Consider the following 72089-nt stretch of genomic DNA (forward strand, 5'->3'; position numbering starts at 1 on the left):
GCCCATGTCTACTAAATGAGGTTACCCACTTTCCGGTGCTGGTATCTCGGCTTGTGAAGATCCCAGATAGCCCAATATTGCAGTGTGTACACAGCTCAAGGAGACCAACCAAAGGGTGAGTGGCACTTGTTAACATTCAAAGTGGTTCCAGCACCACAAATGTCTAAAATCGGTACCATTTGCTTTGATTCTGAAGGTCCAATTGAAAAAAGGAGATATACACTTTGTAGCACTCGTTCTCCTCTTTCAAGGGACTCCTCACATGTGTATGTATTCCATTTCCCTGAGGAGCAGCGCCCCAAGAAGTGAGGCAATCCTTCCCGGCCAATGCTAAGTGCGAGACTGGGATAGTGAATGCCATAATACGGTGCACACTATCCCATTCTCACACTAAAGATCTGCATCCGAAAATGCTCCTCTGACTTTGCGGGCTCAGATCTCAGCCTCTGGGGGAGCAGGCTGCAAACGGGCAGAGATGTTTTTAGATAATCCTCTTGGCTTTATTACGCACTATGCGGTTTTTTCATTGAACCCTCCTGCGGTCTCTGGGGGCTCGAGGAACAGGGCGCCCCCAGAGCCATGTTAAGTCTATTGGAGGAATGAATGGCATTTACCTATCTCCCTTTAACTTGGATTTCTCCGCAACCGCGTGTCCGATAAACAATCCGAGACATACGTGCTGTAGATTGGACCGTGTTCTTTGCCAGAACCCATATCCTGAATGCGAGGCACCTGGTATCGAGGACCAGTGCCCCAAGAACCGTGACAAACCTCTGATCGGGCTGCCCATGTCTACTAAATGAGGTTACCCACTTTCCGGTGCTGGTATCTCGGCTTGTGAAGATCCCAGATAGCCCAATATTGCAGTGTGTACACAGCTCAAGGAGACCAACCAAAGGGTGGGTGGCACTTGTTAACATTCAAAGTGGTTCCAGCACCACAAATGTCTAAAATCGGTACCATTTGCTTTGATTCTGATGGTCCAATTGAAAAAAGGAGATATACACTTTGTAGCACTCGTTCTCCTTTTTCAAGGGACTCCTCACATGTGTATGTATGCCATTTCCCTGAGGAGCAGTGCCCCAAGAAGCGAGGCAATCCTTCCCGGCCAATGCTAAGTGTGAGACTGGGATAATGAATGCCATAATACGGTGCACACTATCCCATTCTCACATTAAAGATCTGCATCCAAAAATGCTCCTCTGACTTTGCGGGCTCAGATCTCAGCCTCTTGGGGAGCAGGCTGCAAACGGGCAGAGATGTTTTTAGATAATCCTCTTGGCTTTATTACGCACTATGTGGTTTTTTCATTGAACCCTCCTGCGGTCTCTGGGGGCTCGAGGAACAGGGCGCCCCCAGAGCCATGTTAAGTCTATTGGAGGAATGAATGGCATTTCCCTATCTCCCTTTAACTTGGATTTCTCCGCAACCGCGTGTCCGATAAACAATCCGAGACATACGTGCTGTAGATTGGACCGTGTTCTTTGCCAGAACCCATATCCTGAATGTGAGGCACCTGGTACCGAGGACCAGTGCCCCAAGAACCGTGACAAACCTCTGATCGGGCTGCCCATGTCTACTAAATGAGGTTACCCACTTTCCGGTGCTGGTATCTCGGCTTGTGAAGATCCCAGATAGCCCAATATTGCAGTGTGTACAGAGCTCAAGAAGACCTACCAAAGGGTGGGTGGCACTTGTTAACATTCAAAGTGGTTCCAGCACCACAAATGTCTAAAATCGGTATCATTTGCTTTGATTCTGAAGGTCCAATTGAAAAAAGGAGATATACACTTTGTAGCACTCGTTCTCCTCTTTCAAGGGACTCCTCACATGTGTATGTATTCCATTTCCCTGAGGAGCAGCGCCCCAAGAAGTGAGGCAATCCTTCCCGGCCAATGCTAAGTGCGAGACTGGGATAGTGAATGCCATAATACGGTGCACACTATCCCATTCTCACACTAAAGATCTGCATCTGAAAATGCTCCTCTGACTTTGCGGGCTCAGATCTCAGCCTCTGGGGGAGCAGGCTGCAAACGGGCAGAGATGTTTTTAGATAATCCTCTTGGCTTTATTACGCACTATGCGGTTTTTTCATTGAACCCTCCTGCGGTCTCTGGGGGCTCGAGGAACAGGGCGCCCCCAGAGCCATGTTAAGTCTATTGGAGGAATGAATGGCATTTACCTATCTCCCTTTAACTTTGATTTCTCCGCAACCGCGTGTCCGATAAACAATCCGAGACATACGTGCTGTAGATTGGACCGTGTTCTTTGCCAGAACCCATATCCTGAATGCGAGGCACCTGGTATCGAGGACCAGTGCCCCAAGAACCGTGACAAACCTCTGATCAGGCTGCTCATGTCTACTAAATGAGGTTACCCACTTTCCGGTGCTGGTATCTCGGCTTGTGAAGATCCCAGATAGCCCAATATTGCAGTGTGTACAGAGCTCAGGTAGACCTACACAATGAGAGATGGCGTTTGTTAATATTAAAAAGCGGCTTTAGTATCAGATATTTCAAAATTCCAGTACCATTTGCTCCAGTTCTGACAGTCCAATAAAAAATTGGTGATATACACATTGTAGCATTCGTTCTCCCCTTTCCAGGGACACCGCACATGTGTATGTATTCCATTTCCCTGAGGAGCAGTGCCCCAAGAAGTGAGGCAATCCTTCCCGGCCAATGCTAAGTTTGAGACTGGGATAGTGAATGCCATAATACGGTGCACACTATCCCATTCTCACACTAAAGATCTGCATCCGAAAATGCTCCTCTGAATTTGCGGGCTCAGATCTCAGCCTCTGGGGGAGCAGGCTGCAAACGGGAAGAGATATTTTTTAATAATCCTCTTGGCTTCATTACGCACTATGCAGTTTTTTCATTGAACCCTCCTGCGGTCTCTGGGGGCTCGAGGAACAGGGCGCCCCCAGAGCCATGTTAAGTCTATTGGAGGAATGAATGGCATTTCCCTATCTCCCTTTAACTTGGATTTCTCCGCAACCGCGTGTCCGATAAACAATCCGAGACATACGTGCTGTAGATTGGACCGTGTTCTTTGCCAGAACCCATATCCTGAATGCGAGGCACCTGGTATCGAGGACCAGTGCCCCAAGAACCGTGACAAACCTCTGATCGGGCTGCCCATGTCTACTAAATGAGGTTACCCACTTTCCGGTGCTGGTATCTCGGCTTGTGAAGATCCCAGATAGCCCAATATTGCAGTGTGTACACAGCTCAAGGAGACCAACCAAAGGGTGAGTGGCACTTGTTAACATTCAAAGTGGTTCCAGCACCACAAATGTCTAAAATCTGTACCATTTGCTTTGATTCTGAAGGTCCAATTGAAAAAAGGAGATATACACTTTGTAGCACTCGTTCTCCTCTTTCAAGGGACTCCTCACATGTGTATGTATTCCATTTCCCTGAGGAGCAGCGCCCCAAGAAGTGAGGCAATCCTTCCCGGCCAATGCTAAGTGCGAGACTGGGATAGTGAATGCCATAATACGGTGCACACTATCCCATTCTCACACTAAAGATCTGCATCCGAAAATGCTCCTCTGACTTTGCGGGCTCAGATCTCAGCCTCTGGGGGAGCAGGCTGCAAACGGGCAGAGATGTTTTTAGATAATCCTCTTGGCTTTATTACGCACTATGCGGTTTTTTCATTGAACCCTCCTGCGGTCTCTGGGGGCTCGAGGAACAGGGCGCCCCCAGAGCCATGTTAAGTCTATTGGAGGAATGAATGGCATTTCCCTATCTCCCTTTAACTTGGATTTCTCCGCAACCGCGTGTCCGATAAACAATCCGAGACATACGTGCTGTAGATTGGACCGTGTTCTTTGCCAGAACCCATATCCTGAATGCGAGGCACCTGGTACCGAGGACCAGTGCCCCAAGAACCGTGACAAACCTCTGATCGGGCTGCCCATGTCTACTAAATGAGGTTACCCACTTTCCGGTGCTGGTATCTCGGCTTGTGAAGATCCCAGATAGCCCAATATTGCAGTGTGTACAGAGCTCAAGAAGACCTACCAAAGGGTGGGTGGCACTTGTTAACATTCAAAGTGGTTCCAGCACCACAAATGTCTAAAATCGGTACCATTTGCTTTGATTCTGAAGGTCCAATTGAAAAAAGGAGATATACACTTTGTAGCACTCGTTCTCCTCTTTCAAGGGACTCCTCACATGTGTATGTATTCCATTTCCCTGAGGAGCAGCGCCCCAAGAAGTGAGGCAATCCTTCCCGGCCAATGCTAAGTGCGAGACTGGGATAGTGAATGCCATAATACGGTGCACACTATCCCATTCTCACACTAAAGATCTGCATCTGAAAATGCTCCTCTGACTTTGCGGGCTCAGATCTCAGCCTCTGGGGGAGCAGGCTGCAAACGGGCAGAGATGTTTTTAGATAATCCTCTTGGCTTTATTACGCACTATGCGGTTTTTTCATTGAACCCTCCTGCGGTCTCTGGGGGCTCGAGGAACAGGGCGCCCCCAGAGCCATGTTAAGTCTATTGGAGGAATGAATGGCATTTACCTATCTCCCTTTAACTTGGATTTCTCCGCAACCGCGTGTCCGATAAACAATCCGAGACATACGTGCTGTAGATTGGACCGTGTTCTTTGCCAGAACCCATATCCTGAATGCGAGGCACCTGGTATCGAGGACCAGTGCCCCAAGAACCGTGACAAACCTCTGATCAGGCTGCTCATGTCTACTAAATGAGGTTACCCACTTTCCGGTGCTGGTATCTCGGCTTGTGAAGATCCCAGATAGCCCAATATTGCAGTGTGTACAGAGCTCAGGTAGACCTACACAATGAGAGATGGCGTTTGTTAAAATTAAAAAGCGGCTTTAGTATCAGATATTTCAAAATTCCAGTACCATTTGCTCCAGTTCTGACAGTCCAATAAAAAATTGGTGATATACACATTGTAGCATTCGTTCTCCCCTTTCCAGGGACACCGCACATGTGTATGTATTCCATTTCCCTGAGGAGCAGCGCCCCAAGAAGTGAGGCAATCCTTCCCGGCCAATGCTAAGTTTGAGACTGGGATAGTGAATGCCATAATACGGTGCACACTATCCCATTCTCACACTAAAGATCTGCATCCGAAAATGCTCCTCTGAATTTGCGGGCTCAGATCTCAGCCTCTGGGGGAGCAGGCTGCAAACGGGAAGAGATATTTTTTAATAATCCTCTTGGCTTCATTACGCACTATGCAGTTTTTTCATTGAACCCTCCTGCGGTCTCTGGGGGCTCGAGGAACAGGGCGCCCCCAGAGCCATGTTAAGTCTATTGGAGGAATGAATGGCATTTCCCTATCTCCCTTTAACTTGGATTTCTCCGCAACCGCGTGTCCGATAAACAATCCGAGACATACGTGCTGTAGATTGGACAGTGTTCTTTGCCAGAACCCATATCCTGAATGCGAGGCACCTGGTATCGAGGACCAGTGCCCCAAGAAACGTGACAAACCTCTGATCGGGCTGCCCATGTCTACTAAATGAGGTTACCCACTTTCCGGTGCTGGTATCTCGGCTTGTGAAGATCCCAGATAGCCCAATATTGCAGTGTGTACACAGCTCAAGGAGACCAACCAAAGGGTGGGTGGCACTTGTTAACATTCAAAGTGTTTCCAGCACCACAAATGTCTAAAATCGGTACCATTTGCTTTGATTCTGAAGGTCCAATTGAAAAAAGGAGATATACACTTTGTAGCACTCGTTCTCCTTTTTCAAGGGACTCCTCACATGTGTATGTATGCCATTTCCCTGAGGAGCAGTGCCCCAAGAAGCGAGGCAATCCTACCCTGCCAATGCTAAGTGTGAGACTGGGATAGTGAATGCCATAATACGGTGCACACTATCCCATTCTCACATTAAAGATCTGCATCCAAAAATGCTCCTCTGACTTTGCGGGCTCAGATCTCAGCCTCTGGGGGAGCAGGCTGCAAACGGGCAGAGATGTTTTTAGATAATCCTCTTGGCTTTATTACGCACTATGCAGTTTTTTCATTGAACCCTCCTGCGGTCTCTGGGGGCTCGAGGAACAGGGCGCCCCCAGAGCCATGTTAAGTCTATTGGAGGAATGAATGGCATTTCCCTATCTCCCTTTAACTTGGATTTCTCCGCAACCGCGTGTCCGATAAACAATCCGAGACATACGTGCTGTAGATTGGACTGTGTTCTTTGCCAGAACCCATATCCTGAATGCGAGGCATCTGGTATCGAGGACCAGTGCCCCAAGAACCGTGACAAACCTCTGATCAGGCTGCTCATGTCTACTAAATGAGGTTACCCACTTTCCGGTGCTGGTATCTCGGCTTGTGAAGATCCCAGATAGCCCAATATTGCAGTGTGTACAGAGCTCAGGTAGACCTACACAATGAGAGATGGCGCTTGTTAATATTAAAAAGCGGCTTTAGTATCAGAAATTTCAAAATTCCAGTACCATTTGCTCCAGTTCTGACAGTCCAATAAAAAATTGGTGATATACACATTGTAGCATTCGTTCTCCCCTTTCCAGGGACACCGCACATGTGTATGTATGCCATTTCCCTGAGGAGCAGTGCCCCAAGAAGTGAGGCAATCCTTCCCGGCCAATGCTAAGTGTGAGACTGGGATAGTGAATGCCATAATACGGTGCACACTATCCCATTCTCACACTAAAGATCTGCATCTGAAAATGCTCCTCTGACTTTGCGGGCTCAGATCTCAGCCTCTGGGGGAGCAGGCTGCAAACGGGCAGAGATGTTTTTAGATAATCCTCTTGGCTTTATTACGCACTATGCGGTTTTTTCATTGAACCCTCCTGCGGTCTCTGGGGGCTCGAGGAACAGGGCGCACCCAGAGCCATGTTAAGTCTATTGGAGGAATGAATGGCATTTACCTATCTCCCTTTAACTTTGATTTCTCCGCAACCGCGTGTCCGATAAACAATCCGAGACATACGTGCTGTAGATTGGACAGTGTTCTTTGCCAGAACCCATATCCTGAATGCGAGGCACCTGTTACCGAGGACCAGTGCCCCAAGAACCGTGACAAACCTCTGATCGGGCTGCCCATGTCTACTAAATGAGGTTACCCACTTTCCAGTGCTGGTATCTCGGCTTGTGAAGATCCCAGATAGCCCAATATTGCAGTGTGTACACAGCTCAAGGAGACCAACCAAAGGGTGGGTGGCACTTGTTAACATTCAAAGTGGTTCCAGCACCACAAATGTCTAAAATCGGTACCATTTGCTTTGATTCTGATGGTCCAATTGAAAAAAGGAGATATACACTTTGTAGCACTCGTTCTCCTTTTTCAAGGGACTCCTCACATGTGTATGTATGCCATTTCCCTGAGGAGCAGTGCCCCAAGAAGCGAGGCAATCCTTCCCGGCCAATGCTAAGTGTGAGACTGGGATAGTGAATGCCATAATACGGTGCACACTATCCCATTCTCACACTAAAGATCTGCATCTGAAAATGCTCCTCTGACTTTGCGGGCTCAGATCTCAGCCTCTGGGGGAGCAGGCTGCAAACGGGAAGAGATATTTTTTAATAATCCTCGTGGCTTCATTACGCACTATGCAGTTTTTTCATTGAACCCTCCTGCGGTCTCTGGGGGCTCGAGGAACAGGGCGCCCCCAGAGCCATGTTAAGTCTATTGGAGGAATGAATGGCATTTCCCTATCTCCCTTTAACTTGGATTTCTCCGCAACCGCGTGTCCGATAAACAATTCGAGACATATGTGCTGTAGATTGGACCGTGTTCTTTGCCAGAACCCATATCCTGAATGCGACGCACCTGGTACCGAGGACCAGTGCCCCAAGAGACGTGACAAACCTCTGATCAGGCTGCCCATGTCTACTAAATGAGGTTACCCACTTTCCAGTGCTGGTATCTCGGCTTGTGAAGATCCCAGATAGCCCAATATTGCAGTGTGTGCACAGCTCAAGGAGACCAACCAAAGGGTGCGTGGCACTTGTTAACATTCAAAGTGGTTCCAGCACCACAAATGTCTAAAATCGGTACCATTTGCTTTGATTCTGATGGTCCAATTGAAAAAAGGAGATATACACTTTGTAGCATTCGTTCTCCTTTTTCAAGGGACTCCTCACATGTGTATGTATGCCATTTCCCTGAGGAGCAGTGCCCCAAGAAGCGAGGCAATCCTTCCCGGCCAATGCTAAGTGTGAGACTGGGATAATGAATGCCATAATACGGTGCACACTATCCCATTCTCACATTAAAGATCTGCATCCAAAAATGCTCCTCTGACTTTGCGGGCTCAGATCTCAGCCTCTTGGGGAGCAGGCTGCAAACGGGCAGAGATGTTTTTAGATAATCCTCTTGGCTTTATTACGCACTATGCGTTTTTTTCATTGAACCCTCCTGCGGTCTCTGGGGGCTCGAGGAACAGGGCGCCCCCAGAGCCATGTTAAGTCTATTGGAGGAATGAATGGCATTTCCCTATCTCCCTTTAACTTGGATTTCTCCGCAACCGCGTGTCCGATAAACAATCCGAGACATACGTGCTGTAGATTGGACCGTGTTCTTTGCCAGAACCCATATCCTGAATGCGAGGCACCTGGTACCGAGGACCAGTGCCCCAAGAACCGTGACAAACCTCTGATCGGGCTGCCCATGTCTACTAAATGAGGTTACCCACTTTCCGGTGCTGGTATCTCGGCTTGTGAAGATCCCAGATAGCCCAATATTGCAGTGTGTACAGAGCTCAAGAAGACCTACCAAAGGGTGAGTGGCACTTGTTAACATTCAAAGTGGTTCCAGCACCACAAATGTCTAAAATCGGTACCATTTGCTTTGATTCTGAAGGTCCAATTGAAAAAAGGAGATATACACTTTGTAGCACTCGTTCTCCTCTTTCAAGGGACTCCTCACATGTGTATGTATTCCATTTCCCTGAGGAGCAGCGCCCCAAGAAGTGAGGCAATCCTTCCCGGCCAATGCTAAGTGCGAGACTGGGATAGTGAATGCCATAATACGGTGCACACTATCCCATTCTCACACTAAAGATCTGCATCCGAAAATGCTCCTCTGACTTTGCGGGCTCAGATCTCAGCCTCTGGGGGAGCAGGCTGCAAACGGGCAGAGATGTTTTTAGATAATCCTCTTGGCTTTATTACGCACTATGCGGTTTTTTCATTGAACCCTCCTGCGGTCTCTGGGGGCTCGAGGAACAGGGCGCCCCCAGAGCCATGTTAAGTCTATTGGAGGAATGAATGGCATTTACCTATCTCCCTTTAACTTGGATTTCTCCGCAACCGCGTGTCCGATAAACAATCCGAGACATACGTGCTGTAGATTGGACCGTGTTCTTTGCCAGAACCCATATCCTGAATGCGAGGCACCTGGTATCGAGGACCAGTGCCCCAAGAACCGTGACAAACCTCTGATCGGGCTGCCCATGTCTACTAAATGAGGTTACCCACTTTCCGGTGCTGGTATCTCGGCTTGTGAAGATCCCAGATAGCCCAATATTGCAGTGTGTACACAGCTCAAGGAGACCAACCAAAGGGTGGGTGGCACTTGTTAACATTCAAAGTGGTTCCAGCACCACAAATGTCTAAAATCGGTACCATTTGCTTTGATTCTGATGGTCCAATTGAAAAAAGGAGATATACACTTTGTAGCACTCGTTCTCCTTTTTCAAGGGACTCCTCACATGTGTATGTATGCCATTTCCCTGAGGAGCAGTGCCCCAAGAAGCGAGGCAATCCTTCCCGGCCAATGCTAAGTGTGAGACTGGGATAATGAATGCCATAATACGGTGCACACTATCCCATTCTCACATTAAAGATCTGCATCCAAAAATGCTCCTCTGACTTTGCGGGCTCAGATCTCAGCCTCTTGGGGAGCAGGCTGCAAACGGGCAGAGATGTTTTTAGATAATCCTCTTGGCTTTATTACGCACTATGCGGTTTTTTCATTGAACCCTCCTGCGGTCTCTGGGGGCTCGAGGAACAGGGCGCCCCCAGAGCCATGTTAAGTCTATTGGAGGAATGAATGGCATTTCCCTATCTCCCTTTAACTTGGATTTCTCCGCAACCGCGTGTCCGATAAACAATCCGAGACATACGTGCTGTAGATTGGACCGTGTTCTTTGCCAGAACCCATATCCTGAATGCGAGGCACCTGGTACCGAGGACCAGTGCCCCAAGAACCGTGACAAACCTCTGATCGGGCTGCCCATGTCTACTAAATGAGGTTACCCACTTTCCGGTGCTGGTATCTCGGCTTGTGAAGATCCCAGATAGCCCAATATTGCAGTGTGTACAGAGCTCAAGAAGACCTACCAAAGGGTGGGTGGCACTTGTTAACATTCAAAGTGGTTCCAGCACCACAAATGTCTAAAATCGGTACCATTTGCTTTGATTCTGAAGGTCCAATTGAAAAAAGGAGATATACACTTTGTAGCACTCGTTCTCCTCTTTCAAGGGACTCCTCACATGTGTATGTATTCCATTTCCCTGAGGAGCAGCGCCCCAAGAAGTGAGGCAATCCTTCCCGGCCAATGCTAAGTGCGAGACTGGGATAGTGAATGCCATAATACGGTGCACACTATCCCATTCTCACACTAAAGATCTGCATCCGAAAATGCTCCTCTGAATTTGCGGGCTCAGATCTCAGCCTCTGGGGGAGCAGGCTGCAAACGGGAAGAGATATTTTTTAATAATCCTCTTGGCTTCATTACGCACTATGCAGTTTTTTCATTGAACCCTCCTGCGGTCTCTGGGGGCTCGAGGAACAGGGCGCCCCCAGAGCCATGTTAAGTCTATTGGAGGAATGAATGGCATTTCCCTATCTCCCTTTAACTTGGATTTCTCCGCAACCGCGTGTCCGATAAACAATCCGAGACATACGTGCTGTAGATTGGACTGTGTTCTTTGCCAGAACCCATATCCTGAATGCGAGGCACCTGGTATCGAGGACCAGTGCCCCAAGAACCGTGACAAACCTCTGATCAGGCTGCTCATGTCTACTAAATGAGGTTACCCACTTTCCGGTGCTGGTATCTCGGCTTGTGAAGATCCCAGATAGCCCAATATTGCAGTGTGTACAGAGCTCAGGTAGACCTACACAATGAGAGATGGCGTTTGTTAATATTAAAAAGCGGCTTTAGTATCAGAAATTTCAAAATTCCAGTACCATTTGCTCCAGTTCTGACAGTCCAATAAAAAATTGGTGATATACACATTGTAGCATTCGTTCTCCCCTTTCCAGGGACACCGTACATGTGTATGTATGCCATTTCCCTGAGGAGCAGTGCCCCAAGAAGTGAGGCAATCCTTCCCGGCCAATGCTAAGTGCGAGACTGGGATAGTGAATGCCATAATACGGTGCACACTATCCCATTCTCACACTAAAGATCTGCATCTGAAAATGCTCCTCTGACTTTGCGGGCTCAGATCTCAGCCTCTGGGGGAGCAGGCTGCAAACGGGCAGAGATGTTTTTAGATAATCCTCTTGGCTTTATTACGCACTATGCGGTTTTTTCATTGAACCCTCCTGCGGTCTCTGGGGGCTCGAGGAACAGGGAGCCCCCAGAGCCATGTTAAGTCTATTGGAGGAATGAATGGCATTTCCCTATCTCCCTTTAACTTTGATTTCTCCGCAACCGCGTGTCCGATAAACAATCCGAGACATACGTGCTGTAGATTGGACCGTGTTCTTTGCCAGAACCCATATCCTGAATGCGAGGCACCTGGTATCGAGGACCAGTGCCCCAAGAACCGTGACAAACCTCTGATCAGGCTGCTCATGTCTACTAAATGAGGTTACCCACTTTCCGGTGCTGGTATCTCGGCTTGTGAAGATCCCAGATAGCCCAATATTGCAGTGTGTACAGAGCTCAGGTAGACCTACACAATGAGAGATGGCGTTTGTTAATATTAAAAAGCGGCTTTAGTATCAGATATTTCAAAATTCCAGTACCATTTGCTCCAGTTCTGACAGTCCAATAAAAAATTGGTGATATACACATTGTAGCATTCGTTCTCCCCTTTCCAGGGACACCGCACATGTGTATGTATTCCATTTCCCTGAGGAGCAGTGCCCCAAGAAGTGAGGCAATCCTTCCCGGCCAATGCTAAGTTTGAGACTGGGATAGTGAATGCCATAATACGGTGCACACTATCCCATTCTCACACTAAAGATCTGCATCCGAAAATGCTCCTCTGAATTTGCGGGCTCAGATCTCAGCCTCTGGGGGAGCAGGCTGCAAACGGGAAGAGATATTTTTTAATAATCCTCTTGGCTTCATTACGCACTATGCAGTTTTTTCATTGAACCCTCCTGCGGTCTCTGGGGGCTCGAGGAACAGGGCTCCCCCAGAGCCATGTTAAGTCTATTGGAGGAATGAATGGCATTTCCCTATCTCCCTTTAACTTGGATTTCTCCGCAACCGCGTGTCCGATAAACAATCCGAGACATACGTGCTGTAGATTGGACCGTGTTCTTTGCCAGAACCCATATCCTGAATGCGAGGCACCTGGTATCGAGGACCAGTGCCCCAAGAACCGTGACAAACCTCTGATCGGGCTGCCCATGTCTACTAAATGAGGTTACCCACTTTCCGGTGCTGGTATCTCGGCTTGTGAAGATCCCAGATAGCCCAATATTGCAGTGTGTACACAGCTCAAGGAGACCAACCAAAGGGTGAGTGGCACTTGTTAACATTCAAAGTGGTTCCAGCACCACAAATGTCTAAAATCGGTACCATTTGCTTTGATTCTGAAGGTCCAATTGAAAAAAGGAGATATACACTTTGTAGCACTCGTTCTCCTCTTTCAAGGGACTCCTCACATGTGTATGTATTCCATTTCCCTGAGGAGCAGCGCCCCAAGAAGTGAGGCAATCCTTCCCGGCCAATGCTAAGTGCGAGACTGGGATAGTGAATGCCATAATACGGTGCACACTATCCCATTCTCACACTAAAGATCTGCATCCGAAAATGCTCCTCTGACTTTGCGGGCTCAGATCTCAGCCTCTGGGGGAGCAGGCTGCAAACGGGCAGAGATGTTTTTAGATAATCCTCTTGGCTTTATTACGCACTATGCGGTTTTTTCATTGAACCCTCCTGCGGTCTCTGGGGGCTCGAGGAACAGGGCGCCCCCAGAGCCATGTTAAGTCTATTGGAGGAATGAATGGCATTTACCTATCTCCCTTTAACTTGGATTTCTCCGCAACCGCGTGTCCGATAAACAATCCGAGACATACGTGCTGTAGATTGGACCGTGTTCTTTGCCAGAACCCATATCCTGAATGCGAGGCACCTGGTATCGAGGACCAGTGCCCCAAGAACCGTGACAAACCTCTGATCGGGCTGCCCATGTCTACTAAATGAGGTTACCCACTTTCCGGTGCTGGTATCTCGGCTTGTGAAGATCCCAGATAGCCCAATATTGCAGTGTGTACACAGCTCAAGGAGACCAACCAAAGGGTGGGTGGCACTTGTTAACATTCAAAGTGGTTCCAGCACCACAAATGTCTAAAATCGGTACCATTTGCTTTGATTCTGATGGTCCAATTGAAAAAAGGAGATATACACTTTGTAGCACTCGTTCTCCTTTTTCAAGGGACTCCTCACATGTGTATGTATGCCATTTCCCTGAGGAGCAGTGCCCCAAGAAGCGAGGCAATCCTTCCCGGCCAATGCTAAGTGTGAGACTGGGATAATGAATGCCATAATACGGTGCACACTATCCCATTCTCACATTAAAGATCTGCATCCAAAAATGCTCCTCTGACTTTGCGGGCTCAGATCTCAGCCTCTTGGGGAGCAGGCTGCAAACGGGCAGAGATGTTTTTAGATAATCCTCTTGGCTTTATTACGCACTATGTGGTTTTTTCATTGAACCCTCCTGCGGTCTCTGGGGGCTCGAGGAACAGGGCGCCCCCAGAGCCATGTTAAGTCTATTGGAGGAATGAATGGCATTTCCCTATCTCCCTTTAACTTGGATTTCTCCGCAACCGCGTGTCCGATAAACAATCCGAGACATACGTGCTGTAGATTGGACCGTGTTCTTTGCCAGAACCCATATCCTGAATGTGAGGCACCTGGTACCGAGGACCAGTGCCCCAAGAACCGTGACAAACCTCTGATCGGGCTGCCCATGTCTACTAAATGAGGTTACCCACTTTCCGGTGCTGGTATCTCGGCTTGTGAAGATCCCAGATAGCCCAATATTGCAGTGTGTACAGAGCTCAAGAAGACCTACCAAAGGGTGGGTGGCACTTGTTAACATTCAAAGTGGTTCCAGCACCACAAATGTCTAAAATCGGTACCATTTGCTTTGATTCTGAAGGTCCAATTGAAAAAAGGAGATATACACTTTGTAGCACTCGTTCTCCTCTTTCAAGGGACTCCTCACATGTGTATGTATTCCATTTCCCTGAGGAGCAGCGCCCCAAGAAGTGAGGCAATCCTTCCCGGCCAATGCTAAGTGCGAGACTGGGATAGTGAATGCCATAATACGGTGCACACTATCCCATTCTCACACTAAAGATCTGCATCTGAAAATACTCCTCTGACTTTGCGGGCTCAGATCTCAGCCTCTGGGGGAGCAGGCTGCAAACGGGCAGAGATGTTTTTAGATAATCCTCTTGGCTTTATTACGCACTATGCGGTTTTTTCATTGAACCCTCCTGCGGTCTCTGGGGGCTCGAGGAACAGGGCGCCCCCAGAGCCATGTTAAGTCTATTGGAGGAATGAATGGCATTTACCTATCTCCCTTTAACTTTGATTTCTCCGCAACCGCGTGTCCGATAAACAATCCGAGACATACGTGCTGTAGATTGGACCGTGTTCTTTGCCAGAACCCATATCCTGAATGCGAGGCACCTGGTATCGAGGACCAGTGCCCCAAGAACCGTGACAAACCTCTGATCAGGCTGCTCATGTCTACTAAATGAGGTTACCCACTTTCCGGTGCTGGTATCTCGGCTTGTGAAGATCCCAGATAGCCCAATATTGCAGTGTGTACAGAGCTCAGGTAGACCTACACAATGAGAGATGGCGTTTGTTAATATTAAAAAGCGGCTTTAGTATCAGATATTTCAAAATTCCAGTACCATTTGCTCCAGTTCTGACAGTCCAATAAAAAATTGGTGATATACACATTGTAGCATTCGTTCTCCCCTTTCCAGGGACACCGCACATGTGTATGTATTCCATTTCCCTGAGGAGCAGTGCCCCAAGAAGTGAGGCAATCCTTCCCGGCCAATGCTAAGTTTGAGACTGGGATAGTGAATGCCATAATACGGTGCACACTATCCCATTCTCACACTAAAGATCTGCATCCGAAAATGCTCCTCTGAATTTGCGGGCTCAGATCTCAGCCTCTGGGGGAGCAGGCTGCAAACGGGAAGAGATATTTTTTAATAATCCTCTTGGCTTCATTACGCACTATGCAGTTTTTTCATTGAACCCTCCTGCGGTCTCTGGGGGCTCGAGGAACAGGGCGCCCCCAGAGCCATGTTAAGTCTATTGGAGGAATGAATGGCATTTCCCTATCTCCCTTTAACTTGGATTTCTCCGCAACCGCGTGTCCGATAAACAATCCGAGACATACGTGCTGTAGATTGGACCGTGTTCTTTGCCAGAACCCATATCCTGAATGCGAGGCACCTGGTATCGAGGACCAGTGCCCCAAGAACCGTGACAAACCTCTGATCGGGCTGCCCATGTCTACTAAATGAGGTTACCCACTTTCCGGTGCTGGTATCTCGGCTTGTGAAGATCCCAGATAGCCCAATATTGCAGTGTGTACACAGCTCAAGGAGACCAACCAAAGGGTGAGTGGCACTTGTTAACATTCAAAGTGGTTCCAGCACCACAAATGTCTAAAATCTGTACCATTTGCTTTGATTCTGAAGGTCCAATTGAAAAAAGGAGATATACACTTTGTAGCACTCGTTCTCCTCTTTCAAGGGACTCCTCACATGTGTATGTATTCCATTTCCCTGAGGAGCAGCGCCCCAAGAAGTGAGGCAATCCTTCCCGGCCAATGCTAAGTGCGAGACTGGGATAGTGAATGCCATAATACGGTGCACACTATCCCATTCTCACACTAAAGATCTGCATCCGAAAATGCTCCTCTGACTTTGCGGGCTCAGATCTCAGCCTCTGGGGGAGCAGGCTGCAAACGGGCAGAGATGTTTTTAGATAATCCTCTTGGCTTTATTACGCACTATGCGGTTTTTTCATTGAACCCTCCTGCGGTCTCTGGGGGCTCGAGGAACAGGGCGCCCCCAGAGCCATGTTAAGTCTATTGGAGGAATGAATGGCATTTCCCTATCTCCCTTTAACTTGGATTTCTCCGCAACCGCGTGTCCGATAAACAATCCGAGACATACGTGCTGTAGATTGGACCGTGTTCTTTGCCAGAACCCATATCCTGAATGCGAGGCACCTGGTACCGAGGACCAGTGCCCCAAGAACCGTGACAAACCTCTGATCGGGCTGCCCATGTCTACTAAATGAGGTTACCCACTTTCCGGTGCTGGTATCTCGGCTTGTGAAGATCCCAGATAGCCCAATATTGCAGTGTGTACAGAGCTCAAGAAGACCTACCAAAGGGTGGGTGGCACTTGTTAACATTCAAAGTGGTTCCAGCACCACAAATGTCTAAAATCGGTACCATTTGCTTTGATTCTGAAGGTCCAATTGAAAAAAGGAGATATACACTTTGTAGCACTCGTTCTCCTCTTTCAAGGGACTCCTCACATGTGTATGTATTCCATTTCCCTGAGGAGCAGCGCCCCAAGAAGTGAGGCAATCCTTCCCGGCCAATGCTAAGTGCGAGACTGGGATAGTGAATGCCATAATACGGTGCACACTATCCCATTCTCACACTAAAGATCTGCATCTGAAAATGCTCCTCTGACTTTGCGGGCTCAGATCTCAGCCTCTGGGGGAGCAGGCTGCAAACGGGCAGAGATGTTTTTAGATAATCCTCTTGGCTTTATTACGCACTATGCGGTTTTTTCATTGAACCCTCCTGCGGTCTCTGGGGGCTCGAGGAACAGGGCGCCCCCAGAGCCATGTTAAGTCTATTGGAGGAATGAATGGCATTTACCTATCTCCCTTTAACTTGGATTTCTCCGCAACCGCGTGTCCGATAAACAATCCGAGACATACGTGCTGTAGATTGGACCGTGTTCTTTGCCAGAACCCATATCCTGAATGCGAGGCACCTGGTATCGAGGACCAGTGCCCCAAGAACCGTGACAAACCTCTGATCAGGCTGCTCATGTCTACTAAATGAGGTTACCCACTTTCCGGTGCTGGTATCTCGGCTTGTGAAGATCCCAGATAGCCCAATATTGCAGTGTGTACAGAGCTCAGGTAGACCTACACAATGAGAGATGGCGTTTGTTAAAATTAAAAAGCGGCTTTAGTATCAGATATTTCAAAATTCCAGTACCATTTGCTCCAGTTCTGACAGTCCAATAAAAAATTGGTGATATACACATTGTAGCATTCGTTCTCCCCTTTCCAGGGACACCGCACATGTGTATGTATTCCATTTCCCTGAGGAGCAGCGCCCCAAGAAGTGAGGCAATCCTTCCCGGCCAATGCTAAGTTTGAGACTGGGATAGTGAATGCCATAATACGGTGCACACTATCCCATTCTCACACTAAAGATCTGCATCCGAAAATGCTCCTCTGAATTTGCGGGCTCAGATCTCAGCCTCTGGGGGAGCAGGCTGCAAACGGGAAGAGATATTTTTTAATAATCCTCTTGGCTTCATTACGCACTATGCAGTTTTTTCATTGAACCCTCCTGCGGTCTCTGGGGGCTCGAGGAACAGGGCGCCCCCAGAGCCATGTTAAGTCTATTGGAGGAATGAATGGCATTTCCCTATCTCCCTTTAACTTGGATTTCTCCGCAACCGCGTGTCCGATAAACAATCCGAGACATACGTGCTGTAGATTGGACAGTGTTCTTTGCCAGAACCCATATCCTGAATGCGAGGCACCTGGTATCGAGGACCAGTGCCCCAAGAAACGTGACAAACCTCTGATCGGGCTGCCCATGTCTACTAAATGAGGTTACCCACTTTCCGGTGCTGGTATCTCGGCTTGTGAAGATCCCAGATAGCCCAATATTGCAGTGTGTACACAGCTCAAGGAGACCAACCAAAGGGTGGGTGGCACTTGTTAACATTCAAAGTGTTTCCAGCACCACAAATGTCTAAAATCGGTACCATTTGCTTTGATTCTGATGGTCCAATTGAAAAAAGGAGATATACACTTTGTAGCACTCGTTCTCCTTTTTCAAGGGACTCCTCACATGTGTATGTATGCCATTTCCCTGAGGAGCAGTGCCCCAAGAAGCGAGGCAATCCTACCCTGCCAATGCTAAGTGTGAGACTGGGATAGTGAATGCCATAATACGGTGCACACTATCCCATTCTCACATTAAAGATCTGCATCCAAAAATGCTCCTCTGACTTTGCGGGCTCAGATCTCAGCCTCTGGGGGAGCAGGCTGCAAACGGGAAGAGATATTTTTTAATAATCCTCTTGGCTTCATTACGCACTATGCAGTTTTTTCATTGAACCCTCCTGCGGTCTCTGGGGGCTCGAGGAACAGGGCGCCCCCAGAGCCATGTTAAGTCTATTGGAGGAATGAATGGCATTTCCCTATCTCCCTTTAACTTGGATTTCTCCGCAACCGCGTGTCCGATAAACAATCCGAGACATACGTGCTGTAGATTGGACTGTGTTCTTTGCCAGAACCCATATCCTGAATGCGAGGCATCTGGTATCGAGGACCAGTGCCCCAAGAACCGTGACAAACCTCTGATCAGGCTGCTCATGTCTACTAAATGAGGTTACCCACTTTCCGGTGCTGGTATCTCGGCTTGTGAAGATCCCAGATAGCCCAATATTGCAGTGTGTACAGAGCTCAGGTAGACCTACACAATGAGAGATGGCGCTTGTTAATATTAAAAAGCGGCTTTAGTATCAGAAATTTCAAAATTCCAGTACCATTTGCTCCAGTTCTGACAGTCCAATAAAAAATTGGTGATATACACATTGTAGCATTCGTTCTCCCCTTTCCAGGGACACCGCACATGTGTATGTATGCCATTTCCCTGAGGAGCAGTGCCCCAAGAAGTGAGGCAATCCTTCCCGGCCAATGCTAAGTGTGAGACTGGGATAGTGAATGCCATAATACGGTGCACACTATCCCATTCTCACACTAAAGATCTGCATCTGAAAATGCTCCTCTGACTTTGCGGGCTCAGATCTCAGCCTCTGGGGGAGCAGGCTGCAAACGGGCAGAGATGTTTTTAGATAATCCTCTTGGCTTTATTACGCACTATGCGGTTTTTTCATTGAACCCTCCTGCGGTCTCTGGGGGCTCGAGGAACAGGGCGCACCCAGAGCCATGTTAAGTCTATTGGAGGAATGAATGGCATTTACCTATCTCCCTTTAACTTGGATTTCTCCGCAACCGCGTGTCCGATAAACAATCCGAGACATACGTGCTGTAGATTGGACCGTGTTCTTTGCCAGAACCCATATCCTGAATGCGAGGCACCTGGTATCGAGGACCAGTGCCCCAAGAACCGTGACAAACCTCTGATCAGGCTGCTCATGTCTACTAAATGAGGTTACCCACTTTCCGGTGCTGGTATCTCGGCTTGTGAAGATCCCAGATAGCCCAATATTGCAGTGTGTACAGAGCTCAGGTAGACCTACACAATGAGAGATGGCGTTTGTTAATATTAAAAAGCGGCTTTAGTATCAGATATTTCAAAATTCCAGTACCATTTGCTCCAGTTCTGACAGTCCAATAAAAAATTGGTGATATACACATTGTAGCATTCGTTCTCCCCTTTCCAGGGACACCGCACATGTGTATGTATTCCATATCCCTGAGGAGCAGCGCCCCAAGAAGTGAGGCAATCCTTCCCGGCCAATGCTAAGTTTGAGACTGGGATAGTGAATGCCATAATACGGTGCACACTATCCCATTCTCACACTAAAGATCTGCATCCGAAAATGCTCCTCTGAATTTGCGGGCTCAGATCTCAGCCTCTGGGGGAGCAGGCTGCAAACGGGAAGAGATATTTTTTAATAATCCTCTTGGCTTCATTACGCACTATGCAGTTTTTTCATTGAACCCTCCTGCGGTCTCTGGGGGCTCGAGGAACAGGGCGCCCCCAGAGCCATGTTAAGTCTATTGGAGGAATGAATGGCATTTCCCTATCTCCCTTTAACTTGGATTTCTCCGCAACCGCGTGTCCGATAAACAATCCGAGACATACGTGCTGTAGATTGGACCGTGTTCTTTGCCAGAACCCATATCCTGAATGCGAGGCACCTGGTATCGAGGACCAGTGCCCCAAGAACCGTGACAAACCTCTGATCGGGCTGCCCATGTCTACTAAATGAGGTTACCCACTTTCCGGTGCTGGTATCTCGGCTTGTGAAGATCCCAGATAGCCCAATATTGCAGTGTGTACACAGCTCAAGGAGACCAACCAAAGGGTGGGTGGCACTTGTTAACATTCAAAGTGGTTCCAGCACCACAAATGTCTAAAATCGGTACCATTTGCTTTGATTCTGATGGTCCAATTGAAAAAAGGAGATATACACTTTGTAGCACTCGTTCTCCTTTTTCAAGGGACTCCTCACATGTGTATGTATGCCATTTCCCTGAGGAGCAGTGCCCCAAGAAGCGAGGCAATCCTACCCTGCCAATGCTAAGTGTGAGACTGGGATAGTGAATGCCATAATACGGTGCACACTATCCCATTCTCACATTAAAGATCTGCATCCAAAAATGCTCCTCTGACTTTGCGGGCTCAGATCTCAGCCTCTGGGGGAGCAGGCTGCAAACGGGCAGAGATATTTTTTAATAATCCTCTTGGCTTCATTACGCACTATGCAGTTTTTTCATTGAACCCTCCTGCGGTCTCTGGGGGCTCGAGGAACAGGGCGCCCCCAGAGCCATGTTAAGTCTATTGGAGGAATGAATGGCATTTACCTATCTCCCTTTAACTTTGATTTCTCCGCAACCGCGTGTCCGATAAACAATCCGAGACATACTTGCTGTAGATTGGACCGTGTTCTTTGCCAGAACCCATATCCTGAATGCGAGGCACCTGGTATCGAGGACCAGTGCCCCAAGAACCATGACAAACCTCTGATCAGGCTGCTCATGTCTACTAAATGAGGTTACCCACTTTCCGGTGCTGGTATCTCGGCTTGTGAAGATCCCAGGTAGCCCAATATTGCAGTGTGTACAGAGCTCAGGTAGACCTACACAATGAGAGATGGCATTTGTTAATATTAAAAAGCGGCTTTAGTATCAGAAATTTCAAAATTCCAGTACCATTTGCTCCAGTTCTGACAGTCCAATCAAAAATTGGTGATATACACATTGTAGCATTCGTTCTCCCCTTTCCAGGGACCCCACACATGTGTATGTATTCCATTTCCCTGAGGAGCAGCGCCCCAAGAAGTGAGGCAACCCTACCCTGCCAATGCTAAGTGTGAGACTGGGATAGTGAATGCCATAATACGGTGCACACTATCCCATTCTCACACTAAAGATCTGCATCTGAAAATGCTCCTCTGACTTTGCGGGCTCAGATCTCAGCCTCTGGGGGAGCAGGCTGCAAACGGGAAGAGATATTTTTTAATAATCCTCTTGGCTTCATTACGCACTATGCAGTTTTTTCATTGAACCCTCCTGCGGTCTCTGGGGGCTCGAGGAACAGGGCGCCCCAGAGCCATGTTAAGTCAATTGGAGGAATGAATGGCATTTCCCTATCTCCCTTTAACTTGGATTTCTTCGCAACCGCGTGTCCGATAAACAATCCGAGACATACGTGCTGTAGATTGGACCGTGTTCTTTGCCAGAACCCATATCCTGAATGCGACGCACCTGGTACCGAGGACCAGTGCCCCAAGAGACGTGACATACCTCTGATCAGGCTGCCCATGTCTACTAAATGAGGTTACCCACTTTCCAGTGCTGGTATCTCGGCTTGTGAAGATCCCAGATAGCCCAATATTGCAGTGTGTACAGAGCTCAAGAAGACCTACCAAAGGGTGAGTGGCACTTGTTAACATTCAAAGTGGTTCCAGCACCACAAATGTCTAAAATCGGTACCATTTGCTTTCATTCTGATGGTCCAATTGAAAAAAGGAGATATACACTTTGTAGCACTCGTTCTCCTTTTTCAAGGGACTCCTCACATGTGTATGTATGCCATTTCCCTGAGGAGCAGTGCCCCAAGAAGTGAGGCAATCCTTCCCGGCCAATGCTAAGTGTGAGACTGGGATAATGAATGCCATAATACGGTGCACACTATCCCATTCTCACACTAAAGATCTGCATCTGAAAATGCTCCTCTGAATTTGCGGGCTCAGATCTCAGCCTCTGGGGGAGCAGGCTGCAAACGGGAAGAGATATTTTTTAATAATCCTCTTGGCTTCATTACGCACTATGCAGTTTTTTCATTGAACCCTCCTGCGGTCTCTGGGGGCTCGAGGAACAGGGCTCCCCCAGAGCCATGTTAAGTCTATTGGAGGAATGAATGGCATTTCCCTATCTCCCTTTAACTTGGATTTCTCCGCAACCGCGTGTCCGATAAACAATCCGAGACATACGTGCTGTAGATTGGACCGTGTTCTTTGCCAGAACCCATATCCTGAATGCGAGGCACCTGGTACCGAGGACCAGTGCCCCAAGAACCGTGACAAACCTCTGATCGGGCTGCCCATGTCTACTAAATGAGGTTACCCACTTTCCGGCGCTGGTATCTCGGCTTGTGAAGATCCCAGAAAGCCCAATATTGCAGTGTGTACAGAGCTCAGGTAGACCTACACAATGAGAGATGGCATTTGTTAATATTAAAAAGCGGATTTAGTATCAGAAATTTCAAAATTCCAGTACCATATGCTCCAGTTCTGACAGTCCAATCAAAAATTGGTGATATACACATTGTAGCATTCGTTCTCCCCTTTCCAGGGACCCCACACGTGTATGTATTCCATTTCCCTGAGGAGCAGCGCCCCAAGAAGTGAGGCAACCCTACCCTGCCAATGCTAAGTGTGAGACTGGGATAGTGAATGCCATAATACGGTGCACACTATCCCATTCTCACACTAAAGATCTGCATCCGAAAATGCTCCTCTGACTTTGCGGGCTCAGATCTCAGCCTCTGGGGGAGCAGGCTGCAAACGGGAAGAGATATTTTTTAATAATCCTCTTGGCTTCATTACGCACTATGCAGTTTTTTCATTGAACCCTCCTGCGGTCTCTGGGGGCTCGAGGAACAGGGCGCCCCCAGAGCCATGTTAAGTCTATTGGAGGAATGAATGACATTTCCCTATCTCCCTTTAACTTGGATTTCTCCGCAACCGCGTGTCCGATAAACAATCCGAGACATACGTGCTGTAGATTGGACCGTGTTCTTTGCCAGAACCCATATCCTGAATGCGAGGCACCTGGTACCGAGGACCAGTGCCCCAAGAACCGTGACAAACCTCTGATCAGGCTGCCCATGTCTACTAAATGAGGTTACCCACTTTCCGGTGCTGGTATCTCGGCTTGTGAAGATCCCAGATAGCCCAATATTGCAGTGTGTACACAGCTCAAGGAGACCAACCAAAGGGTGGGTGGCACTTGTTAACATTCAAAGTGGTTCCAGCACCACAAATGTCGAAAATCGGTACCATTTGCTTTGATTCTGAAGGTCCAATTGAAAAAAGGAGATATACACTTTGTGGCACTCGTTCTCCTCTTTCAAGAGACTCCTCACATGTGTATGTATGCCATTTCCCTGAGGAGCAGTGCCCCAAGAAGTGAGGCAATCCTTCCCGGCCAATGCTAAGTGTGAGACTGGGATAGTGAATGCCATATTACGGTGCACACTATCCCATTCTCACACTAAAGATCTGCATCCGAAAATGCTCCTCTGACTTTGCGGGCTCAGATCTAAGCCTCTGGGGGAGCAGGCTGCAAACGGGCAGAGATGTTTTTAGATTATCCTCTTGGCTTTATTACGCACTATGCAGTTTTTTCATTGAACCCTCCTGCGGTCTCTGGGGGCTCGAGGAACAGGGCGCCCCCAGAGCCATGTTAAGTCTATTGGAGGAATGAATGGCATTTCCCTATCTCCCTTTAACTTAGATTTCTCCGCAACCGCGTGTCCGATAAACAATCCGAGACATACGTGCTGTAGATTGGACCGTGTTCTTTGCCAGAACCCATATCCTGAATGCGAGGCACCTGGTATCGAGGACCAGTGCCCCAAGAACCGTGACAAACCTCTGATCAGGCTGCTCATGTCTACTAAATGAGGTTACCCACTTTCCGGTGCTGGTATCTCGGCTTGTGAAGATCCCAGAAAGCCCAATATTGCAGTGTGCAGAGCTCAGGTAGACCTACACAATGAGAGATGGCGTTTGTTAATATTAAAAAGCGGCTTTAGTATCAGAAATTTCAAAATTCCAGTACCATTTGCTCCAGTTCTGACAGCCAATCAAAAATTGGTGATATACACATTGTAGCATTCGTTCTCCCCTTTCCAGGGACTCTACACATGTGTATGTATTCCATTTCCCTGAGGAGCAGCGCCCCAAGAAGTGAGGCAATCCTTCCCGGCCAATGCTAAGTGTGAGACTGGGATAGTGAATGCCATAATACGGTGCACACTATCCCATTCTCACACTAAAGATCTGCATCTGAAAATGCTCCTCTGACTTTGCGGGCTCAGATCTCAGCCTCTGGGGGAGCAGGCTGCAAACGGGAAGATAAATTTTTTAATAATCCTCTTGGCTTTATTACGCACTATGCAGTTTTTTCATTGAACCCTCCTGCGGTCTCTGGGGGCTCGAGGAACAGGGCGCCCCCAGAGCCATGTTAAGTCTATTGGAGGAATGAATGGCATTTCCCTATCTCCCTTTAACTTGGATTTCTCCGCAACCGCGTGTCCGATAAACAATTCGAGACATATGTGCTGTAGATTGGACCGTGTTCTTTGCCAGAACCCATATCCTGAATGCGACGCACCTGGTACCGAGGACCAGTGCCCCAAGAGACGTGACAAACCTCTGATCAGGCTGCTCATGTCTACTAAATGAGGTTACCCACTTTCCAGTGCTGGTATCTCGGCTTGTGAAGATCCCAGATAGCCCAATATTGCAGTGTGTACACAGCTCAAGGAGACCAACCAAAGGGTGGGTGGCACTTGTTAACATTCAAAGTGGTTCCAGCACCACAAATGTCTAAAATCGGTACCATTTGCTTTGATTCTGATGGTCCAATTGAAATAAGGAGATATACACTTTGTAGCACTCGTTCTCCTTTTTCAAGGGACTCCTCACATGTGTATGTATGCCATTTCCCTGAGGAGCAGTGCCCCAAGAAGCGAGGCAATCCTTCCCGGCCAATGCTAAGTGTGAGACTGGGATAATGAATGCCATAATACGGTGCACACTATCCCATTCTCACATTAAAGATCTGCATCCAAAAATGCTCCTCTGACTTTGCGGGCTCAGATCTCAGCCTCTGGGGGAGCAGGCTGCAAACGGGCAGAGATGTTTTTAGATAATCCTCTTGGCTTTATTACGCACTATGCGGTTTTTTCATTGAACCCTCCTGCGGTCTCTGGGGGCTCGAGGAACAGGGCGCCCCCAGAGCCATGTTAAGTCTATTGGAGGAATGAATGGCATTTCCCTATCTCCCTTTAACTTGGATTTCTCCGCAACCGCGTGTCCGATAAACAATCCGAGACATACGTGCTGTAGATTGGACCGTGTTCTTTGCCAGAACCCATATCCTGAATGCGAGGCACCTGGTACCGAGGACCAGTGCCCCAAGAACCGTGACAAACCTCTGATCGGGCTGCCCATGTCTACTAAATGAGGTTACCCACTTTCCGGTGCTGGTATCTCGGCTTGTGAAGATCCCAGATAGCCCAATATTGCAGTGTGTACAGAGCTCAGGTAGACCTACACAATGAGAGATGGCGTTTGTTAATATTAAAAAGCGGCTTTAGTATCAGATATTTCAAAATTCCAGTACCATTTGCTCCAGTTCTGACAGTCCAATAAAAAATTGGTGATATACACATTGTAGCATTCGTTCTCCCCTTTCCAGGGACACCGCACATGTGTATGTATGCCATTTCCCTGAGGAGCACTGCCCCAAGAAGTGAGGCAATCCTTCCCGGCCAATGCTAAGTGTGAGACTGGGATAATGAATGCCATAATACGGTGCACACTATCCCATTCTCACATTAAAGATCTGCATCCAAAAATGCTCCTCTGAATTTGCGGGCTCAGATCTCAGCCTCTTGGGGAGCAGGCTGCAAACGGGAAGAGATATTTTTTAATAATCCTCTTGGCTTCATTACGCACTATGCAGTTTTTTCATTGAACCCTCCTGCGGTCTCTGGGGGCTCGAGGAACAGGGCGCCCCCAGAGCCATGTTAAGTCTATTGGAGGAATGAATGGCATTTCCCTATCTCCCTTTAACTTGGATTTCTCCGCAACCGCGTGTCCGATAAACAATCCGAGACATACGTGCTGTAGATTGGACCGTGTTCTTTGCCAGAACCCATATCCTGAATGCGAGGCACCTGGTATCGAGGACCAGTGCCCCAAGAAACGTGACAAACCTCTGATCGGGCTGCCCATGTCTACTAAATGAGGTTACCCACTTTCCGGTGCTGGTATCTCGGCTTGTGAAGATCCCAGATAGCCCAATATTGCAGTGTGTACAGAGCTCAGGTAGACCTACACAATGAGAGATGGCGTTTGTTAATATTAAAAAGCGGCTTTAGTATCAGATATTTCAAAATTCCAGTACCATTTGCTCCAGTTCTGACAGTCCAATAAAAAATTGGTGATATACACATTGTAGCATTCGTTCTCCCCTTTCCAGGGACACCGCACATGTGTATGTATGCCATTTCCCTGAGGAGCAGTGCCCCAAGAAGTGAGGCAATCCTTCCCGGCCAATGCTAAGTGTGAGACTGGGATAGTGAATGCCATAATACGGTGCACACTATCCCATTCTCACACTAAAGATCTGCATCCGAAAATGCTCCTCTGAATTTGCGGGCTCAGATCTCAGCCTCTGGGGGAGCAGGCTGCAAACGGGAAGAGATATTTTTTAATAATCCTCTTGGCTTCATTACGCACTATGCAGTTTTTTCATTGAACCCTCCTGCGGTCTCTGGGGGCTCGAGGAACAGGGCGCCCCCAGAGCCATGTTAAGTCTATTGGAGGAATGAATGGCATTTCCCTATCTCCCTTTAACTTGGATTTCTCCGCAACCGCGTGTCCGATAAACAATCCGAGACATACGTGCTGTAGATTGGACCGTGTTCTTTGCCAGAACCCATATCCTGAATGCGAGGCACCTGGTACCGAGGACCAGTGCCCCAAGAACCGTGACAAACCTCTGATCGGGCTGCCCATGTCTACTAAATGAGGTTACCCACTTTCCGGTGCTGGTATCTCGGCTTGTGAAGATCCCAGATAGCCCAATATTGCAGTGTGTACACAGCTCAAGGAGACCAACCAAAGGGTGGGTGGCACTTGTTAACATTCAAAGTGGTTCCAGCACCACAAATGTCTAAAATCGGTACCATTTGCTTTGATTCTGATGGTCCAATTGAAAAAAGGAGATATACACTTTGTAGCACTCGTTCTCCTTTTTCAAGAGACTCCTCACATGTGTATGTATGCCATTTCCCTGAGGAGCAGTGCCCCAAGAAGCGAGGCAATCCTACCCTGCCAATGCTAAGTGTGAGACTGGGATAGTGAATGCCATAATACGGTGCACACTATCCCATTCTCACATTAAAGATCTGCATCCAAAAATGCTCCTCTGACTTTGCGGGCTCAGATCTCAGCCTCTGGGGGAGCAGGCTGCAAACGGGCAGAGATATTTTTTAATAATCCTCTTGGCTTCATTACGCACTATGCAGTTTTTTCATTGAACCCTCCTGCGGTCTCTGGGGGCTCGAGGAACAGGGCGCCCCCAGAGCCATGTTAAGTCTATTGGAGGAATGAATGGCATTTACCTATCTCCCTTTAACTTTGATTTCTCCGCAACCGCGTGTCCGATAAACAATCCGAGACATACGTGCTGTAGATTGGACCGTGTTCTTTGCCAGAACCCATATCCTGAATGCGAGGCACCTGGTATCGAGGACCAGTGCCCCAAGAACCATGACAAACCTCTGATCAGGCTGCTCATGTCTACTAAATGAGGTTACCCACTTTCCGGTGCTGGTATCTCGGCTTGTGAAGATCCCAGATAGCCCAATATTGCAGTGTGTACAGAGCTCAGGTAGACCTACACAATGAGAGATGGCGTTTGTTAATATTAAAAAGCGGATTTAGTATCAGAAATTTCAAAATTCCAGTACCATTTGCTCCAGTTCTGACAGTCCAATCAAAAATTGGTGATATACACATTGTAGCATTCGTTCTCCCCTTTCCAGGGACCCCACACGTGTATGTATTCCATTTCCCTGAGGAGCAGCGCCCCAAGAAGTGAGGCAACCCTACCCTGCCAATGCTAAGTGTGAGACTGGGATAGTGAATGCCATAATACGGTGCACACTATCCCATTCTCACACTAAAGATCTGCATCCGAAAATGCTCCTCTGACTTTGCGGGCTCAGATCTCAGCCTCTGGGGGAGCAGGCTGCAAACGGGAAGAGACATTTTTTAATAATCCTCTTGGCTTCATTACGCACTATGCAGTTTTTTCATTGAACCCTCCTGCGGTCTCTGGGGGCTCGAGGAACAGGGCGCCCCCAGAGCCATGTTAAGTCTATTAGAGGAATGAATGGCATTTCCCTATCTCCCTTTAACTTGGATTTCTCCGCAACCGCGTGTCCGATAAACAATCCGAGACATATGTGCTGTAGATTGGACCGTGTTCTTTGCCAGAACCCATATCCTGAATGCGAGGCACCTGGTACCGAGGACCAGTGCCCCAAGAGACGTGACAAACCTCTGATCAGGCTGCCCATGTCTACTAAATGAGGTTACCCACTTTACAGTGCTGGTATCTCGGCTTGTGAAGATCCCAGATAGCCCAATATTGCAGTGTGTACAGAGCTCAAGAAGACCTACCAAAGGGTGAGTGGCACTTGTTAACATTCAAAGTGGTTCCAGCACCACAAATGTCTAAAATCGGTACCATTTGCTTTGATTCTGATGGTCCAATTGAAAAAAGGAGATATACACTTTGTAGCACTCGTTCTCCTTTTTCAAGGGACTCCTCACATGTGTATGTATGCCATTTCCCTGAGGAGCAGTGCTCCAAGAAGCGAGGCAATCCTTCCCGGCCAATGCTAAGTGTGAGACTGGGATAGTGAATGCCATAATACGGTGCACACTATCCCATTCTCACACTAAAGATCTGCATCCGATAATGCTCCTCTGACTTTGCGGGCTCAGATCTCAGCCTCTGGGGGAGCAGGCTGCAAACGGGCAGAGATGTTTTTAGATAATCCTCTTGGCTTTATTACGCACTATGCGGTTTTTTCATTGAACCCTCCTGCGGTCTCTGGGAGCTCGAGGAACAGGGCGCCCCCAGAGCCATGTTAAGTCTATTGGAGGATTGAATGGCATTTACCTATCTCCCTTTAACTTTGATTTCTCCGCAACCGCGTGTCCGATTAACAATCCGAGACATACGTGCTGTAGATTGGACCGTGTTCTTTGCCAGAACCCATATCCTGAATGCGAGGCACCTGTTACCGAGGACCAGTGCCCCAAGAACCGTGACAAACCTCTGATCAGGCTGCTCATGTCTACTAAATGAGGTTACCCACTTTCCGGTGCTGGTATCTCGGCTTGTGAAGATCCCAGATAGCCCAATATTGCAGTGTGTACAGAGCTCAGGTAGACCTACACAATGAGAGATGGCGTTTGTTAATATTAAAAAGCGGCTTTAGTATCAGAAATTTCAAAATTCCAGCACCACTTGCTCCAGTTCTGACAGTCCAATAAAAAATTGGTGATATACACATTGTAGCATTCGTTCTCCCCTTTCCAGGGACACCGCACATGTGTATGTATGCCATTTCCCTGAGGAGCAGCACCCCAAGAAGTGAGGCAATCCTTCCCGGCCAATGCTAAGTGTGAGACTGGGATAGTGAATGCCATAATACGGTGCACACTATCCCATTCTCACACTAAAGATCTGCATCCGAAAATGCTCCTCTGAATTTGCGGGCTCAGATCTCAGCCTCTGGGGGAGCAGGCTGCAAACGGGAAGAGATATTTTTTAATAATCCTCTTGGCTTCATTACGCACTATGCAGTTTTTTCATTGAACCCTCCTGCGGTCTCTGGGGGCTCGAGGAACAGGGCGCCCCCAGAGCCATGTTAAGTCTATTGGAGGAATGAATGGCATTTCCCTATCTCCCTTTAACTTGGATTTCTCTGCAACCGCGTGTCCGATAAACAATCCGAGACATACGTGCTGTAGATTGGACCGTGTTCTTTGCCAGAACCCATATCCTGAATGCGAGGCACCTGGTACCGAGGACCAGTGCCCCAAGAACCGTGACAAACCTCTGATCGGGCTGCCCATGTCTACTAAATGAGGTTACCCACTTTCCGGTGCTGGTATCTCGGCTTGTGAAGATCCCAGATAGCCCAATATTGCAGTGTGTACAGAGCTCAAGAAGACCTACCAAAGGGTGAGTGGCACTTGTTAACATTCAAAGTGGTTCCAGCACCACAAATGTCTAAAATCGGTACCATTTGCTTTGATTCTGAAGGTCCAATAGAAAAAAGGAGATATACACTTTGTAGCACTCGTTCTCCTTTCAAGGGACTCCTCACATGTGTATGTATGCCATTTCCCTGAGGAGCAGTGCCCCAAGAAGTGAGGCAATCCTTCCCGGCCAATGCTAAGTGTGAGACTGGGATAATGAATGCCATATTACGGTGCACACTATCCCATTCTCACACTAAAGATCTGCATCCGAAAATGCTCCTCTGACTTTGCGGGCTCAGATCTCAGCCTCTGGGGGAGCAGGCTGCAAACGGGCAGAGATGTTTTTAGATTATCCTCTTGGCTTTATTACGCACTATGCAGTTTTTTCATTGAACCCTCCTGCGGTCTAGGGGGGCTCGAGGAACAGGGCGCCCCCAGAGCCATGTTAAGTCTATTGGAGGAATGAATGGCATTTACCTATCTCCCTTTAACTTGGATTTCTCCGCAACCGCGTGTCCGATAAACAATCCGAGACATACGTGCTGTAGATTGGACCGTGTTCTTTGCCAGAACCCATATCCTGAATGCGAGGCACCTGGTACCGAGGACCAGTGCCCCAAGAACCGTGACAACCCTCTGATCGGGCTGCCCATGTCTACTAAATGAGGTTACCCACTTTCCGGTGCTGGTATCTCGGCTGTGAAGATCCCAGATAGCCCAATATTGCAGTGTGTACAGAGCTCAAGAAGACCTACCAAAGGGTGGGTGGCACTTGTTAACATTCAAAGTGGTTCCAGCACCACAAAGGTCTAAAATCGGTACCATTTGCTTTGATTCTGAAGGTCCAATTGAAAAAAGGAGATATACACTTTGTGGCACTCGTTCTCCTCTTTCAAGAGACTCCTCACATGTGTATGTATGCCATTTCCCTGAGGAGCAGTGCCCCAAGAAGTGAGGCAATCCTTCCCGGCCAATGCTAAGTGTGAGACTGGGATAATGAATGCCATATTACGGTGCACACTATCCCATTCTCACACTAAAGATCTGCATCCGAAAATGCTCCTCTGACTTTGCGGGCTCAGATCTCAGCCTCTGGGGGAGCAGGCTGCAAACGGGCAGAGATGTTTTTAGATTATCCTCTTGGCTTTATTACGCACTATGCAGTTTTTTCATTGAACCCTCCTGCGGTCTAGGGGGGCTCGAGGAACAGGGCGCCCCCAGAGCCATGTTAAGTCTATTGGAGGAATGAATGGCATTTACCTATCTCCCTTTAACTTGGATTTCTCCGCAACCGCGTGTCCGATAAACAATCCGAGACATACGTGCTGTAGATTGGACCGTGTTCTTTGCCAGAACCCATATCCTGAATGCGAGGCACCTGGTACCGAAGACCAGTGCCGCAAGAGACGTGACAAACCTCTGATCGGGCTGCCCATGTCTACTAAATGAGGTTACCCACTTTCCGGTGCTGGTATCTCGGCTTGTGAAGATCCCAGATAGCCCAATATTGCAGTGTGTACAGAGCTCAGGTAGACCTACACAATGAGAGATGGCGTTTGTTAATATTAAAAAGCGGCTTTAGTATCAGAAATTTCAAAATTCCAGTACCATTTGCTCCAGTTCTGACAGTCCAATCAAAAATTGGTGATATACACATTGTAGCATTCGTTCTCCCCTTTCCAGGGACACCGCACATGTGTATGTATGCCATTTCCCTGAGGAGCAGCGCCTCAAGAAGTGAGGCAACCCTACCCTGCCAATGCTAAGTGTGAGACTGGGATAGTGAATGCCATAATACGGTGCACACTATCCCATTCTCACACTAAAGATCTGCATCCGAAAATGCTCCTCTGACTTTGCGGGCTCAGATCTCAGCCTCTGGGGGAGCAGGCTGCAAACGGGAAGAGATATTTTTTAATAATCCTCTTGGCTTCATTACGCACTATGCCGCTTTTTCATTGAACCCTCCAGCGGTTTCTGGGGGCTCGAGGAACAGGGCGCCCCCAGAACCATGTTAAGTCTATGGGAGGAATGGATGGCATTTGCCTCTCTCGCTTTAACTTGGATTTCTCCGCAACCACGTGTCTGATAAACAATCTGAGATATACGTTCTGTAGATTGGACCGTGTTCTTTGCCAGAACCCATATCCTGAATGCGAGGCACCTGGTACCGAGGACCAGTGCCCCAAGAGACGTGACAAACCTCTGATCAGGCTGCTCATGTCTTCTAAATGAGGTTACCCACTTTCCGGTGCTGATATCTCGGCTAGTGAAGACCCCACATTCCCCAAACTTGCAGTGTGTACAGAGCTCAGGTAGACCTACACAATGAGAGATGGCGTTTGTTACTATTAAAAGCGGCTTTAGTACCAGACATTTCAAAATTCCAGTACCATTTGCTCCAGTTCTGAAGATGCAATCGAATATTGGTGATATACACATTGTAGCATTCGTTCTCCCCTTTCCAGGGACACCGTACATGTGTATGTATGTTATTTCCCTGAGGAGCAGTGCCCCAAGAAGCGAGGCAATCCTTCCCGGCCAATGCTAAGTGTGAGACTGGGATAGTGAATGCCATAATACGGTGCACACTATCCCATTCTCACACTAAAGATCTGCATCCGAAAATGCTCCTCTGACTTTGCAGGCTCAGATCTCAGCCTCTGGGGGAGCAGGCTGCAAACGGGCAGAGATGTTTTTAGATAATCCTCTTGGCTTTATTACGCACTATGCAGTTTTTTCATTGAACCCTCCTGCGGTCTCTGGGGGCTCGAGGAACAGGGCGCCCCCAGAGCCATGTTAAGCCTATTGGAGGAATGAATGGCATTTCCCTATCTCCCTTTAACTTGGATTTCTCCGCAACCGCGTGTCCGATAAACAATCCGAGACATACGTGCGGTAGATTGGACCGTGTTCTTTGCTGGAACCCATATCCTGAATGCGAGGCACCTGGTACCAAGGACCAGTGCCTCAAGAGACGTGACAAACCTCTGATCAGGCTGCCCATGTCTTCTAAATGAGGTTACCCTCATTTAGAGGTTACCCTCGGCGCACTGCTCCTCGGTACAAGGTGCCTCGCATTCAAAATATGGGTCCCTGCAAAGAACATGGTCCAATCTACAGAACCTATATCTTGGATTGTTGAAGAAATCCAAGTTAAAGAGAGAGAGGGAAATGCCATTCATTCCTCCCTTAGACTTAACATGGTGTTGGGGGTGCCATCTTCCCCGATCCCCCAGAAACCGCAAGAAGGTTCAATGAATATAAATATATATATATATATATATATATATATATATATATATATATATATATATACTAGGAATAGGATGATGGGGTATACTAGGAATAGGATGATGGGGTACATATATATATATACTAGGAATAGGATGATGGGGTACATATAGGAGGAGGATGATGGGGCCATATATATATATATATATATATATATATATATATAAGGAGGAGGAGGATGGGGCCATATATACTAGGAAGAGGATGATGGGGCATTTATATATAGCAACCGTCATCCTCCTTCTTGTGTATATATATGCCCCATCATCCTCTTCCCAGTATATGTGGCCCCATCATCCTCTTCTTAGTATATATGACTCCAACATCCTTTTAGTATATATGGCCCCATCATTCTCCTATGTGTATATATATGGCCCCATCATCCTCTTCCTAGTTTATATATATTGCCCCATCATCCTCTTCCCAGTATATATGGCCCCATCATCCTCTTCCTAGTATATATGGCCCCATCCTCCTCGTATGTATATGGTCCCATCATCCTCCTCTTATATATTGCCCCATCATCCTCTTCCTATTATATATGGTCCCATCATCCTCCTAGTATATATGGTCCCATCATCCTCCTCTTATATATGGCCCCATCATCCTTCAGGGCTCCCACCATTTTAATTTCTTATTAAACAGGCTGTCTGCCACTCAAAGCCCTTTTTCTCCCCTTCATCATTATGAATCTTCCCATAATCCTTAGAGACTAAAGATTTTATGGCTCTACCACAGCAATCTGAAGTCCCTTACACCACTAGAATCCCTCCCTTAACAATAAGACACCCACCATTCACCTATGGGCTCCCAGTTCTTTTAAACAATGAAATTCAAGACAAACATATGTTTAGTTAAAAAGAAAAACAAAATTTATTGAACAAACCCCATCACATCAAATCAGTGCAAACATAGTAACATAGTAATGTAGGTTGAATAAAGACCTAGGTCCATCAAGTTCAACCTTTCTCCCCCAATTGTACTCCCCATACCAACACTACACTAACTTGCTGGGACTCGGCCTCACACATGAATTACCATTTTTATTATTACTGCACTATTACAATTACATATAAACCAGTTTATAATTTTTTAATTAGTTGTATTTTTGTATTACTGTTATGGTATTGCTATAATCCATGTACCTAAATCTGTTGATCCAGAAGAAGGCAAAAACCCCAGTATACATTCAGCCAATTTGCACCACGGGGAAAAATTCCTTCTCGATCCCTAGAAAGGCGATCGGTACAAGTACCCTGGATCAAAAGTACTACTATAGGTGTAACATGTTGTCTAATTTACCTATAACCCACAATGTTATGGGCATCAAGGAAATCATCCAGCCCTTTTTTGAAAGCTGTTATAGTGTCGGCCATAACTACCTCTTGTGATCGCCATTCCACAACCTGACTGCTCTGACTGTAAAGAACCCTTTCCTGTTTATGAACATGTTTTAATACAGTGTAACAAAAAATAGGTATTCAAATGTTCATTCAGCAAATTTGAATTTACGCTCCTTAAAGAAGTGCAGTGCTGAGACATCTTCCTGGTGTTAAATAAATCATGTTTCTATGTATGCTCACATTGTGGGGCATCACAATTCCCCTTTTCTGTCTCCATGCAGAGTTGGGGCAGCCACAGCCTCGATGTGAATGCTGCATCATGGCATCTGATTCTCAAGCTGCTCCTAGGAGTCTGATAAACACATGCCCTGATGTTGCACTCACATCGTGGCCACGACTAACTCCACTCTCTGCACGGAGGCAGAGAAAGGGGGAATGAGGCAGTCCCGCAATGTGAATGTATTGAGAAAATTGCTCTATTTAATAGGGTACATGTAACACTGGGAACTTGCCCCAGTCCTGCTCTTCTACTTTAAGTTAAAATATCTACTTTATTAAACAGCCCCCATCCCAACAAACCCCCACTAATAAATGTGTGTATTTGCATTCAAACATACATTTGTCAAGAAATAAAACATACTGTCATTATTAAACACTTATGGCAGGTCATAAGGTATTTCAAATTTTCTGATCACAGAAGGTCTCACAAGTCAGACCCAATATGATCAAAAGCTTTTGACATATCCAACAAAATCCATAGAAATGTCCATTCAACAGAATAAGTGTCCTTGTAAGAGTGTACTGTCTATTGTCCTGGTCTAAGTCTAACACTTTTTCCATTTTTCCAAAATATCCTTCACCCTCGGCAAGTTACATTTCCAAAGTCTCTGTGCAATACACCTCTTCACCTCCTCGTCATCTGGATGATCATCCTTAGGAAGTCCAAATATATAGTCCACTCGCATTCTGTTCTGTCTCCTCCTCCACCTATCATACAGATGTTGTCCATTCAGTGGGAACTTGTCCTGGCATTGTTTTAACATCAGTGGTTCTGTCACAACAGTTAGGGGATATAGGGAAATAAATCTTTGAAAATCTTTGAACATCCTCTTCTTTGGTCTCCATGGTGGGAGGTCCAGGCTTCGTTTCTTTTTCTTGATTAAACGTTTCTCTTTTTCAATTGCAGCTCTGTAAAAGACACATATATATTTTATTTAAAAAAAAAAAAAACAGAAGAATGCAATATTTGTGAAAGATTGATCAAGCAAAAATATTCTACTTTTCAAGTACTTACAGTGAGGTGGATGGCTTCTCTTGCAGTCTGTCGAGAATTTGTGTTGTCATCATGGATGCCTTCACCATATTTTCCATCAATAATATTAAATATGCTAAAATTAAAGAAAACAAAATTATGATGGATAATAGTCACAGTAAAAGAGCAGCACAACCATTAAACTGAGAAATGTTGGCAACAGGCAGGTGTTAAATTCAGAATCATAATAGAGGACATAAGGGATAAGCTTTAGTACTCCATGGTAAAGTAAAATCAATGTATTTTTATTCCATCATACAAGAGGAAAAATGTTGTGACATCACGCCAACTCACTCCATTATGTTCAAGCATGAGATTGATGTGTGAGGTGCTGAAACGTCATAACATGTATTCTCTCCTAAGATGGAATAAAAAACACGGGGTTGATTCAACTTTACCTTGGCATGCTGTAGGTTATTCCTTATAATGTAGAAAGATACATGGGTAAGAATAGAAACAGATGATAATGGAAAAGGAGAAATAAAATAAAAACGTATCTTTTTCATCCAAGTGACGTTGTAGGACGACGGGAACACATTTTGGCAGTGGCCCTTCTTTTGTCTATTAGATCTTCATGCCTTTAAAAGACAAAAAAAATAAAGATTGGAATTAAACCCTCATGAGAACAAACAGCTTGAGGGTTTTGTTTTTTTATTTTATTTTATAACTAATGTCTAACAGTAAGTTTTATCAGTGCCTTGAGGGGCTAATTTCCTGCCCCATCCTCTATCTCTGGAACCTCATTATCCTGTGCTGGGGAGAGGGTGATCTTGGATAATTAGATGGGTATATGAATAAAATAACCGTTACTATACAATCAGGTGATGATGCACAAACTAGCTATAGACTGGTTCATAATTTTGATGTATTCACCTTGTAGTCCAGATCTCATCCTCTTGGTCAGTCAGGTCCGCTTGTAGTCTTCAGTCTTCTTCCCTGTGGTTTCCCTGCTGGGCAGTGCAGGCTTCGACATCCCTAAGGAAAAGTTAAAAAAACCTTAGATTTTAATGTATTTAGAAGAAAAGTATTAAATATATTAAAACATACAATGCAATAACAAGTCCACATTCCTAGATGTTTAAGTTCTCAAAATGCTAATGTTTTGAAGAGGTCACTGATTTGCCTGGGTGATTGTTGAGTCATGTTGACTCCAAAGTGTAAGGGTACCGTCTCACATAACGATTTACCAATGATCACGACCAGCGATACGACCTGGCCGTGATCATTGGAAAGTCGTTGTGTGGTCGCTGGGGAGCTGTCACACAGACAGCTCTCCAGCGACCAACGATGCCAAGGTCCCGGGTAACCAGGGTAAACATCGGGTTACTAAGCGCAGGGCCGCGCTTAGTAACCCGATGTTTACCGTGGATGCCAGCGTAAAAGTAAAAAAAAAAAAACAGTACATACTCACATTCCGGTGTCCGTCAGGTCCCTTGCCGTCTGCTTCCCGCTCTGACTGAGTGCCGCCGTAAAGTGAAAGCAGATCACAGCGGTGACGTCACCACTGTGATCTGCTCTTACTTTCCGGCCGGCAGACAGTCAGAGCGGGAAGCAGACGGCAAGGGACCTGACGGACACCGAAATGTGAGTATGTACTGTTTTTTTTTTTTTTTACTTTTACGCTGGTAACCACGGTAAACATCGGGTTACTAAGCGCCTGGAGATTACCCTGTTTTTTTGTATTTTGGGGCTTTATTATTTGCTGCAAATAAATACAAAATGTTTAGCTTTGAATTTCGCAGACATATTGTCAGTAGTTTAGAGTAAAATAACAATGTACACTTTACTCAAATATACCTATAAAGAGGAAAATCAGAGAAACTGACAATTTTGCAGTGATCTCTTATTTTTTGCCAGAGCTGTATATACACTGACCCTACCCCCTGTAAACAGCCTTTTGTATATAGATATACAGAATTACACCAAAATTACTATGTACACTCTAATGTAAACTTATCAAAATCATTTGTTTAGTTGAAGGCTATTTTATGACCAATAATTTAAAATTTGAAATATGTATTCCATTAGTTAAAGGATATATATATATATATATATATATATACATACATACTCCATGAGAATGAATATTTGAACTTACTTTAGCCGATTTCGGGCTTGAAACTGAAGTTCGGTATCCAAAAGTGTAAGAAAATAAATATATCTTCTAGAAGCGATGTCCAAAATTGCAATATCAATCTCTGAAAAGAAATCAATATTAGGAAAATAGCACAAGTGATATTTAAGGTAAGCAAGCAAAAGCTATTCAGCTAGTCTGGCAAAATAGTATAAATGTAGCAGGTTTTATTTGCTTCATAGGTAGGCGGAGTAAAGGCCCCGTCTCACATAGCGATTTACCAACGATCACGACCAGCGATACGACCTAGCCGTGATCGTTGGTAAGTCGTTGTGTGGTCGCTGGGGAGCTGTCACACAGACCGCTCTCTCCAGCGACCAACGATCAGGGGAATGACTTCGGCATCGTTGAAACTGTCTTCAACGATGCTGAAGTCCCCCTGCAGCACCCGGGTAACCAGGGTAAACATCGGGTTACTAAGCGCAGGGCCGCGCTTAGTAACCCGATGTTTACCCTTGTTACCAAAAAAAACAAACACTACATACACGCCTTTCGGTGTCCGTCAGGTCCCTTGCCGTCTGCTTCCTGCTCTGACTGAGTGCCGCCGTACAGTGAGAGCAGAGCGCAGCGGTGACGTCACTGCTGTGCTGTGCTCTCACTGTACGGCCGGCAGTCAGTCAGAGCAGGAAGCAGACGGCAAGGGACCTGACGGACATCAGATGGTGAGTATGTACTGTGTTTTTTTTTTTTTTACATTTACGCTGGTAACCAGGGTAAACATCAGGTTACTAAGCACGGCCCTGCGCTTAGTAACCCGATGTTTACCCTGGTTACCAGTGAAGACATCGCTGGATCAGTGTCACACACACCGATTCAGCGATGTCAGTGGGACCTCAACGACCAAAAAAAGGTCCAGGCCATTCCGACACGACCAGCGATCTCACAGCAGGGGCCTGATCGCTGGTACGTGTCACACATAGCGAGATCGCTACTGAGGTCGCTGTTGCGTCACAAAACTTGTGACTCAGCAGCGATCTCGCTAGCGATCTCGCTATGTGAGACGGGGCCTTAAGGCTTGTGATTGGACTTTTTGAAAAAGAATGGCTGCCCTCGCCCTCTTTTCATTAGGTGTTATCAGTCCATCAGTGGGTAAAGAGTAAGAAGGATTAAGGGTGTTTTTGTAAATAAAGTGTTTGCAAGTGTGTGTATGTGTATGTATATATTGTTTATTTTAGCCAAGTTCCTACCTGTCTCAATACACTTTTATAGAGAATTGGCACTCTGAAAAGAATGCGAAATTTAGAATCATTGATCATATTCCTCCACTTAGAAATGATGGCAGCAGGGTGCATTTACTTAAAAAATGGTTTTCTTTTTTCTTTCTTTGATAGATTGTGCATTTGCTGGTGAGATCCCTGGAAACTATTATTCATCCCTATACAATATCTATTACTGTACTAATATGCAAGGATACATGTTGTGACATCACACCAACTCACACTGTTATGTTCAAGCATGAGATTGATGTGTGAGGTGCTGAAACGTCATAACATGTATTCTGTTCTAAGATGGAATAAAAAACACGGGGTTGATTCAACTTTACCTTGGCATGCTGTAGGTTATTCCTTATAATGTAGAAAGATACATGGGTAAGAATAGAAATGGATGATAATGGTGAAGGAGAAATAAAATATAAACTTATCTTTTTCATGCAAGTGACGTAGTAGGACGACTGGTACATGCTTGGGCAGAGTGTAGGAGACGTAGGGAGATGATGGGAACACATTTTGGCAGTGGCCCTCCTCTCTGTTGGATCTTTATGCTTTGAAAAGAGAAAAAAAAATGAAGATTGAAATTACAACCTCATGAGGATAAACAGCATGAGGGTTTTTTTTTTTTTTTTTTTTATTTTCCAATAACTAATGTCAAACAGTGAGTATTGTCAGTGCCTTTAAGGGGGCTCCTTTCCTGCCCCATCCTCTATCTCTGGAACCTCATTATCCTGTGCTGGGGAGAGGGTGATCTTGGATAATTAGATGGGTATATGAATAAAATGACCATTAGAATACAATCAGGTGATGATGCACAAACTAGCTATAGACTGGTTCATAATTTTGATGTATTCACCTTGTAGTCCAGATCTCATCCTCTTGGTCAGTCAGGTACGCTTGTAGTCTTCAGTCTTCTTCCCTGTGGTTTCCCTCTTGGGCAGTGCAGGCTTCGGCATCCCTAAGGAGAAGTTAATAAAACCTTATATTTTACTGTATTTAGAAAGCAAAGTAGTAAATATATTAAAACATACACTGCAATACCAAGTCCACATTCCTAGATGAGTGAGTTCCCAAAATGCTAATGTTTTCAAGTGGTCACTGATTTGCCTGGGTGATTGTTGAGTCATGTTGACTCCAAGGTGTCTGGCTAGGTTCATGATTGGATTAAAAAGTTAAGAGGTCACTGACTTGCCTGGGTGATTGTTGAGTCATGTTGACTCCAAGGTGTCTGGCTAGGTTCATGATTGGATTAAAAAGTTAGCATGTTATAAAGAGGCATAAAGGTATTTATGGAGGTACCAGGGCTGTGAAAAGTGTAATTTTTATGTAACTGACAAACATGGTGGTGCAGGTTTAATGTTAGAATGATCAAAGTAGTTATGAAGAGCTAAAATAGCTTTTCATAGCTGGGGCATAGCTAAAAAATAAAATAAAAATGTGATATTACAGAGTGTGCACAGGTTTGGGCAGTGTCCTCATCAAGGCGACGTAGGTAGACGACGGGAACACGTTTTGGTAGTGTGTCCCTTCTACAGTCTGTTGGGTCTTCATGCCTTTAAAAGACAAAAAAATTAAGACTGGAATTACTACCTTATATGAGATTTTGAGGGTTTTATTGTATTTTATTTTCCAATCACTAATGTCAGACAGTGAACACTCATTACCTTGTGTGGCTCCTGTCCTGCCCCATCCTCTTTCTCTTGGACCTCGTTACCTTGAGCTGAGGAGAGGGTGATCTTGCTCTGGAAAAAGATAATTAGATGGGTATATGAATAAAATGACCATTGGTATACAATCAGGTGATGATGCACAAACTAACTATAGACAGGTTCATAATTTTGATGTATTCACCTTGTAGTCCAGATCTCATCCGGTTCACTAATTTGTTCTTCTTCGCTACTGTCTTCCTCTTGGTCAGTCATGTCCACTTGGAGTCTTCGGTCTTCTTCCCTGCGGTCTCCTTCCTGGGCAGTGCAGGCTTCGGCATCCCTAAGGAAGAGTTAGAAAACTTTATTTTACTTTTTTGTAACTGTCTTTCATGGTGGTGGAGGTTTATTGTTCAAAGAATTAAAGTTTAATGTTATAGCTAAAATAGCTTTTCATACCTGGGACACAGCTCAAAAATGGGATATTACAGAGCTTATATGAATTTACTACCCACAAAATATTACCTTGAAGTGCTGGCTTGAGGCTCATCACTGGTTTCTTCCCCTGCCTGTGCCACTAGTTTGTATGCATGACATATGTCCGTCAGGGTCTTCTCTCTGTATGTCCTTTCAGCAGTCATATTGGTATGCGCAAGATATTTTGCAAAGAGACACTTCTCTGAGTCAGAATATTTTGGGAGAGTCCATGTCTCACATACCCTCCTCACAAGTTGACTTGAGATAACCGGAAGTTTGTACCTAGAAAGAAATACAGAAAAAATAAAATACATTGCACTATATTATTGAAGAATGATAAAAAAAACAGGGGTGTCAGTGTCCCTGATTCACATGAATGGGTTCCATGTTCGGGTTGTGGTACTGTTCTGTGACCCGAGCTTGAACTTTTAATAAAATGTTCGGCATTTGGCTGAACCCCCCACCCAGGCCGGAACAGTCAGTGTTTCGCCCATCACTACTTCAGAGTGCCATTCATTGCATATTTTGGATGCTGCACATGTGATTGGCACACAATAGATCAATCATATTACCCCAAAACAGTTTGCTACCACTGCCAATCCAACCTAGAAAGGAATGCTGAAAAAAATACATAGCACTAAATTTACTATTGAAGAATGATAAGTCATGGCACTGTGCTTTTTATTCAAGAATAATTGGTCATTTTTGTAAATCTTACTTGTGATGGTACCGTGCAATGTCATTTGAGACATTGAAGAGCTCCTTCCCTGAGGTAGAGAGGAAAAATGTCTCTTGTGGCGAGTTCTTCCTCACAAGCTTCGGTCTGACTCTTTCAAAGTAAACTCTGAACCACTAGAAATAAAACAAAACCAAATATTAATAAATAATATAGTAAAATAGAAATGTGTCATCATGTATTACATCATAAATTAATAAGGAGCATAACTAAATCTCACCATTTCTTCCTCCTTAGATAGGACAAATGTGGCCACTTGCTGTGTAGCGGTCTTGTGTAACTTTACACCGATAACAACAAGGTCTTCCCCATCATATGTGTGGCTAATCCTCTCCTTCCACTCGGACACCTAAGGATGCAGAGACTGAAGGTTAGCCATGAAGAAAAGTAAACCAAAAATGAGTATGAGTACTGAAAAGACTAGAAGAGAGGGACTTACAGTCATGTTCCGTACGACCCCCGGTCGCTGCAGATGCTTCAGCAGGAGCAGGGCCTGCAGATAGTAAATTATCTCCAGCTGGGTGCCTTGAAGGTCACATCCATCTTTGATAGCTTGAACACACTTTAAAAATGGTTGTTTTGCCACATCCAGGATTTTCCGGCACTCCTGAGGTGTATGTTGCGATGTTGTCAGTGCCAGGTACCTAAAAATAATGTAATGGAATATTATGGTATATACAAGCAACACAGTACAAATATATAAACAATATCTACTTCAACACTAAGTGTATGAGGGTTATGAGATCTTCTAAGAAGAAAAAAGTGTAATGGGCACCCCAAAAATAAATGTAATAAGGTAATGAAGGGAACCAAAATCAAGTGTTGCTGCTCACTACGCAAACAGTGACTTACAAAAGGAGAGAGAATGCTGCATAGTATAATGGAGTGCACACAACACAATAATAGGAAATCAGATCGTATTTTGTTACAAATATGCACAAACCAAACCATTAAAATAAAAAACATACATGGTGAATATGGAATAATGAGATATCGCCAAAAATGGGAGGAAATAATATACATGGTGTCAATATTGCATTCCATATTGCAATGTTTTAGGGTTGGGGGAAATTTTATGAAGGAGAAAATATGAAATGCTGTATATTATAAAATCTAAATATATATATTAGCTCAAAATACATATTGGCTCATAACCCACCTTTTGCTGACAACTTCTCTTGATATTCCCTTTGACAACCTCTTTTGTATATCCTCGGTCACGGTCAGAAAAAACTCACATGACTTAAACAGTGCACGGTTTCTTTCAAAGAGGTTGGAGGCTCTCAAATTGTAAGTCATGAACCTACGCACATGTTTTAGGTAGTTGAATATGGTCTGATTTGCCAGATTCAGGTGCCGCAGCTTTGTAAAGAAGGAGTGGACTCTTTGTACATCTTTTACAAAGTCCAGATTGGCAACTTTGGGGTTCATGTAAAAGAGGAACCTGGCTACATCCGCAACTTCCTGTCTGAAGTATCTCACCCCCAAGGTGTGCTGTAAATAGTTGGAGAAGCCCACCAGCAGTGGGTCCTGCAAAGAGTGGCGTTTGTATAAACCAGCTGCCATCATCTTCTTTCTTGTATCCACTGTCCATCTTGTCTGCAGGGCTCTGTAATTGGGGAGAAATAAAGAGACAGCTCAGGCATTAGACATTTTTTAACCAATTCTCTTGTTACTACTTTTTGTCACATAACGTAACATATAGCGGACTAGCAAACCTGTATGTTCGACCATCAGCCACAGTCAGGCTTAAAATATAATCATATAAGTAAAATGATGTCAACGGTCGATTAATTACATAGTGCTTCATGTATAAACACAAGAGTCAAATAAAATGGGTACATCAACTCACCAGTTAGTAGACAAGGTGCATAAGGTCCAAAAGGAGTAGGTGCCGTGGATGGGCAGAGATCCTGGGCCGACACCCAGGCGTAACAAGCAATATCAAAATAGGAGGAAGTCCAGACATCATCAGATTGAAGAAGGAGATATAATGGATATTTTATATGTTTCATCTTTATTGGTGTCCATTATAAAAGAATTACACCTGAAACACGTAAGCAAATTATTTTATGATGGACACCAATAAAGATGGAAAAAAAAAAACCAATATCTCTCCTCCTTCCATGTGACGCTTGTTGGACTTTCTACTATTTTGATTTTGCTTGATAAACATAATAGACATATGGCCTACTTATGGCAAACCTCCAGAGGTTTCATAGGTAACAGTTGAAGGGAAAGGGAGGGGGTGAAGGAGGATGGGGTAGGGAAAGCTAGGGTATACAAGGACATACAGAAGGGTGAACATCTTATGTCAGAAAAAGTAGACTTTAACAGTGCTTAGAGGATATAGGCACTCTATACATGCTGACCTCTGTGTGGTTTGATCAGAACCCTCTTCCTCCACATTTTCTTCATCGTGACCTTCCTCAGGTGGCCGTGTAGATTCAACATCTCTATGACCTTCTTCTCTGCTGTCTTCTCCTTCGTCATGTCTTTCTTCTTCTTCTTCTTCTTCTTCTTCTTCTATATGCCAGTCTTCTGTAGGCTTTTCAGGCTCCAATAGGGTGGGTACATTTTCAACTTCATGCTCTTCGTGTGCAGGTGTAACCTCCATTTCTTCTTCTGTCTCCTCTGGGGCCAGTACACCTGCAACCTTCTCTTTTAGTACCTCAGTTTGAGCAGCGGTTGTTGGCTCTGATGAAGCACCAGCAGAAAATGGTGCAGAGGTAGATGGTTTGTTGAATATTACAAACCCTCTTTCTTCCAAGAAGGGGACCACATTCTCCAGGGATCCAAGAGACAGGATCTCTTCATAATCGATAGCCGTTCCCTTGGACGCAATGTTGACCAGCGTCTGTTTGGCTGATTCCAGAGTGGCTTTTCTGTCATCTTCACTGCTTATTCTCATACATGTCCGCTTTAAATGCGTAGAGAGGATTTTTTGTGGCCTGAAGCATAATGGGCAAGTCTTCGGTGTTCGGTTGTGACTGTTAAAAAGGCAGAGATATTAGTTATTAAATGCTCCATTTCTGAAGGTCCAAAGCTTATCCATAAGTAAAGCATCTCAAGAAAGTACACAATTACACCAAAATCACTATATGAACACTCTAATGTAAATTTATCAAAATCAATTGTTTAGCTGAAGCCTATTTTATGACCAAAAGTGTTTAGCATTTGATAATATTTATTCAATCATTTAAAGGATATACCAGGTCTGTATTTTACGCTAGGCATTGGGGGTCCGGTACCTAGGGCAGAGGGTGGAGCCTAGCTTGGGATTTTTTTAAAAATACATGTATATCTCTATCTATATATATCTCTATATCTATTTATCTATATTTATATATCTATCTATATATCTAGGTCTGATGCCTAGGGCGGTGGGTCAAGGGGGTGAAGCCAGGCTCAGGATTTAAAAAAAAAAAATATATATATATATATATATATATATATATATATATATATATATATATTATGTTCCCTCCCTTCCCCTCCTCTCCCCAGACTCCATAAAAAAGCTTCAATCAGCTCCCTGACCCCTTGGGCTGTGGCGTGCACACTCTGCTGATGTCACTGCAGCACGATGAGAAGACCTCATCACGCTAAGTACTTCTGATCTGTAGGGGGCGCGCCCACTTAAAGTGCCTAGGACAGCATGAATGTCAAATATGACCCTGGATATTTCCTCCATGAGTATAAAATATTTGAACTTACAGTTTAGCAGTCTTCATGTTTGAAACTGAAAAAAAATGTTAAAAAAGCAATATTAGGAAAATGGCAAAAGTGACACACAAAATAAGCATCATAGGTAGGCAGCACGGTAGGGGTAGTAAGGGATATATATCCTCCAGACTTCTTGGATACAAACCCTGGACTACACCCATGTGTACAGACCCCAGAACCATACCCCTGTATACAGAGGTATATATATATATATATATATATATATATATATATATATATATATATATATATATATATATATATATATATATATAATTACACCAAAATTACGATGTGCACTCTAATGTAAACTTATCAAAATCATTTGTTTAGCTGAAGGCTACTTTATGACTAATAATTGTAAACATTTGATAATATGTATTCAATTATTTAAAGGAAATATCCTCCATGAGAATTAATATTTGAACTTACTTTAGCAGACTTCGGGCTTGAAACTGAAGTTCGGTATCCAAAAGTTTAAGAAAACAAATAAATCTTCTAAAAGCGGTGTCCAAAAGTACAATATCAATCTCTGAAAAAAAAGCAATATTAGGAAAATAGCACAAGTGATATTTAATGTAAGCAAGCAAAAGCTATTCAGCTAGTCTGGCAAAATAGTTTATAAGTGTAACAGTTTTGTGCTTCATAGGTAGGCGGAGTAAGGCTTGTGATTGGACATTTTGAAAAAGAATGGCTCTCTCCTTCCCCCTTCATTATGTGTTATCAGCTCAGTAGTAGGTGAGGAGACAGCACGTCTGAGGGGTTTTTGTTAATAAAGTACTTGCGAGTGTGTATAGCCCCCGTCTCACTAAGCGAGATCACTAGCGAGATCGTTGTTGAATCACAAGTTTTGTGACGCAACAGTGACCTCCGTAGCGATCTCGCTATGTGTGACACGTAGCAGCGACCAGGCCCCTGCTGTGAGATCGCTGGTCGTGTCGAAATGGCCTGGACCTTTTTTTGATCGTTGAGGTCCCGCTGGGTAGCACACATCGCTGTGTTTGACACCTTACCAACGACCTCGTTGACGACTCAGACACTGAATCGTCATAAAAGCTCCCATGTGACATCGTTGTACAGGTCGCTACAGGTCGCTGGTGAGATGTCAAACAGTGAGATCGCAGCTGCGATCGTTGGAAGATCTCACTGTTTGACATCTCAACAGCGACCACATAGCGACGCAGCAACGATCCCTGAAGGTCGTATCGTTGTTGGGATCGCTTTAGCGTCGCTAAGTGAGACGGGGCCTTATATGTACTGTATGTATATATATACATATCCGAGAATAGACCCCTATATGCAGTCCTTGTATACAGATAAATACAAATAAATCACTATGTACACTCTAATGTAAATGTATCTAAATCAATTGTTTAGCTGAAGTGTGTTTTATGACTAGTGTTGAGCGATACCTTCCGATATCCAGAAGTATTGGTATCGGATTGGATCGGCCGATATTCAAAAAATATCGGATCTCGCCGGTACCGATACCCGATACCAATGCAAGTCAATGGGACCAAAATATCGGAATTAAAATAAACCCTTTCTTTCCTTGTAGGTTCATTCTACTTGAAGGAAAACAACTAAGAATAATGTAGGATGTATTGGGGGAGGTGGAGGAGACATTAAAGGCATACAGAGACCGTGCAGACAGCCGTGAACGGTGCTGCAAGGCCAAAAAAAACTCCTCTATGTAATCCTATATAGTGTTTTTCCACAATCTAGCAGGATACGGATGGAAAGCCACTAATAGGATCAATTTGAAAAAATGTGCAGCAGGCTGCACTATTTGAAAAACGGACAATGGAACGGTACGAGGCAGTGACGCACCCTGAGCTGACTACAACCGGCTGTGGCTGCAGAACAGACTACAGAGTGAGCTACACTCACACACAGACCGTGCAGACAGCCGTGAACAGCGCTGCAAGGCAAAAAAAAGGATCTCACACAGCGGATGCTAAATTAGCCTGGGAAAAGCACTATGAAGCAAATCGCTATCTCTAAACTGGCCCCTTAGTCAGAACGCAGCGTCCTGTCCCTAACTGAATTCACAGCAGAGTGAGCCCGAAATGGCGCCAGCGACTTTTATAGAGTATCATGACATCATTTCAGCAGCCAATCACAGCCATGCCAGTAGTTACATGCCCACCATGCAGAACAGGATGTGCCCACACTTCTAATCATTCCTCATTGGCTGAATTCTGGCTCTGAATTATGGGAACTTCTGATTCCGGTATCCGATACACTGAAAGTATCGGAACTCGTTATTGGAATTCCGATACCGCGAATATCGGCCGATACCCGATACTAGTGGTATGAGAATGCTCAACACTATTTATGACCATTCATTTTTAACATTTGACAATATTTATTTATTCAATTATATAAAGGATATATATTCCATGAGAATGAATATTCGAACACATGGCATCCTTTGTCAGAAACGCCTTGCTGCACTGTCTGTGCATTATTTCATGAATACCATGTTTTGATTCAAAGTTTTATTCTACTCCCGTCAATAAATGTTGCACCTTTTTGTAAGCTGGATATATTATTCTTATCACACTGTTGAGCAATTACGTGTATGTAAGGATTGTCTTTATGCATGTTTTTATTACACCTGATACCCATTATTATTGTACACTGTGTATGGGGATGGGGACTGCAATGTACTGTATGAAGTCCGATGGGGAGTGCATTCTATTGTATGGAGTTCGATGGGTAGTGCATCCTACTGTATGGAGTCCAATGGGGAGTGCATCCTACTGTATGGAGTCCGATGGGGAGTGCATCCTACTGTATGGAGTCCGATGGGGAGTGCATTCTACTGTATGGAGTTCGATGGGGAGTGCATCCTACTGTATGGAGTCCAATGGGGAGTGCATCCTACTGTATGGAGTCCGATGGGGAGTGCATTCTACTGTATGGAGTCCGATGGGGAGTGCATTCTACTGTATGGAGTCCGATGGGGAGTGCATTCTACTGTATGGAGTCTGATGGGGAATGCATTCTACTGTATGGAGTCTGATGGGGAGTGCATTCTACTGTATGGAGTCCTATGGGGAGTGCATTCTACGGCACTTAGTTTGAAGGGGAGTGCATTCTACTGTACTGAGTCCGATGGGGAGTGCATTCTACTGTATGGAGTCCGATGGGGAGTGCATTCTACTGTATGGAGTCTGATGGGGAGTGCATTCTACTGTATGGAGTCCTATGGGGAGTGCATTCTACTGTACTGAGTCCGATGGGGAGTGCATCCTACTGCACTTAGTCCGAAGGGGAGTGCATTCTACTGTACTGAGTCCGATGGGGAGTGCATCCTACTGTATGGAGTTCGATGGGGAGTGCATTCTACTGTATGGAGTTCGATGGGGAGTGCATCCTACTGTATGGAGTCCGATGGGGAGTGCAATCTACTGTATGGAGTCCAATGGGGAGTGCATTCTACTGTATGCAGTCCAATGGGGAGTGCATTCTACTGTACTTAGTCCGAAGGGGAGTGCATTATACTGTACTGAGTCCAATGGGGAGTGCATCCTACTGTATGGAGTCTGATGGGGACTGCATTCTACTATATGGAGTCCGATGGGGAGTGCATTCTATTGCATGCAGTCCAATGGGGAGTGCATTCTACTATATGGAGTCCGATGGGGAGTGCATTTTACTGTATGAAGGCCGATGGGGAGTGCATTCTACTGTATGAAGACCGATGGGGAGTGCATTCTATTGCATGCAGTCCGATGGGGAGTGCATTCTACTGTATGGAGTCCGATGGGGAGTGCATTCTACTGTACTGAGTCCGATGGGGAGTGCATCCTACTGTATGGAGTCCAATGGGGAGTGCATTCTACTGCACTTAGTCCGAAGGGGAGTGCATTCTACTGTACTGAGTCCGATGGGGAGTGCATTCTACTGTATGGAGTCCGATGGGGAGTGCATTCTACTGTATGGAGTTCGATGGGGAGTGCATCCTACTGTATGGAGTCCGATGGGGAGTGCAATCTACTGTATGGAGTCCAATGGGGAGTGCATTCTACTGTATGGAGTCTGATGGGGAATGCATTCTAGTGTATGGAGTCTGATGGGGAGTGCATTCTACTGTATGGAATCCTATGGGGAGTACATTCTACTGTACTGAGTCCGATGGGGATTGCATCCTACTTTATGGAGTCCGATGGGGAGTGCAATCTACTGTATGGAGTTCGATGGGGAGTGCAATCTACTGTATGGAGTCCGATGGGGAGTGCATACTACTGTATAGAGTTCGATGGGGAGTGCATCCTACTGTATGGAGTCCAATGGGGAGTGCATCCTACTGTATGGAGTCCGATGGGGAGTGCATTCTACTGTATGGAGTCCGATGGGGAGTGCATTCTACTGTACTGAGTCCGATGAGGAGTGCATCCTACTGTATGGAGTGCGATGGGGAGTGCAATCTACTGTATGTAGTTTGATGGGGAGTGCATCTTACTGTATGGAGTCCGATGGGGAGTGCATCCTACTGTATGGAGTTCGATGGGGAGTGCATCTTACTGTATGGAGTCCGATGGAGAGTGCATCCTACTGTGTGGAGTTCGATGGGGAGTGCATCTTACTGTATGGCGTCCGATGGGGATTGCATCCTACTGTATGGAGTTTGATGGGGAGTGCAATCTACTGTATGGAGTCCGATGGGGAGTGCATCCTACTGTATGGAGTTCGATGGGGAGTGCATCCTACAGTATAGAGTCCGATGGGGAGTGAATTCTACTGTATGGAGTCCGATGTGGAGTGCATTCTACTGTACTGAGTCCGATGGGGAGTGCATCCTACTGTATGGAGTCCAATGGGGAGTGCATTCTACTGCACTTAGTCCGAAGGGGAGTGCATTCTACTGTACTGAGTCCGATGGGGAGTGCATCCTACTGTATAGAGTCCGATGGGGAGTGCATTCTACTGTATGGAGTCCGATGGGGAGTGCATCCTACTGTATGGAGTCCGATGGGGAGTGCATCCTACTGTATGGAGTCCAATGGGGAGTGCATCCTACTGTATGGAGTCCGATGGGGAGTGCATTCTACTGTATGGAGTTCGATGGGGAGTGCATCTTACTGTATGGAGTCCAATGGGGAGTGCATCCTACTGTATGGAGTCCGATGGGGAGTGCATTCTACTGTATGGAGTCCGATGGGGAGTGCATTCTACTGTATGGAGTCCGATGGGGAGTGCATTCTACTGTATGGAGTCTGATGGGGAATGCATTCTACTGTATGGAGTCTGATGGGGAGTGCATTCTACTGTATGGAGTCCTATGGGGAGTGCATTCTACTGTACTGAGTCCGATGGGGAGTGCATCCTACTTTATGGAGTCCGATGGGGAGTGCAATCTACTGTATGGAGTTCGATGGGGAGTGCAATCTACTGTATGGAGTCCGATGGGGACTGCATCCTCCTGTATGGAGTCCAATGGGGAGTGCATCCTACTGTATGGAGTCCGATGGGGAGTGCATTCTACTGTATGCAGTCCGATGGGGAGTGCATTCTACTGTACTGAGTTCTATGGGGAGTGCATCCTACTGTATGGAGTCCGATGGGGAGTGCAATCTACTGTATGGAGTCCAATGGGGAGTGCAATCTACTGTACGTAGTTTGATGGGGAGTGCATCTTACTGTATGGAGTCCGATGGGGAGTGCATCCTACTGTATGGAGTTTGATGGGGAGTGCATCTTACTGTATGGAGTCCGATGGGGAGTGCATCCTACTGTATGGAGTTTGATGGGGAGTGCAATCTACTGTATGGAGTCCGATGGGGAGTGCATCCTACTGTATGGAGTTCGATGGGGAGTGCATCCTACAGTATAGAGTCCGATGGGGAGTGCATTCTACTGTATGGAGTCCGATGGAGAATGCATTCTACTGTACTGAGTCCGATGGGGAGTGCATCCTACTGTATGGAGTCCAATGGGGAGTGCATTCTACTGTATGGAGTCCGATGGGGAGTGCATTCTACTGTACGGAGTCCGATGGGGAGTGCATTCTACTGTATGGAGTTCGATGGGGAGTGCATCCTACTGTATGGAGTCCGATGGGGAGTGCAATCTACTGTATGGAGTCCAATGGGGAGTGCATTCTAATGTATGGAGTCCAATGGGGAGTGCATTCTACTGTACGGAGTCCGATGGGGAGTGCATTCTACTGTATGGAGTTCGATGGGGAGTGCATCCTACTGTATGGAGTCCGATGGGGAGTGCAATCTACTGTATGGAGTCCAATGGGGAGTGCATTCTAATGTATGGAGTCCAATGGGGAGTGCATTCTACTGTATGGAGTCCAATGGGGAGTGCATTCTACTGTACTTAGTCCGAAGTGGAGTGCATTCTACTGTACTGAGTCCGATGGGGAGTGCATCCTACTGTATGGAGTCCGATGGGGAGTGCATTCTACTGTATGGAGTTTGATGGGGAGTGCATCCTCCTGTATGGAGTCCGATGGGGAGTGCATTCTACTGTACTGAGTCCGATGGGGAGTGCATCCTACTGTATGGAGTCCGATGGGGAGTGCAATCTACTGTATGTAGTTTGATGGGGAGTGCATCTTACTGTATGGAGTACGATGGGGAGTGCATCCTACTGTATGGAGTTCGATGGGGAGTGCATCTTACTGTATGGAGTCCGATGGGGAGTGCATCCTACTGTATGGAGTTTGATGGGGAGTGCAATCTACTGTATGGAGTCCGATGGGGAGTGCATCCTACTGTATGGAGTTCGATGGGGAGTGCATCCTACAGTATAGAGTCCGATGGGGAGTGCATTCTACTGTATGGAGTCCGATGGGGAGTGCAATCTACTGTATGGAGTCCAATGGGGAGTGCATTCTACTGCATGGAGTCCAATGGGGAGTGCATTCTACTGTACTTAGTCCGAAGGGGAGTGCATTCTACTGTACTGAGTCCAATGGGGAGTGCATCCTACTGTATGGAGTCCGATGGGGAGTGCATTCTACTGTATGGAGTTCGATGGGGAGTGCATCCTACTGTATGGAGTCCGATGGGGAGTGCAATCTACTGTATGGAGTCCAATGGGGAGTGCATTCTACTGTATGGAGTTCGATGGGGAGTGCATTCTACTGTGTGGAGTCTGATGGGGACTGCATCCTACTATATGGTGTCCGATGGGGAGTGCATTCTACTGTATGAAGGCCGATGGGGAGTGCATTCTACTGTATGAAGGCCGATTGGGAGTGCATTCTATTGCATGCAGTCCGATGGGGAGTGCATTCTATTGCATGCAGTCCGATGGGGAGTGCATTCTATTGCATGCAGTCAGATGGGGAGTGGAATCTACTGTATGGAGTCTGATGGGGAGTGCATTCTGCTGCATGGAATCCGATGTAATGTGTGACCTATGCTCCATCTACCATATTACTACTCCCAGAAGTGGACCAAGTGGGGTCACACATTATCCCACTGCTCCCTTAAAAATGTGTAAGCTTGCTTTGTCCACTTAGAAGGGAGCAGGGGTGTAGAGTAAACGTCCAGTAGATAAAGAATTTCACAATAATACATACAATAAACTTACACCCCTTAATGCCTTTTTATGTGGCACTAAAGGGTGTTTACCCTAATAAATGAAAGAAACAGATGTGGGGTCTCCCCTATTTTTCGTAACCAGGCAAGTGAAGCAGACAGCTGCAGGATGATATTATCAGGCTGCAAAGGTCCCTGTTTATTGGGCCTAAAAATATCAGCCCGCAGCGGCCCTAGAATTGGCGCATCACATTAGATCGCGCTTTGACTGCCCCTTCCTGATTGCCCTGGTGTGGTGGCAATCGGGTTAATGGTAGTTGGCGTTTGTCAGCCTTTAATTGTTCAAAGTCACAACTGGCATCAAGCCATGATACATCGGTCTGGGGAGCATTGCATATGATGATGGGATTAGATACGCCGGTCTGGGAAGTATCGCGCATTATGATCGGATAAGGCTACGTCCACATTAGCGTTGGGCGCCGCTGCGGCAACGCATGCGTCATGCGCCCCTATATTTAACATGGGGGCGCATGGACATGCGTTGTCTTGCGTTTTGTGACGCATGCGTCTTTTTTGGCGCACGCGTCAGGGCGCAGAGGACGCAGCAAGATGCATTTTTTGTGCGTCCAAAATCATGCCAAAAAAGAACGCATGCGTCACAAAACAATGCGTTTTGCATGCGCTGTGCGTTGCGTCACCGATGCGTCGCCGACACAAAGCACAACAACGCTAATGTGAACGTAGCCTAAGGTATGTTAAGGTACCTTCACACGCAGCGACGCTGCAGCGATAGCGACAACGATGCCGATCGCTGCAGCGTCGCTGTTTGGTCGCTGGAGAGCTGTCATACAGACCGCTCTCCAGCGACCAACGATGCCGAGGTCCCCGGGTAACCAGGGTAAACATCGGGTTACTAAGCGCAGGGCTACGCTTAGTAACCCGATGTTTACCCTGGCTACCAGCGTAAAAGTAAAAAAAACAAACAGTACATACTCACCTGCGCGTCCCCCGCCGTCTGCTTCCTGACACTGACTGAGCGCCAGCCCTAACAGCACAGCGGTGACGTCACCGCTGTGCTGTACTTTCACTTTAGGGCCGGCGCTCAGTAAGTGTCAGGAAGCGGACGCCGGGGGACGCGCAGGTGAGTATGTACTGTTTGTTTTTTTTACTTTTACGCTGGTAACCAGGGTAAACATCGGGTTACTAAGCGCGACCCTGCACTTGGTAACCCGATGTTTACCCTGGTTACCATTGTAAAACATTGCTGACATCATTGCTTTTGCTGTCAAACACGACGATACATGGCGATCGGACGACCAAATAAAGTTCTGAACTTTATTCAGCGACCAGCGACATCACAGCAGGATCCTGATCGCTGCTGCGTGTCAAACTAAACGATATCGCTAGCCAGGATGCTGCAACGTCACGGATCGCTAGCGATATCGTTACAAAGTCGTTTCGTGTGAAGGTACCTTTAGGTAATTTATCCTGAGATTACAGAGTCTACAAGTTTTGTATCTAGCCAGCTAGACAATGGTGTTTTCCTTCTGTCTGAAGAGCTAAAGTAATGAAAAAAAAGCTATAGGAGATCGATATCTATCGATCTCCCCTGCAGGTTTTTATCTTTTTTTTTAACTGTTCAATGCTGCAGATTGATGGCTACACAAACATGGTGGTGGAGGTTTAATGTTAGAATGATCAAAGTAGTTACAGGAAAGAAATATATATTGGTACTGTGTTAGCCAGTAGATATAAAAATATTTAGAATTATGTAGTTATGCAGTAGTTATGAAGAGCTAAAATAGCTTTTTCAGAGCACCCCACAGCCCCAAAAACTGTCTGGTAACTCCTCAAATTGCATCTGACCTGCCCCCAAAACATTCAGGTGTCGCACTACTTGTGTTCAAAGAAAAGGAAAGAGAAAAATCGGTCATACACAGATTTCCCATAGAGATACATTGTGCAGCCCCAAGGCTGACAAAATTAGAAGCCAGGAGCCCTAGCCAGGAAATACAGAGCAATGCACTGAGAGCAGAATATCAGAATATACTGCCATCTGCTGTGTATTTTTTAAACTACACTATAGCAGATTTATTTTAAACCTCCCCCTATACAAGCACTTAATTAACATTCAATGTCTTCTCAGAGAGATAAGCTTCAATACAGAAACATGTAGCCCCCCTCCCCCAGCAATGCCTTGCACTGAGAGCAGACTGTACTGCCATCTAGTGTGTATTTTTAAAAACACACTATAGCATATTTATTTCCACAGTACATGCTGTTCACTCTACAATATAGAAGCAAAATGCAGGATTTAAGTGAAAATACATTGTAAGGCATGTCAGTTTTTTTGGTCAGTTTTGCATATCAGTTACTGTAAGCCAATAACCAAAAACCAGGAGTGCATGAAAAATGCAGAAGTGGTGACCTGGGGAGGCAGTATTTAGTACTTTATGCAGCTGCACCCCAAAAACGAGTCATCTCAAATGTACCCGAAAATGTGTCATTTTTAGAAATAATCACTTGGGGGACATAAAAAATAGTATTCAGTGAATTAGGGTCTGTTGAAGGTAGTATTTAGTACTTTGGGGGATGCACCCCAAAATATTTATCCTCAAATTTACCCCAAAATGTGTCAGATTTCAAGAAATAATCACTTGGGGGACGTGAAACAAACAGTTTTCAGTACTTTAGGGGCTGTTGGAGGCATTATTTAGCACTTTAGGGGATGCGCCATGCACCCCAAAATGCATCTTCTCAAATTTACCCCAAAATGTGACTGTAGCCCACAAATAATGACTTCGGAGGGCATAAAAAAAAACAGGATTCAGTATATTACGGGCTGTGGGAGGCAGTATTTAGCACTTTAGTGGATGCACCCCAAAATATGTCTCCTCAAATATACCCCCAAAATGTGTCAGATTTCTAGGAATACTAACTTGGGGGACGTAAAAAACAGGGTTGGTTCAATATTTTAGAGGCCGTGGGAGGCAGTATTTAGCATTTTCGCGGATGCACCCCAAAATATGTCTCCTCAAATGTACCCCCCAAATGTGTCAGATTTCTAGAAAAACCACTTGTGGGGACAAAAAAACAGGATTCGGTACGTTAAGGGCTGTAGGAGGCAGTATTTATTACTTGAGGTGGCTGCACCCCAAAAAATGTGTCTTCTCAAATGCACCCCAAGACATGAATGTAGCCCAGAAATAATCACTATAAATAACTAGTGTACTAAGTAAAAAAAAAATAAAAAATTCAGCCAGCCCCCCCAAAACTGGAGGGGGGAGTCAATATTTTTGATCAAAAACAAAATATTAGTATACTAAGTAAAAAAAAAAAAAATTCAGCCAGCCCCCCCCCCCAAAAAAAAAAAAAAAAACTGGAGGGGGGGGGTCAATATTTTTGATCAAAAACAAGGAAAATAAATATTGGTCATACACAGATTTCCCTTTGAAATAGATCCTTGAAGCCGTAGGGCTGCAAAAAGAAATATTGGTAACAAGAACCTTGAAGCAGCCGTACGGCTTCAATTGGATTTGGAATTAGCAGCCGTAGGGCTTCAAAATTAGAGGCCTTGCAGCTGTAGGGCTTCAAAATTAGAGGCTTGCAGCCATTTGCAGCCGTAGGGCTGCAAAGGACAACCTCCAAGACCTTTAGCAGAGGGAAGAATCTACAAAGTTTAAATACAATGTGCATGCATAGACATCTAACCAGTAGGCACATGGAAGCATGGAATAACTACCAAACTTCCCGTACCGTTGATGCACCTGCTCAAATTGAAGTTAGTCAGCAACGCAACATTGCTTCCCTCACTGGAAGCCCACCGGTTATGACACCACCAATAACAAATGTGGAGGTATTGTTGCAAGGCCAAAGCAGTCAGGGAATCACAAGGTTCTTGGTTGGAAACACTGTAGGTAGGCCCACATCAAGAATACCATCACCAAGCCTCTCTAAAACTGCCATGTCCACCACCACCCCCGCTAGTTCCACCATATGCAGCTCTCCAGTCCAGCTCAGTCTACAAAAGACTCTCGATAGGAAAAGAAAGTACTCTTCCTCTCATCCGCGTACACAGGGTTTGAACGGCTATATTGCCTGACTAATCTCGTTAGAGATGATGTCCTACCAGTTGGTTGAAAGCGAAGCTTTCAAAGCCCTAATGACCTACGCAGTACCACGCTATGACCTACCCAGTCGACACTTCTTTGCGAGAAAAGCCATCCCAGCACTCCACCAACATGTCAAAGAACGCATTGTCCATGCACTGAGGCAATCGGTCAGTGGAAAGGCGCACCTCACAACTGATGCATGGACCAGTAGGCATGGCCAGGGATGTTAAGTGTCCATCACGGCACACTGGGTTAATGTAGTGGATGCAGGGTCCACAGGGGACAGCCATAGTGTCACAGTTCTGCTTAGCCCACGGTCTAGGAAACAGTTGGCTGTAGGCGTTTGCACCTCCTCCTCCAGAAGCGAAAGCTCGTCCACAGAGCTCAGTCGCACGAACACTCCATCCGCAGCTGCCTGTGTTGCTCCCATGGTGTCCCATTATGGAACAGCTAGTGGTAAGCGTCAGCAGGCTGTGCTGCAAATGAAGTGTTTGGGCGACAACAGACACACTGCGGAAGTACTGGCCGAGTACTTGCAGCAAGAAACTCAGTCATGGCTGGGCAGTGTACATCTTGAGGCAGGCAAGGTAGTCAGTGATAACGGAAGGAATTTTATGGCTGCCATAGCCCTTTCCGAAATGAAACACATACCTTGCCTGGCTCACACCTTGAACCTTGTGGTGCAGTGCTTCCTCAAGAATTACCCTGATTTACCAGACCTGCTCCTGAAGGTGCGCAGACTTTGCTCGCACATCCGCCGGTCGCCCGTCCACTCCAGCCGTATGCTTAACCATCAGCGATCGCTGAATCTTCCCCAGCACCGCCTAATAATAGACGTTGCAACAAGGTGGAACTCTACACTGCACATGCTTCAGAGGCTGTGCGAGCAGAGGCGTGCTGTCATGTATTTGTGGGAGGATACACATACACGGGCAGGCAGTTGGATGGCAGACATGGAGTTGTCTGGTGTGCAGTAGTCAAAGCTCCAAGACCTCTGTCAAGTCCTTCAGTGTTTTGAGGAATGCGCAGGGCTGGTCAGTGCGGACGATGCCATCATAAGCATGAGCATCCCACTAATGTGTCTGCTGATGCAAAGTTTGACGCACATTATGTAGCAGGTGTCTGTGGCCGAGGAGGAGGGAAGCCTTGATGACAGTCAGGCATTGTCTGGTCAGGGAAGTCTCCGGGACAAGGTGGCGGATGAAGAGGAGGAGGAGGATGATGGGGCTGAATATTTATGGGAGGAGGATGCTTCTCAGGGGGCAATAGAAACTGGTGGCATTGCAAGGTCAGGTACAGGGTTTTTGCGGGCCACAAGTGAGGTAGATTTTCAAGAAAGTGCTCCTCAACCCAGCACAAGCAGTAAATTGACACCTGGAACTTTGGCCCACATGGCAGAGTATGCCTTGCGTATCCTAAAACGGGACCCCGCATTATCAAAATGATGACCGATGACGATTACTGGTTGGCCTGCCTCCTGGATCCACGATACAAAGGAAAATTACAAAATATCATGCCACATGAGAACCTTGAGCAAATATTAGCTACCAAACAAGCAACTCTTGTAGACCATTTGGTTCAGGCATTCCCAGCACACAGCGGCGCTGATGGTTCTCACACGAGCTGTAGGGGGCAACATGGCAGAGGTGCTAGAGGTGCACAAAGCCGAAGTGGCATTGGACAGAGGGGATTTCTTACAAGGTTGTGGAGTGATTTCGCAATGACCGCAGACACGGCAGGTACTGCTGCATCGATTCAAAGTGACAGGAGACAGCATTTGTCCAGTATGGTTACCAACGATTTTTCCGCCATTATCGATGTTCTCCCTCACAGGTCATTCCCCTTTGATTACTGGGCATCTAAACTAGACACCTGGCCTGAATTGGCAGAATATGCATTACAGGAGCTCGCTTGCCCAGCTGCTAGTGTGCTCTCACAAAGAGTCTTCAGTGCGGCAGGTTCAATACTGACCGAAAAAAGGACACGTCTGGCTCCCCGAAATGTTGATGATCTAACCTTCATTAAAATGAACCAATCATGGATTTCAAATTATTTTGCCCCACCTTCCCTTGCTGACACGTAGCTTGCCAGAAAAATTTCTTGCTTTTGGCCTCCTCTTACTGACTGCTCCAATTCCGCCATTTGCGGGTGCCGATTGTCCACCATAGGCCATTTGTATACCTCCCTAAATGGGCTGACTCCCCCCACAGGGCCGTGGTCACAACGTGGTGCAAGCACCCGTGCGAGTGCCGTTTGCCTGGATAGGTGGGTGTGCCCACTCTTGGGCCACGGCACTGGCACAGGGTCCCTCATAGTACAATGAAGTGTCTCTGACGGTGGTGGTGCACAACCAACGTCAGACACACCGTCGTAATATGAGGGGCCCTGGGCCAGTACCACCGCCCACGAGAGAGTGTTCCCCCCCAGCTCGAACTGTGCTCTACCACTTGCAAAACTTACCTCTCCCTGCCCCACCACTGTGTAGTCTGTGCTGTTAAATCCTTAAATGGCACTGCAATAACAAATTTGTTGCAATGATTGATGATAGTAAAAATATACAGGGTCCCTGGCCTCCATTTAGACCCCTTAATACTTTGCGCCAACTACCCCTGTCTGCAACTCTACAGAGGAGCCCACCCCTGTACCTCGCTATGCCACCAGTTTATTTATGACCAATTCCTTGGCTGACATTTAGCCCACTTTAGTATTTTGGCCTACTAACTGTGTCAGCCACTTCTAACAGTTGACCTCCGCTGAACAAAGCTATGCCACCTCTGTACTCCTGTTACCAATTGTGAACTGCATGTAGCCTACTTACTTACTTGTGCCTAGTAACTGTGTCAGCCTCTCATAACAGTTGTCCTCCCACGCTGAAACAAGCTAGGCCGCCTGCTTAGTCCTGCTAGCAGTTTTGAACTGCATTTAGACACCTTTTTTTAGGTTAGGCCTCTGTCTGTCTGTCGGCGCCACACATTACAACTGTCCCCCCCTGAAACAAGCTAGGCCGCCTGGTTAGTCCTGCTAGCAGTTTAGAACTGCATGAAGCCACTGTTTTTTATTTTAGGCCTCTGTCAGTCTGTCTGTCGGCACCACACATTACAACTGTCCCCCCCCTGAAACAAGCTAGGCTGCCTGGTTAGTCCTACTAGCCGTTTTGAACTGCATTTAGACACCTTTTTTTAGGTTAGGCCTCTGTCTGTCGGCACCACACATTACAACTGTCCCCCCTGAAAAAGGCTAGGCCGCCTGTGTACTCCTCTTACCAATGTAGAACAGCATTTAGCCTACTTATTTATTTTGTCCTAGTAACTGTGTCAGACTCTCACAACAGTTGTCCTCCACTGCTGAACCCAGCAAGGCCGTCTGTGTACTCCTCTTACCAATTGTGAACTGCATATATCGTTCTTTTTTATTTTACGCCTACTCAGTGTGTCAGAGCCACTAATTACACTTGTCCTCCTCCGCTGAACCACGCTATGCCGACTGTTATGGTTACCCCAATGACCATGGGAAAAAATACAAAACGGACTAGCTCTCGGGTGATGGAAACTAAGGTCGACCGTGACCTGAACCTGACCCAACACTTACAGTAGCCGGGGGATGTACCTACGATGCCCTAGACACCACGCGCCAGCCGGAGATCTAACTACCCCTATAAGAGGAATATACAGGCCTGCCTTACCTCCAGTGAGGAACCCCAAAAGATGATAGTAGGCCCCCACAGATATTGACGGTGAGTTCAGAGGAAATGACATACGTAGGATGAACAGCAGATTTAGCACAGTGAGGTCCGCTTACTAGATAGCAGAAGGACAGGAAAGAGTTACTTCACGGTCGACCTAAAAATCACTATTCAAAAACACCATCCAGAAATTACTTTAAACTCCAGTGACAACTCATGCCACTGGAGTAGTAATTTTCTGTCCACAAGAGCTTCCAGCACTGAAGAGTCACATTGCAGATTGCTGGACAAAAATAGCAAAACAAGAAACAAAATTCAACTTAGCTGAACTGGAACTTGAGGCAGGTGAATGCAACAGAATGCTACTAGCACATTGTTGGCCGGCATGTGACTAACAGCCAAGCAGCCTTAAATAGGAAACTCCCCTAGAGGGTGGCGACAGGTAATCAGAGATGGAGCAAGGCACATAAGAGACACTACCATAACAGACCACCGGGGGAGCCCACAAACCGAATTCACAACAGTACCCCCCCCTTAAGGAGGGGGCACCGAACCCTCACCAGAACCACCAGGGCGACCTGGATGAGCACTATGAAATGCACGAACCAAATCGGGAGCATGAACATCGGATGCTGTCACCCAAGAATTATCCTCCTGGCCATAACCTTTCCACTTAACCAGATACTGAAGTTTCCGTCTGGAAACACGGGAGTCCAAGATCTTTTCCACCACATACTCCAATTCACCCTCAACCAACACAGGAGCAGGTGGATCAGCAGAAGGAACAACCGGTACCTCATACCTCCGCAATAATGACCGATGGAAAACATTATGGATATTAAAAGATGCTGGGAGGTCCAAACGAAAGGACACAGGATTAAGAACCTCCAGAATCCTATAAGGGCCGATAAACCGAGGCTTAAACTTAGGAGACGAGACCTTCATAGGAACAAATCGAGAAGACAGCCACACCAGGTCCCCAACACAAAGACGAGGACCAATACGCCGATGACGATTAGTGAACTGTTGAGTCTTCTCCTGGGACAACTTCAGATTGTCCACAACCTGTCCCCAAATCTGATGCATCCTATCAACCACAGCATCCACTCCAGGACAATCCGAAGACTCCAATTGACCGGACGAAAACCGAGGGTGAAACCCTGAATTACAAAAAAAAGGAGAAACCAAAGTGGCAGAACTAGCCCGATTGTTAAGGGCAAACTCTGCCAATGGCAAAAAGTCAAGCCAATCATCCTGATCAGCGGACACAAAACACCTCAAGTAAGTCTCCAAGGTCTGATTAGTACGCTCAGTCTGGCCATTAGTCTGAGGATGGAATGCAGACGAAAAAGACAAATCGATACCCATCCTGGCACAGAACGTCCGCCAAAATCTAGACACAAACTGAGTACCCCTGTCAGACACTATATTCTCAGGAATACCATGCAAACGCACCACATTCTGAAAAAATAGAGGAACCAACTCAGAGGAGGAGGGCAATTTGGGTAAAGGTACCAAATGAACCATCTTGGAAAAACGGTCACAAATCACCCAGATGACAGACATCCTACGAGAAACCGGAAGGTCAGAAATAAAGTCCATAGAGATGTGCGTCCAAGGCCTCTTAGGAATAGGCAAGGGCAACAACAACCCACTGGCCCTAGAACAGCAGGGCTTGGCCCGAGCACAAACATCACAAGACTGCACAAACATGCGTACATCTCGAGACAAAGAAGGCCACCAGAAGGACCTAGACACCAAATCCCTGGTGCCAAAAATTCCAGGATGACCTGTCAACGCGGAAGAATGAACCTCCGAGATAACTCTACTGGTCCAATCATCAGGGACAAACAGTCTACCAGGCGGACAGCGATCAGGCCTATCCAACTGAAACTCCTGCAAAGAACGCCGCAGGTCTGGGGAGACAGCTGACAATATCACCCCATCCTTCAGGATGCCGGTAGGTTCGGAATCACCAGGCGAGTCAGGCTCAAAACTCCTAGAGAGGGCATCCGCCTTCACATTCTTGGACCCAGGCAGATATGACACCACAAAGTTAAATCGGGAGAAAAACAACGACCAGCGCGCCTGTCTAGGATTCAGACGCCTGGCCGACTCAAGATAAATTAGATTCTTGTGGTCAGTGAGGACCACCACCTGGTGTCTAGCACCCTCAAGCCAATGACGCCACTCCTCAAACGCCCACTTCATGGCCAGAAGCTCCCGATTTCCCACATCATAATTTCGCTCAGCGGGCGAAAACTTTCGGGAGAAAAACGCACATGGTCTCATTACTGAGCAGTCAGGATCTTTCTGCGACAAAACTGCACCTGCTCCGATCTCCGAAGCATCCACCTCAACCTGGAACGGAAGTAACACATCAGGTTGGCGCAACACAGGAGCGGAAGAAAAGCGGCGCTTAAGCTCTTGAAAGGCCTCCACAGCCGCAGAGGACCAATTAGCAACATCAGCACCCTTTTTGGTCAAATCAGTCAAAGGTTTAGCAATGGCAGAAAAACCCGCTATAAATCGGCGATAGAAATTAGCAAAACCCAAGAACTTTTGCAGACTCTTCAAAGAAGTAGGTTGCATCCAATCACAAATAGCCTGGACCTTGACAGGGTCCATCTCCATAGATGAAGGGGAAAAAATATATCCCAAAAAGGAAATTCTCTGAACTCCAAAACTACACTTTGAGCCCTTTACAAAAAGAGAATTAGCTCGCAAAACCTGAAAAACTCTCCTGACTTGTTGAACGTGAGATTCCCAGTCCTCCGAAAAAACAAGAATATCATCCAAATACACAATCATAAACTTATCCAGATATTCACGGAAAATATCGTGCATAAAGGACTGAAAAACGGAAGGGGCATTTGCGAGACCGAAAGGCATTACCAAATACTCAAAATGGCCTTCAGGCGTATTAAATGCGGTCTTCCACTCATCCCCCTGCTTAATCCGCACCAAATTATACGCACCACGTAGATCGATCTTAGTGAACCACTTAGCCCCCTTTATACGAGCAAACAGATCAGTCAGTAAAGGTAACGGGTACTGGTATTTAACTGTAATCTTATTCAAAAGTCGATAGTCGATACAAGGTCTCAATGAACCATCCTTTTTACCTACAAAGAAAAATCCTGCCCCTAGTGGAGACAACGAGGGGCGAATATGACCCTTTTCCAAGGATTCTCTGATATACTCCCGCATAGCAGTATGTTCAGGTACAGACAAATTAAACAAGCGACCCTTAGGAAACTTACTACCGGGGATCAATTCAATAGCGCAGTCACACTCTCTGTGGGGAGGGAGAGAATCAACTTTAGGCTCTTGAAAGACATCATAAAAATCTGACAGAAATGCTGGGATCTCAGAGGGAGTAGATGAAGAAATAGGAACCAAAGGTGCATCCCCATGAATACCCCGACATCCCCAGCTCAACACAGACATAGATTTCCAGTCCAAGACGGGATTATGAATCTGTAACCATGGTAATCCAAGCACTAAGACATCATGTAGGTTATATAATACAAGGAAACGAATAATCTCCTGATGGTCTGGGGTAAGACGCATAGTCACTTGTGTCCAATATTGTGGTTTATTGCTAGCCAAAGGTGTAGAATCAATACCCTTCAGGGGAATAGAAACTTCCAACGGCTCCAAATCAAACCCACAACGCTTGGCAAAGGACCAATCCATGAGACTCAGAGCGGCGCCAGAATCCACATAAGCATTCACAGTCACAGATGATAAGGTACAAATCAATGTCACGGACAAAAGAAATTTTGACTGCAAGGTACCTGTAGAAAAAGATTTATCAACCTTTTTATCAACCTTATTTATACGTTTAGAGCATGCTGATATAACATGAGCTGGATCTCCACAGTAGAAGCACAATCCATTTTTGCGCCTGTAATTTTGACGTTCGCCTCTAGACAAAACACGATCGCATTGCATATGCTCTAATGCCTTTTCAGAGGTCACCGCCAAATGGTGCACAGGTCTTTGCTCAGAAGACACCGCCATATGGTGCACAGGTTTTTGCTCAGAAGATACCGCCATATGGTGCACAGATTTTTCCTCAGGAGACCCCGCCATATGGTGCACAGATTTGCGCTCCCGCAAACGCCGATCAATCTGGATAGCCAATTTCATGGCATCATTCAGACCTGTAGGCACAGGGAACCCCACCATGACATCCTTCACGGCATCAGAGAGACCTTCTCTGAAATTAGCTGCTAAAGCGCACTCATTCCATTTAGTAAGCACCGACCATTTACGGAATTTCTGGCAGTATATCTCAGCTTCATCTTGCCCTTGGGAAAGAGCTATCAAGGCTTTCTCAGCCAAAATCTCCAAATTAGGTTCTTCATAAAGCAACCCCAAAGCCTGAAAAAACGCATCTACATTTAACAACGCAGGATCCCCTGGCGATAATGCAAATGCCCAACTTTGTGGGTCGCCGCGCAGTAGAGAGATAACAATTTTAACTTGTTGAGTCTGATCACCAGCAGAGTGAGATCTCAGAGACAAAAACAATTTGCAATTTTCTCTGAAACTCAAAAACCGGGATCTGTCTCCGGTAAAGTATTCAGGCAGAGGAATCTTAGGTTCAGACATTGGAGCACGTATAACAAAATCTTGTAGGTTCTGTACTTTTGTCGCAAGGTTATTCAAACCTGCAACTAAACTCTGTGGATCCATGTTTCAAATGGGTGTAACCCAAGCATTCAGAGGTTAAGAGGAGAGGAGAAAAAAAAAAAGGCTGAAGACTGCAGTTTAAGCAAGGAATACAAATGATCCAACTAAGGTGCACTTTCAAACACAGAAAAAAAAACCTTTTCTTCTCCTTCCTACTTTAGTGCATATTTTAACACATAGATTTTTTACAGGCCGGCCAAACTGTTATGGTTACCCCAATGACCATGGGAAAAAATACAAAACGGACTAGCTCTCGGGTGATGGAAACTAAGGTCGACCGTGACCTGAACCTGACCCAACACTTACAGTAGCCGGGGGATGTACCTACGATGCCCTAGACACCACGCGCCAGCCGGAGATCTAACTACCCCTATAAGAGGAATATACAGGCCTGCCTTACCTCCAGTGAGGAACCCCAAAAGATGATAGTAGGCCCCCACAGATATTGACGGTGAGTTCAGAGGAAATGACATACGTAGGATGAACAGCAGATTTAGCACAGTGAGGTCCGCTTACTAGATAGCAGAAGGACAGGAAAGAGTTACTTCACGGTCGACCTAAAAATCACTATTCAAAAACACCATCCAGAAATTACTTTAAACTCCAGTGACAACTCATGCCACTGGAGTAGTAATTTTCTGTCCACAAGAGCTTCCAGCACTGAAGAGTCACATTGCAGATTGCTGGACAAAAATAGCAAAACAAGAAACAAAATTCAACTTAGCTGAACTGGAACTTGAGGCAGGTGAATGCAACAGAATGCTACTAGCACATTGTTGGCCGGCATGTGACTAACAGCCAAGCAGCCTTAAATAGGAAACTCCCCTAGAGGGTGGCGACAGGTAATCAGAGATGGAGCAAGGCACATAAGAGACACTACCATAACAGACCACCGGGGGAGCCCACAAACCGAATTCACAACAGCCGACTGTGTACTCCTATTACAAATTTTTAACTGCAATTAGCCACCTTTTTTAATTGTAGGCCTACTCTGTCTGTCTGAGCCACTTATTACAGTTGTCCTCCGCAGAACAAAGCTATGCCGCCTGTATACTCCACTAACTAATTTTGAACTGCATTTTGCCTACTTTCTTATTTATGCCGACTAACTGTGTCTGCCTCTCATTACAGTTGTCCTCCACTCATCAAAGCTGAGCCTCAGTTTTCATCCGATGTCAGATATTAAACTGCATTTGGCCTACTAGATTGATTGGGCCCTACTAACGGTGTCTGTCGCTCCTTGCTTGTCTCCTCCACTGAGCAAAGCTGAGCTTCAGTCTTCAGGCTTTCGGCCTACAGGAAATTTTAAACTGCATTTGGCCTACTAGTTTGGTTGGGCCCTACTAACGGTGTCTTCCGCTCCTTGCTTGTCTCCTCCACTGAACAAAGCTGAGCTTCAGTCTTCAGGCTTTCGGCCTATAGGAAATTTTAAACTGCATTTGGCCTACCTGTTTGGTTGGGCCCTAGTAACGGTGTCTGCCACTCCTTGCTTGTCTCCTTCACTGAACAAAGCTGAGCTTCAATCTTCAGGCTTTCGGCCTATATCAGATATTAAACTGCATTTGGCCTACTAGTTTGGTTGGGCCCTAGTAACGGTGTCTGCCACTCCTTGCTTGTTTCCTCCACTGAACAAAGCTGAGCTTCAATCTTCAGGCTTTCGGCCTATATCAGATATTAAACTGCATTTGGCCTACTCGTTTGGTTGGGCCCTAGTAACGGTGTCTGCCACTCCTTGCTTGTCTCCTCCACTGAACAAAGCTGATCTTCAATCTTCAGGCTTTCGGCATATAGGAAATTTTAAACTGCATTTGGCCTACTAGTTTGGTTGGGCCCTAGTATCGGTGTCTTCCGCTCCTTGCTTGTCTCCTCCACTGAACAAAGCTGAGCTTCAATCTTCAGGCTTTCGGACTATATCAGATATTAAACTGCATTTGGCCTACTAGTTTGGTTGGGTCCTAGTAACGGTGTCCGCTGCTCCTTGCTTGCCTCCTCCAATGAACAAAGCTGAGCTTCAATCTTCAGGCTTTCGGCCTATAGGAAATTTTAAAATGCATTTGGCCTACTTGTTTGGTTGGACCCTAGTAACGGTGTCTGACGCTCCTTGCTTGTCTCCTTCACTGAACAAAGCTGAGCTTCAGTCTTCAGGCTCTCGGCCTATAGGACATTTTAAACGGCATTTGGCCTACTTGTTTGGTTGGGACTACTAACGGTGTCTGCCGCTCCTTGCTTGTATCCTCCACTGAACAAAGCTGAGATTCAGTCTTCAGGCTTTCGGCCTATAGGAAATTTTAAACTGCATTTGGCCTACTAGTTTGGTTGGGCCTACTAACGGTGTCTGCCGCTCATTGCTTGTCTCCTCCACTGAACAAAGTTGAGCTTCAATCTTCAGGCTTTCGGCCTATAGGAAATTTTAATCTGCATTTGGCCTACTAGTTTGGTTGGGCCCTAGTAACGGTGTCTGCCGCTCCTTGCTTGTCTCCTCCACTGAACAAAGCTGAGCTTCAATCTTCAGGCTTTCGGCCTATATCAGATATTAAACTGCATTTGGCCTACTAGTTTGGTTGGGCCCTAGTAACGGTGTCTGCCGCTCCTTGCTTGTCTCCTCCACTGAACAAAGCTGAGTTTCAATCTTCAGGCTATCAGCCTATATCAGATATTAAACTGCATTTGGCCTACTAGTTTGGTTGGGCCCTAGTAACGGTGTCTGCCGCTCCTTGCTTGTCTCCTCCACTGAACAAAGCTGAGCTCCAGTCTTCAGGCTTTCGGCCTATAGGAAATTTTAAACTGCATTTGGCCTACTTGTTGCTTGGGCCCTAGTAACGGTGTCTGCCGCTCCTTGCTTGTCTCCTCCACTGAACAAAGCTGAGCTTCAATCTTCAGGCTTTCGGCCTATAGGAAATTTTAAACTGCATTTGGCCTACTAGTTTGTTTGGGCCCTAGTAACGGTGTCTGCCACTCCTTGCTTGTCTCCTCCACTGAAAAAAGCTGAGCTTCAATCTTCAGGCTTTCGGCCTATAGGACATTTTAAACGGCATTTGGCCTACTTGTTTGGTTGGGCCTACTAACGGTGTCTGCCGCTCCTTGCTTGTATCCTCCACTGAACAAAGCTGAGCTTCAGTCTTCAGGCTTTCGGCCTATAGGAAATTTTAAACTGCATTTGGCCTACTTGTTTGGTTGGGCCTACTAACGGTGTCTGCCGCTGCTTGGTGTTCTCCTCCAATGAACAAAGCAGTGCCACCTGTTTACTCCTGTTACCAATTTTTAACTGCATTTAGCCTACTTTATTCTTTTGGACTATATCTTTGTTTCCTCCTCATCCTGCCCATTGCCCAGCCACTGCTAGATGAGTCTGCTGGTACATTGACCCAGACCACTACATTCCCCTTGCACTCTACACAGCCAGAATCTGAACCTGCTGAAAGTCAGGTTCCCCTTCCCACATACTATACCACCTTACATGGGGACAAAGAGGAAGGTGCAGATGAAAGTGCTGGTTCCTTAATCAGGTGGGGGGGCATACTCGTTGGCGACGTCACTGGCACAGGGCCCCTTATAGTATGCAAAAGTGTCTCTGCCGGTGGGAGGCGCTCCCGCCGTCAAACACACCGCCGTACTTTGAGGGGCCCTGTGCCAGTGCCAATGCGAACAAGTGGGCCCCCCCTGCTTGCTTGGGATCACAGCACTTGCAAAGTTTTAATACTTACCTCTCCCGGCTCCACCGCCGTGATGTAGTCCATGTTTCCTGGGCCCACAAAAAACTTGAGCCAGCCCTACCCCCCTCCCCACAACTTTAGCCAAATGACCCCAAATTTTCAATGCCTAACTATTATTATAAGGTAAATTAAGATTCACAAGCTTAAGTGACAATAATTGATGTTTTTGACATTAAAATGGGCACTGTTGGTGTTTTCCTGTCCTCCACTCACTGCCGACTTTGATTCCCCATTGACTTACATTGGGTTTCGTGTTTCGGTCGATCTCCGACTTTTCACGATAATCGGCCGATTTCACTCGACCCGACTTTTGACAAACCCAACTCGATCTTAAAACAGTAAAAGTCGCTCAACCCTATATAGGACTAGATGGTGGCCCAATTCTAACGCATTGGGTATTCTAGAATATGTATGTAGTTAATTTATGAAGATTTAAGAATAATGCAATGAATACAATTGAACTAAATTATTAAACAGATCATCAAAATATATAAACCATTACATGAATATCTAAATGTATTTAAATAAATCATCGGACAAAAGAAGTACATCAACACTATAATATATTTGTTAACAATATCAACCCAAAATATTTTTGTACATCACATTTCTTGTGAATACCTTTTGACTACCAATCAGTGAAGCATTGTTTAAATCCCGCGCCAATATCGCTGATTGGTCGAGGCCGGCCGGGTGCGACCAATTAGCGACAGGCGCAGTCCGGCTGCGAATTGGCCCGGGATTTGAACCACGCTTTGCTGATTGTTCACGGCCGGCCGCGACCAACCAGCGACATTGGAGCGGGATTTAAACACCGCTTCACTGATTGGTCGAGCACTGTTTTTAAATCCCGTGCCAATGTCACTGATTAGTAGTGGCCGGCCGGGCGCGACCAATCAGCAAAGGGTGGCCGGACTGCGCCTGTCACTGATTGGTCACGGCCGGCCGGGCGTGACTAAACAGTGAAGCGGTGTTTAAATCCCGCGCCAATTCGCGGCCGGACTGCGTCTGTCGCTGATTGATTGGTCACGCCCGGCCGCCCGCGACCAATCAATGAAGCGGTGTTTAAATCCCACACCAATTCGCGGCTGGACTGCACCTGTCGCTGATTGGTGTCTTTATCTCAGTAAATTTGAATAATTAACAAAAAACATCTGCAAGGGATTCCTAAGTTAAAAAGATCCCTTATTCTATTTTAGTAGGCTCCACAATCATAGGGAAGAATGCTAACTTGACAGTTGTGCAGAAGGCAGTCATTGACATACTCCGCAAGCAGGGTAAGCCACAAAAGGTCATTGCTAAAGAAGCTTGCTATTCACAGAGTGCTGTATCCAAGCATATTAATGGAAATTTGATTGGAAGGAAAAAGTGTGGTAGAAAACGGTACACAAGCAACCGGGATAACCACAGCCTTGAAAGGATTGTTAAGAAAAGGCCATTCAAAAATTTGGGGGAGATTCACAAGGAGTGGACTGCTGCTTGAGTTATTGCTTCAAGAGCAACAACACATAGATGTATCCAGGACATGGGCTACAAGTGTCACATTCCTTGTGTCAAGCCACTCCTGACCAATAAACAATGCCAGAAGCGTCTTACCTGGGCCAAGGAGAAAATGAACTGAACTGTTGCTCAGTGATCCAAGGTGTTATTTTCAGATGAAAGTAAATTTTGCATTTAATTTGGAAATCAAGGTCCCAGAGTCTGGAGGAAGAGTGGAGAGACACACAATCCAAGCTGCTTGAGGTCTAGTGCGAAGTTTCCA

The 72089-nt window shown here is 46.1% G+C and overlaps 1 protein-coding gene and 1 long non-coding RNA gene across 9 annotated transcripts; both read right to left on the reverse strand.

The window, feature by feature from the left end:
• Positions 1–34878: 34878 nt before the first annotated feature.
• On the reverse strand, positions 34879–37171 carry LOC143807497 (uncharacterized). The gene is made up of 2 exons (XR_013221748.1): positions 36667–37171; positions 34879–36560 (listed from the first exon to the last, which is right to left on the reverse strand). It is a non-coding gene; the product is annotated as an uncharacterized LOC143807497 (long non-coding RNA).
• Positions 37172–37175: 4 nt separating this feature from the next.
• On the reverse strand, positions 37176–47238 carry LOC143807478 (uncharacterized). 8 transcript variants are annotated; one of them, XR_013221740.1, is made up of 16 exons: positions 47047–47236; positions 46606–46630; positions 45261–45878; positions 44048–44497; positions 43328–43532; positions 43109–43237; positions 42871–43004; positions 42201–42434; positions 41881–42018; positions 41694–41771; positions 41477–41582; positions 40886–40987; positions 40362–40580; positions 38783–38882; positions 37558–37659; positions 37176–37262 (listed from the first exon to the last, which is right to left on the reverse strand). XR_013221740.1 is itself a non-coding variant. In XM_077289092.1 (13 exons), the coding sequence occupies exons 2-12, from the start codon at positions 46620–46622 to the stop codon at positions 40913–40915; spliced, it is 2184 nt and encodes a 727-aa protein (XP_077145207.1). In that variant the 5' UTR covers positions 46623–46630; positions 47047–47237; the 3' UTR covers positions 37180–37262; positions 40886–40912. The 8 variants fall into 8 exon arrangements, 2 of the variants coding, with proteins under 2 accessions (XP_077145207.1, XP_077145198.1); XR_013221739.1 differs by having other exon boundaries at positions 40006–40580; XR_013221745.1 differs by lacking the exon at positions 43109–43237 and having other exon boundaries at positions 40006–40580; positions 47047–47238.
• Between the last annotated feature and the right edge of the window lie 24851 nt (positions 47239–72089).

This window comes from Ranitomeya variabilis, chromosome 1, assembly GCF_051348905.1.
Source record: "Ranitomeya variabilis isolate aRanVar5 chromosome 1, aRanVar5.hap1, whole genome shotgun sequence".
Lineage (NCBI taxonomy): Eukaryota > Metazoa > Chordata > Amphibia > Anura > Dendrobatidae > Ranitomeya > Ranitomeya variabilis.

What these genes read in the sequence shown, in the direction of transcription:
- LOC143807478 (XM_077289092.1), bottom strand. An exon ending in CCTCAAGCCAGCACTTCAAG is followed by an intron (nt 42,019 to 42,200) that starts GTAATATTTTGT and finishes ACTCTTCCTTAG; the next exon opens with GGATGCCGAAGCCTGCACTG. An exon ending in CAGGACAGGAGCCACACAAG is followed by an intron (nt 41,583 to 41,693) that starts GTAATGAGTGTT and finishes TGTCTTTTAAAG; the next exon opens with GCATGAAGACCCAACAGACT.